Below are 72,089 nucleotides of genomic sequence, written 5' to 3' on the forward strand. Positions count from 1 at the left end.
GGGTCCTCAATGTGTTGGTAAAACTTACCAATTATTGGATCCCCCTTCTGAGCTGTAATCAAATCAGCATCAGGGGTCTCCTTACTCCATTGGGCAGTTGAACGATCATTGTGAGCATTTGTCTGGGACCTAGTGATCGCAGTGACCTGGATTTCCCCCAACAGGGACTCTATCTCTATTAGATCCCCTTGGATGGCCCCGGTTTTAGCCAGCTGATCAGCCAAGTCATTTCCAGTTTTGTCTGGTCCCTCTACTTTGGAATGACCCTTGATCTTTTTCCAGTAGATGGTCATCCCATTCGAGGTGACCAGATCATCAATGTTTTGGATTAACTTCCTATGTTTCAAGGGTTAGTTATTAGCACATAACATGCCTCTGGTTTTCCAATTAACCAGGTGCTCCACAAACCCGTTCCGTACATAATCCGAATCTGTGATTATGACTAGTTTGTGGAGTTGATGTTGGACGGCAGTGAGGATGGCCTGATGCACAGCCATCAACTCTGCCACCTGACTACTTCGGGGACCAATTCTGTATCCAGCAGAGGGTTCTGGGGACTCATTCACCCATGCGTTCCCTACGCCGGCCACCAGTTCTTTCTCCCCGTTGTTGTCAACATGGTAAGAGCATCCATCCACATAGACAGTGAGCATTCCCTCACACTTGTCTTCTTCAAAGACTTTGTGTGGGGAATTAAGGTATGCCTCCATGTTGTCCTTGATTTTTAGACTTTCGTCCTCGAGACAGTTTTCTCTGGCACAATCATGCAAGTCGGCCAGACCTTGCGCGAGGGGACTCTTCTTGTTTTGGCCATATCTGACCTCTACAGGAAAGCCTTGCATTGACAGAATCCAGGAAGTAATTCGGGAATTACTCAAATTTCCGACCCGGATTCTGTCACTTTGGAGATATTGCAGAGGCTGGTGTGGAGTCTCCACTATGATGTGTTCCCCCTGGATGAACGGGCGCTAATTCTTCAATGCCCACACCGTTGTCAGGAGTGCCTTTTCACAATCGTTGAATTTTTCCTCCACCGAGGATAAATTTTTGCTTGCATAGGAGATTACTTTATTGACCTTGTCATGCTTTTGGTACAATACTGCGTCAAGCACGTATTAGAGAACCCTGTCTCCAGGAAGAACTCCTTGTTTCTGACAGGGTAAGCTAGGCAAGGCACTTGTGAGAGGCTTCTTTTGAGTTGTCTTACTGCCTCGGATTGTTCTGGACCCCATTCCCACTTGACCCCCCCTTCAAGAGATGAATCAGGGGTCTTTTGATCTCCGCGTAGCCCTCAATGAACTTTCTGCTGTAATTAGTCAGTCCAAGGAGGCTCCTTAGTTCCCGCAGAGTTGTGGGATCCTTCAGTTTCTGAAGTGCTTCCACTTTCTTTTCTTGGGGACAGAGACCCTGAGGAGTAATCTCATGCCCCAAGAAATTAACACGGGTTCTACACCACTGTGCTTTCTGAAAGGAAAGTTTTGCTCCGGCGGCCCTCAACTGTGTCAGAACTTAACGGATCTCCGCTATGTGTTCCTCCACAGATGAGCTTTTGATGAGGACATCATCTACATAAGCCAGGTTACCCCTCGCACCCAGGTCGGGCATGGCCTTATGTAGGAAAATGTTGAATTCATTGCCGGAGTTGAGGTATCCGAAGGGAGCCTGGGTCCAGGTGTACTGCTGGCCCCCAAAGGTAAAAGCCAGTTTGTATTGGTCCTCCCTACTGACAGGCACGGTCCAGTATCCATTGGTCAGGTCTATTGCTGTGAATACCTGTGACCCCTGAATCTGGGCCAGCCCTTGGTCAATGTAGGGCAGAGGCCATCGGGAAGTATGGACCCATTTGTTGAGATCCCTAAGGTCGGCGCAGAGTCTCCACTGGCCGTTTGGCTTCAATATTCCCAGCACCGGATTATTGAAGGTGCTGTGTACTGGACGGATTATTCCCCGGGACTCAAGGTTCTTAATTATTTCAGTAAGGGACTCCATGGATGCGAGAGGCAAACGATATTGCTTCACAAACACTGGAGTCATTCCAGGGTCCGTGGGAATTGTTGTGGTGTGGATGTCGGTGCGACCACAGTCATATGAGTCTACCGCAAAGAGATCTTGGAAATCCAAGAAAACCTGTTTCAACTTTTGCTTCTGTTCCAGAGTCACGCAGGCATCAGCTAGGTTGACCCTCTCTTCCACCATCTGCCTGAAGCCTGGGAAGACTTCTGGTTTGGCTATCTCAGCGGCCTCCTCCAGCTGGGTGGAGAAGTCCCTGGTCAGAGTGCTGATTTGGACTGGAGGCTTCAGGTAGGAAAGGCAGCCCTCATGGACCTGGAAAATAACCTCATCCCTCCTGAAGTCACAAGTCACATCTTCCTTACCATAAGGGCAAGAAGTGTACACCAGGAAGTTCCCCCCCATGCCGGGTGAAAATCCTGTCTGGTGTTGTATTGTCATCACTGTCAGTGTCAAAACAGTCCTTGGGGATTGGTCCTAACAGTTTATTTCCTAAATCAATGGAGAAATGTCGGTCATCAACCGCCATTCCAATAATGGTGCCTGCGGCTAGAGTAATACTCTTTAAGTCGCTGTTAGCCACCTCTATTGGAATGGCGTCATGTTCTATGTTGACTAATGGAGTTGGGTTTACCCCCAACCCTTGCTGTTGGAGAGAAGCATTTAGATGTATGTAAGCATCAGGGTTTTTCAATTTTTGTCCTCTTTTAACTTTCACTTCCAGGGAGAATTGTCAGGTCCTTTCTGGGATGGTGACTTCCTCTTTAATCTGAATTTCAACTGCATAAGGTAGCAATTGAGCTGACCTAAATGCTTTTTCTGGATCATCAAAGCCCATGGGATTATCCGCTAATCGGGACCAAGCTTTGAAGTTTATTAGGTCCAAACTAATGGCAAAGCGATTGAGAATGTCACTGCCTAAGTAAAAGGCGGCAGTGACGTCTCGCTCGACCCAACAATTATGGACTATGCTCTTGTTGCCAATGGAGATTTTGAGCATACACCTGCTTGGCAGGAGATGTTTTGAATTGGGTGCTTCCAGGTCCATTTCCCATTTGTCTATCAGTTTGAATGTGGGAATGGCTGGATCTTTTGGGAGTTGGCGAAACATGGCTTCGCTGATGAAGCTCTTACCGTTGTTCACACACACTCGGGCGAGAACAGAGTCCTTCCCCTCATTTAACTGAACAGGGATGAACAACTGATCTCCAATTTGCTGAATATCAGCCAGGCTCTGAGCTGATTTCACATATTTCTGAACTATTGGGGTGGGAATGTCTGGTTGTGGATTGGTAAAGAATTTCAGAGTATTTCCTTCCAGTGTGGAATACCACCTTAAACTGGAAGGAAGGTTGATTTTCAGAAATAGAGAGGACCCCCCATCACCAGTCTGTTGTCCTACTGCTATTACTGTCACGTCTGGAATTTGGTTGTTCTGGAAGTGAAATTCTACTTGGTCAGATTTTTGTTCAACCATGTGGCAGGTGCCATTTAAACTAACATGGTTGACACTCTGTTTTAATTTTATTGGTCGGCTAGTCTGGGTCCAGAGGACCTTGTTTACACAATCTATTAGGTGTGACAACCTTCTCAGGAGGTCGTTCCCTAGTAAACAATGGGTGCCCTCTGGAGTCACTACTATGACCGGGTGTTTCACCTTGTGTCGCCCAATTTTGATGTCCGAATCTGCAGTCCCCGACAGGAATTTCCTTCCTGTCAAAGTTCTGCAGTTGTCCAGGAAGAGAGGTGAGAGGAATACGGTAATTCTCCCCCTTCCTGTATTTAGTTCATCAAAGGCCCTTTTGGACAGAAGGGTAGCTTTGGATCCAGTGTCCACCAGTGCCAAAATTGTACCCTGCCCCTGTACTTGTACCGGGGCATAATATCTTCCCTCCTTCTCCTCAAGGGGGCACAGATAATGCACATTTTTGGACAACTGGTGGGCTAACTTTCTGGTTTTGGACATTGCTAGAGAAGAGATTTGGGCAGAATTCTGTGGAGAGCCTGGGGAATCTGAAAGAAAAAGTTGGCAACTGGAAATGGTTTCGGGTTCTGGGCCGCCCCCCCCTTTTTGGAGGCAGTCATCAGGATGGGTTTGACCCATGGGATTTTGGTATTGTTGGTGCTGGGATGAGATGATGGGCGGCGGTAGCTCAGTCTCCACATCTCCCCAGTCTGAATTGGCATCCCTTGGGACCCATTTTTCCTTGGGAGGAGTTCCCCCATCTCTGAAGGAGAAGATCCTTTTCCCAGGATCTTCTGAGGATCCCTCTCCCTCAAATTGGAAGACCTGTACCTCCTCCACAAAATGGGTCTGCTTGGGTCCTTTGTTTCTCCTACCTCCTCTCTGCTCCTTGGGAGGCAGGCTTTCAGGGGCAGGAGATTTGGTTTCCGGTTCCTGGTTTTCCAGGGGCTGTTTACAAGTTGGGAAGGAAGCTTCCTCCAAGGCTTTACACCCCCCTGCCCCTTGTGCCTCCTCCCTGGGAACCGGTGGGTTATCGGGGTGCTGCCCCCGTCATTGTTCTGAGCACCAGGTCCAGAGTTTGGGGCATTCTGCGGTGGCATGCTCATCTGAGGGTTCTGTTGAGCCCTCGGTATGTGACCTAGATCCCGTGCCATATTTTGGACCTGGCGCTCAAGTTGGGAAACCCGCTCAAGTTGATACGGGGTTGTTTTCTCCCCTGGGCTGATCACGGGAAGGGTAGCTATCCCTTCTCTGGTAGTACCCCTGGTTGGGAAGATTTGGGTACCCCTCCACCCTTGGCCTCCCCTCTCCCGGATTAGGTTGTCTGGGCTCAGGGAATTGGGGAAAGAAGGATGGATGATTTTAGGGCTGGAAGTTGGGTGGATACCTGGGGAAAAAATTCTGCCCAGGGTTTGGTGAATTTCTGCCCTCCTGGGGGAAGTTAGGAGGGAAATTCCCTGGGTTAGGTGCTTGGCCGGATCCCCCCCCCTTGGGCTGGAGGAGTCCACACATAACCCAGGATGGGTCGGTTTCCCTTGTAGCGGGGACTTACATAATCAGGGGAGCGAGGGACCCCATTTGTGGGACTACCTCCTTGACTCCCTGTCTGTGACTGGCCCGAGGGCCTCCTGGTGTTAGAGTTATTTGGTGCAGGCAGGTTTTTAGGCCCCCCATCTCCAAATCTAAAACGGGGGCAACCTTTACCTCTGCCACCTTAGCAGCAGCAGGGGTGCTGTTGGTTTTGGGGTTTTTCTGCGCATTATTTTTATTTTCGATGGGCTTCTGCACCTCATAGATCCGGGTAGCCTGTTCAATGACCCAGTCTAAAGATCTTTTCTCATGAAAATCTCTCACAAGCTGGGTAATTATGTATTTGGGTAAGGCATGGAAAAACGTATTGATAAATTCTCTCCTATCCGTGCGCACCCTTCTGGTGGTCTGCGCAAAAGCACGCTTTAATTCTTGCACAGACTCTTGTGGGGCCTGATCCTCCCCACATTGCAAATTGTAGGCTGCCTTGCGAGCCTCTTGAGGATTTCTGTGCACAGAAAAATGTTTCAAGATGGCCGCCCTGTATGTGGACCACCTTGAATGGTTTTGATCCTCCAGCCCTGCAAAGAAACTGGAGTATTCTGGTGAGAAGGTCCATTTGACGTACTGGATGCAGCTACTGCTGTCCTTCAAATGGAAAGTCTCCATCATTTGCTCAAAGAGCTCCAAGACTTCCCAAACAGAATACTTAGCGTTCTTATGATAAGGCGTGATGACACTCCTTATTGCCTTTATTTGTTTCAATGGGTCCTTAAGCAAGGCCCTTTTTGCCTTATTGGCCTTTTTGGTTCGGGTAACGCTGGTCCATTCATCCTCTGACTCAGAAGCACTGCTCCCAGAGGTGCCCGTCTGATCTTCCAGGTTTTCCCGCATTCTGCGAGCCTGGGAATGGCTGGCAGAATGTGGGGACCTGGTCTCCTGTGTCCTGTAATGCTCAGAGGAGTCTTCAGATCCCTCCTTGCTGCCAGGATTTGATGGGTACCCCCCCCTGACCTAACTGGGCAGAGGTTTTCAGGATGCCCTTAATGGGCCTACTCTCCTGGGGTTCCCCACTAAATTGCACTGTGCTTGGGTGCCCATACCCGTATGCCCGCCCATCCATTCCTGGGAGGTACTGGCCTATGAGCCCCATACTTCTAGCTGGATAGTAATCTGCCATCCCCGTGGCCCTGGGCTCATGTGCGCGAGGGGACATGGGGGTGGCAGAGTCCAGGGACTGGGAGAGATGAAGGCCTCTGGTACTAGGGCTCCTGAGGTTATGCTCCGGAGTTTCTCTTTCCCAGCGAACCTCATCTCTATCCACCCCTGTTCCCTGTTGCAATGCAAGAGCCTGCGCTTTCAGTTCCTCAGTTAAGTCCTTACTAGACTATCAGTCTCTCCTGCATCGCTACCTGTTGCTGGAGCCTATCATTGTGCTGGCAGAGAGCCTCATTCTCCCTCTGTGCCTTCTGATTGGTCCTGGAGTACTGGGCCAGTCTCTGCTGCAGGAGGGTTACCTCCTGAGTCCCATCCCTACTGGCCTGCTCCTTTCTTGCCAGAGCCTCCTCCACCCTCCTGATGTGCTCTAACAAGTTCTGGTGTTCTTTTTGGAGGTCACCCAGTCCCTGGAGGGCCAGGTGATTTTCTTCCATTTTCCTTTTTAAGTGGCAGACTTCCTGGCCTAAGGTATCCCTTTCCTGACTAAGAGCCTGCATCTGTGCCGCCAGGTCGTCCCTTTGCCTTTGGAAGGCACCAGCTTTCTGGCGCTCCTGATCAAACTCTGCCTGGGTATCCAGGTCCTTCAGAATCAATTTATTGCTTTCCTCTTTTTCCCTATCTAGGTGGCTTTGCAGGGTGACTACCTGCTCAGCACATGCCCTATTGAAGTCTAACTGTTGCTCTTTTTTCTGGCTCTGCAGTAGGGAGTCCAAACCTTCTTGGTACTCCTTCTGCAAGGCCAGAAATCTGGTATCCTGGTCAGCCTTTTCCTGTTGCAGCACATCCATATCCTCCTTTATTTTAGTGATGTACTGTCTGCTGTCCTTTTCTGACTCCTGAGCAGCCTCTGCTCAGAAGAGTCCAGATCAGATTGGGCCTTCTCTAACACCATCCGTTGCCTATTTGCCAGATCTTGGCCTTCAGCACATTTATCCTGCATGGCTCCCATATATAGGTACAAATATGCCGCTATCCTGGCAATCTTATTATGTTCATCTTTGGCTTTAGGGGCCATATATAGTTCACTCAGGGCCACATGTAGGGGACCCTGATCTCTCCATATATCTGACCCTGTTTCAGTGACCTGTTGCGCGATTGCCTGCAACCAGACCGTTTGGTCCTGATGAGTCCACTCACCTCTCACAAATAGCTTATGTAAGAAGTGCTCTCTGGCTATTTTGATGTCTACCAGTGTCGTCATTCTGGAATTTGAGTTCCTTCCTGACTTACAGAAGTTTGTATTTTATTTTTGCAAAACAGACCGTTTCCTTAGAGCGTTCCTTTGAGGAGTGCTTTACAGCGTGGTGATCCGACCCGATGTATGTCTCCTGTCAGTTAGCACACTGTATTAATCTGCACAAGTGATAGATCTAACCCAGAATCTCCGGCTACGAGCCCCCACTTTTGTAAGCGATATTCAATCAACACTACAGCTAAGTCAATGCCTAGTCTGGGATGCTGAGGAAAACCCTTATTGATGTATTTTTATGTCCAGTTCAGTACTCTGGATGACAACCCTTGTATAACACCCCCCTCTTACAATCCCCCTGACCCCGCTGAGCCAAGAAGTAGGTTTGTTTTGCAAATTAAAAGGTTTATTTGAAAAATTAAACAATATATATGTGTCACACTTTTATAACAAATTAATATCTGATAGTACACTTAGACATATGATGTGGATCCACAATGGGTAATGTTACAGTGGTACACTTGATTACTTAGGAGTAGTATAGAGGATGAGGTAGCTGAAATGCTTTATGGTTTCAAGGAAATGCAAGGTGGAATAAATGCAGTACAGAAAATAAACTGATATGGTTTCACAAGAGATAATATGTTCACTTTTCCCCTGGTGGCAATTCACCCCCCCTATATGCAATGCAAGGAGATGGAAGTAACACATACAGTCTTCAGGAATACAATCAAATACAATACGGAACTCAGTTCCCCCCAGCAAGCTTAGAGGAAACAGGTAGAAGTTTGAAACACAGGCCTAAAATGCTTTTAAATGTGATGACAATGGATGGGAAAATGTATTAACTGATTTAAATTCCCTCTAGATATTCAGGGTGAGTGAGAGATGCTTGTTGGTATTAGTTCAGGCTCACTTTAGCAATGCTATATGAGTTATTATCAGGTTGCAAATGGATTTTAACAAAGGAAAGAATGGAGCTGCTATTTTGACAAGTGGAGAAATTGAGCCAAATCGCGGTAAATTTCGCGAGTGCGTAAATCGCGATTGCAGAAAAAAAAAAACTGTTACATTTCGTTCCTAGCCCAAACGGTTCCAGAGATACGGACGATTTAATAAAGGTAGATTTTCGGATTTAAAGTAAAACTCAAAATGACAGGTGACAGCTTGCAGCTGCAGAATTGACAGGTGACAGTTGTGCAGCTTTACAAATGACAGATAACACGATTTCTAGGAGGCTGTTCTAATTAGCTTAAAATAGTTTGGATTAGATTATTTTAACTAAGAGATTGGGTTCTGCACAGTTCCGGCGGATACTCACTCCTAATTTTGAAATGAATGGGCCTCGTCACGGATCTGGTCAACACGTCCACCGGCGGTTCTGTCTGCTCGCCCGGTCAATCAGACACCGGTTCTGCTCACAGCGATCCGGATCTCTGGTTCTGCTCACAGCGGTCTGGGTCAGCTCTGCTCTGCTGGTCTAGCCTCTCTGGATACAGCGGCCTCTGGTTCTGGATACTGCTCTGCTTTCCGGTCCGGATCAAGTGGATTCTGGATGTAACACTGCTTTCTGGGTACTGGCAAAAGTTCTTGGCAAAAGAATTCAGACAGCTCGCCCGGCTGTGGAATAGTTTGCAAATGATTTTAAGGATGCTGAGGCCTGCTGAGAAGAGTTCTCAGTTTGTGGGTTTAGGCCCTTGCTTTAAGTTCTGAAGTAAATGTCTGGTCTCTGAAGATTGATGGATGTGAAGTCTGGAGTTTCCTGGCAGAGCGTCCCGTAGAAAATGGAATTGAATCTCTCTACCTGTCCCAGCAGTCTCTTTTTATGTGTTTTGGAAGTGGGTGTGTGCGTTGCATAACTGAGCCTGCCCCTCTCTACTTGTCATTGGCCCAATTCTCCCCTCTCCCATGATTGGGGGAAGGAAATGGATTGTCATCATGATGAGGTCTGTTTATGGGTCAGAGGATCCTCCCCTGGTCAATTTGCCAACAATCTATATTTGATTCAAATACATATTTCCCAGATACACAATTTGTTGAAATTACATGTACACATTATATATTCCTTATGGTCCATGCTTGTCCGCCTCTGATCTTCCTGGGGGCTTGCATTAAAAAATGACAACATTTTGCACCTTTTGACTGGTTTTGCAATATCGGACATTTACCCAAAATTACACACATGTGCGCAAGGAGTGTGGACATTAATTGATGAAGTGTCAGATTTTTAACATGCAGACATTTGGAGTAAGACCCTATTTTCCGCTAGCAACCCCCCAGCATACACCACAGGGTCCCAACACCTCTTAAAACGTGCAAATTCTGACAAGTCCGTACTATGAATTATCCATCTTTTTTAAAATTATGCTCTGGCCCAGATGGGTGTGGTTTAGGTTCCAAAGCACATGGGGGGAAGCTTCTGTCTGCCCCCGTCTCCAGCTCGGGTGGCTCGCCGAAGCACTTCTCCTCCCACTTCTCCCAAGAGGAAGCCACTTCACGCCCCCCCCCAAATATAACATTTGCCTGAGTCAAGGACAAGGCTTTGGTCAACCTCCTGCCGGTGCCCCTAATCTAATCAGAGAGGTGTCAACTCCTTTTGGTGGGGAAGCAGGATGCAGCTAGGCCTGGGAAGAGTGGCTGAGCAGGTTTCTCCTGTCGGGGGTAGTTGTCAGGCAGGATTCAGCTAAATGTCACTTTAGTTCCCAGTTTAAATCAAACTTACAATTTTTACATATACATTAAATAATTACTTCCTTCAAGTCATTTCAGAATATAGTTTTACATTGTATCCACCTCTTGGCAAGTCTTTCCTTGGTCTGGTTTGGGTTCCTCTGTTCAGTTTTACACAAAAGTCTGGTGGTTTTAAAACGCCGGCTTTCTGATAGTGGTGAGTACCGGTATTGCAACCATTTTTGGGATTAAGAAAATGAATTCCCCACAGTTCTGAGTTGCTTTTTGGCAATCAGCATTGCCATTCCCAATGGTTTCAGGCTACTGTGTGTGTAGCCCAATGGTGGTTTTAGGCAGTGCCCTCCTGTGCTCACAACATAGGCAAAAATGGGTGGCAGCCTATTCTTCATGTTTTCCCTGTGCACTCTCTGGGGAGTTCTGGCCATCATGATGTTTTCCATGCCAGTACTGCACAGTTTTATGGTAGGGCTTGGATGCATGGGTAAAAACATCCCACAGGATGCATTCCCAAGCAACCTGACTCCAAAAAGACCTGATCCCGGCGTGCCAAAGTCAGCTACCGGCCTAACACCATCCGCGGGGTGAGACTCGATCAGAAGGACTCGAGTCCCCTGAGCGATGCCGGGGAGTCGATCTTCTGTACGCCACATCTCCCACACCTGCCGTTGATTGAGGGAATCCTGGTTAGTTTCTTTTCCTCCGCTTAGTAATAAAATCAGCGGGTCACCACATCTGATCTGAGGCTGTAGTCTGGGGGAGCACAAAGCTCAGGGCAGCTGGCCTCAGGTCTGTACGGGGGCAGGGGGGGGTATTCCCCAGCCCTGTGCCTCTGGCGCAGCAGAGTGTGCGCTGTCCCAACCTGCGGCCGAAGCCCACATGGTCGCAAGGCTCGTGCTCCATGGCCATCCTGCGCCGGTAGTTGCTGGACACCAAAGACAGCCACACACAGCATGGCCAGGTGCAGGAGAGGCAGTCTGTGGCGAGACAGCCCAACACCCTGTCCAGCTCAGCCGAGACCATTGTGGTTTAACCTCGATGCCTGTTGTGTAAGCCTGCTGCACCAAGGCTCAGGGCTCGTGCCTGGCGTGCTGGGCCCCTGTCTGCCTGGGGAAACGCCCTTCGAGAGAAGTCAGGTTTCCCTCGGCTCCCGGCTGCCCCCATTCGGGGATTCCCTGCTGACCGGGGTGCGCCCACCAATGCCCACCCACAAGTGGAGTGCATGGCTCGGCCAGCGCAGCGGCCTGCTTGGTGACGAGATGGGGCCACACAGGGCTTCCTTTCCGGTGCATGGTTGGGGACATCCCCAGCAGGTTAACCCAACCCTGCCAGGTGTCCCCATCCATCTGCTGGGTTGCAGTCCCCCCAATGGTGGAAGGGAATCCCCGCTCGCCGGCGCCTGGTTGCCCACGCACCCCGGACCTCTCTGCGACAGGTGCCCCGGGCTGTGTGAGTGCACGTCTGGGATGCAACCGAGGTCGGGCCGCGGCTCTCCCTCCGGCTGCTCCGCTGTTCATGTTCCTTCATGCCCCCACTCACAAGCAGATACCCCAGCCCTGCATGTCCCAATTCACACTCAAATGCCCCATTTCTCCTTCCAAACACATTTTCAAGATTCAAATGCCACCTCCCTCCTTACCCACATGCCACCATCCCTCCCTACGAACCCACACAGACACCAACATCCGTCCCTCCATACCTACACCAAGAATCTCCACCTCTCAGAGCCACACCCATATGCTTCACCCTCTACCTTCAGACTCGCACTCAGATGGCACCATCCACCCTCTCTATACCCACACCCGATTACCCCATCCTTCAACATACACATGCCCCCACCCCTCCCATAAACCAACATCCTTCAATCTAGACATACATACCCCAACTCTCCATTCAAACTCAGATGCCCCCTTCCTTCCCAACAGAGTGCTCCAGCCCTCACTCAGACCCAAATGCTCCATCATTCCCTGACATGCCCCCATCATATGCACTGTCCCGCCATTCCAGAACAATGACCCCTTCCGATCCAGACTCCACCAAGATGCCCAATCCCTTCAAGACCCATACAATGCCTCAACTTCCCTCCTCACAGCAAGATGCTCCATCCCTCCCCTGACCAATGAGCACCCATCCCTCCCTCCAGATACACACCATGTCCCTATCCCTCCCTCCAGACCCGCACCACTACGCCCCTTCCCTCCCGACTCGCACCACTGTGTCCCTATCCCTCCCTCCAGACCCATGCCACTGTGTCCCCATCGTTCTCTCCAGACCCACACTACTGTGTCCCTACCCGACCCTCCAGACCCACATCACTGTGTCCCTACCCCTCCCTCCAGACCTGCACCACTGTGTCCCTATGCCTCACTTCAGACCCACACCAATGTGTCCCTATGCCTCTCTCCAGACCCACACCACTGTGTCCCTATGCCTCCCTCCAGACACGCACCAATGTGTCCCTATCCCTCCCTCCAGACCGACACCACTGTGTCCCTATGCCTCTCTCCAGACCCGCACCACTGTGTCCCTATCCCTCCAGACGTGCACCACTGTGTCCCTATCCCTCGCTCCAGACCAACACCACTGTGTCCCTATGCCTCCCTCCCTCCCCACACCACCGTGCCCCTATCCCTCCCTCCCCACTGTGTCCCTATCCCTCCTTACACCACTGTGTCCATATCCCTCCCTCCAGACCAACACCACTGTTTCCCTATTCCTCCCTCCAGACCCACACCACTGTGTCCCCAACCCTCCCTCCAGACCCACACCACTATGTCCCTATCCCTCCCTTCAGACACACCCCTAGACCCGCACTACTGTGGCCCAACCGTCCCTGTTCCCAGACCCGCACCACTGTGCTCCAACCCTCCCTGTGCCCAGACCTGCACCATTGTGCCCCAACCCTCCCTCCAGACTGGCACCACTGTACCCCAACCCTCCCTCCAGACCCACACAACTATGTCCCTATCTCTCCCTCCAGACCCACACCACTGTCTCCAACCCTCCCTCCAGACCCACACTAGTGACCCCAACCCTCCTTCCAGACCCACACTAGTGACCCCAATCCTCCTTCCAGACCCACACCATGTCCCTATCCCTCCCTCCAGACCCACCAATGTGCCCCAAACCTGTCTCTAGACCCGCACTACTGTGCCCCAAGCCTCCCTGTCCCCAGATCCACACCACTGTGCCCCAACCCTCCAGACCCACACCACTGCACCCCAACCCTCCCTGTCCCCAGACCCACACCACTGTGCCTCTACCCCTCCCTCCAGACCCGCATCACTGTGTACCTATCCCTCCCTCCAGACCCACCACTGTGTCCCTATGCCTCTCTCCAGACCCACGCCACTGTGTCCCTATGCCTCGCTCCAGACATGCACCACTGTGTCCCTATGCCTCCCTCCAGACCTGCACCACTGTGTCCCTATCTCTCCCTCCAGACCCACTGTGCCCCATCCCTCCCAAACCAATGTGCCCCCACCATCTTCCTCCAGAGCCACACCAATATGCCATCCCAACCCACACCTAGATGACCCATGGCACCGTCCAGTCCCAATGTGCCCCATCCCTCCTATCACAAATGTGCCCCCACCCCCTCCCTCCAGAGCCACACCAATATGCCATCCTACCCTCCCAACCCACACCAAGATGACCCATGCCACCCTCCAGACCCACTGTGCCCACCCCTCTCCCAGACCCACACCAATGTACCCCAAACCCACACCACTGTCCCTATCCCTCTGCCCAGACCCACACCACTATGTTCCTATCCCTCCCTCCAGACCCATGCCAATGTGCCCCTTCCTGCAGACCCACACCAGTGTGGCTCATCCCGCCAGACCCACATCAGTGTCCCCCTCTCCATCCATTCAGACCCCACCAAAATGCCCCATCCCTCCCTCTAGACCAATACCACAATGCTCCATCCTCCCTCCACATAGCAAGATGCCCCATCCCCCTGCAACAGATGCCCATGTGCCAATCCTGAATCACATGCAGATAGCCCCAGCCAACCCCCTCTAAAACCACCCATCCTAGTATGCCCCATCCCCAGACCCACACCAATGTGCCACACCCCCTCCTTCCAGACCCACACCAATAAGACCAATGTCCCCATCCCTCCCATCAAACCCACACCAATGTGGTCCCACCCCCTCCCTCCAGAGCCACACCAAGATGCCGCCAACCCACCCTCCCAACCCACACCTAGATGACCCATGCCACCCTCCAGATCCACTGTGCCCCATCTCTTCCTCCGAAAACACACCCATGTGCCACATCCCTCCCCTAAACCCACACCAATGTGCCCCCTCACCCTCCCTCCAGAGCCACACCAAGATGCCCCATCCTACCCTCCCAACCAACACCTAGATGAGCCATCTCTCCCTCCAGACCCACACCCATGTCCCCCGTACCTCCCCCACCCACAATGTGCCCCATCCCGCCACACCCCCACCAGTGTGCCCCTATCCACCCATTCAGACCCCACCAAGATGCCCCACCCCTCCCTCTAGACCAATACCACAATGCCCCATCCTCCCTTCACATAGCAAGATGCCCTTTCCCCTTGCAACAGATACCCTTGTGCCGATCCTGAATCACATGCAGATAGCCAGCCAACCCCCTCTAAAACCACACATCCTAGTATGCCCCATCCCCCCAGACACACACCAATGTGCCACATCCCCTCCTTCCAGACCCACACCAATATGCAGCCATCCCTCCCAAGACCAATGTCCCTGTCTCTCCCAAACCCACACCAGTGTGCCCTGCCCCCATATCAAACTCACACCAATGTTCCCCCAGACCGACACCAATGTGCCCCTATCCATTGCAGACCTGAAGATGCCACCATCCCTCCATCCACACAGCAAGATGCCCCATCCCGCCCTCCAGACCCACACCTAGAAGAACCACCCCTCCCCAGTCCCACAATGTGCCCCTATCCCTCCCCCAGACACATCAATGTGCCCAATCCCCTCCCTCCAAAGCCACATCAAGATGCCCCATCCCACCCTCCCAACCCACACCTAGATGACCCATGCCACCCTCCAGATTCACTGTGCCCCATTTCTCCCTCCAGAAACACACTTGTGCCCCATCCCTCCCAAACACACACTGATGTGCCCCCACCACCTCCCTCCAGAGCCACACCAAGATGCCCTATCGCACAATTCCAACCCACACCTAGATGACACATGGCCACCCTCCAGACCCACTGTGTCCCATCTCTCATCAGGAAACACACCCATGTGCCACATCCCCCCCCCCCAGACCCACACCAATGTGCCTCATCCCTCCCATCAAACCCACACCAATGTGCCCCCAGACCAACACCAATGTGCCCCTATGCATTGCAGACCCCACCATCCCTCCATCTATTCAGCAAGATGCCCCCATCCCGCCCTCCAGACCCACACCTAGATGAACCATCCCTCCCCCAGTCCCACAATGTGCCACCATCACCTCCCGCCAAAGCCACACCAAGATGCCCCGTCCCACCCCACACCTGGGTGACCCATGCCACCCTCCAGACCCACTGTGCCCCATCTCTCCCTCCGGAAACACACCCATGTGCCCCATCCCTCCCCTAGACCCACACCAATGTGGTCCCATCCCTTCCCTCCAGACCCACACCAAGATGCCCCATTCCACCCTCCCAACCCACACCTAGATGACCCATGCCACCCTCCAGACCCACTGTGCCCCATCTCTCCCTCCCGAAACACACCAATGTGCCCCATCCCTCCCATCAAACCCACACCAATGTGGTCCCACCACCTCCCTCCAGAGCCACACCAAGATGCCCCAATCCCACCCTCCCAACCCACACCTAGATTAACCATGCCAACGCCCAGACCCACTTTGCCCCATCTCTCCCTCCGGAAACATGCCCATGTGCCCCATCCCGAGCCCTAAACCCACACCAATGTGCCCCCACCCTCTCCCTCCAGAGCCACACCAAGATGCCCCATTCCACCCTCACCTAGATGACCCATGCCACCATCCAGACCCACTGTGCCCCATCTTTCCACCCGGAAACACGCCCATGTGCCCCACCCCTCCCATCAAACCCACACGAATGTGCCTGCACCAACTCTCTCCAGAGCCACACCAATATGCCCCATCCTACCCTCCCAACCCACACCTAGATGGCCCATGCCACCCTCCAGACCCACTGTGCCCCATTTCTCCCTCCAGACCCACACCCATGTCCCCATCCCTCAAATCAAACCCACACCAATGTGCCCCACACCCTGCCTCCAGAGCCACACCAAGATGCCCCATCCCACCCTCCCAAACCTAGACGACCCATGACACCCTCTAGACACACTGAGCCCCATCTCTCCCTCCAGACCCACACCCATGTCCCCCATCCCTCCCCCAGACCCACACCAATGTACCCCAAACCCACACTATTGTCCCTATCCCTCTGCTCAGACCTACACCATGTTCCTATCCCTCCCTCCAGCCCTACACCAATGTGCCCCTTCCATCAGACCCACACCAGCGTGCCCCTATCCATCCATTCAGACCCCACCAAGATGCCCCATCCCTCCCTCTATACCAATACCATAATGCCCCATCCTCCCTACACATAGCAAGGTGCCCTTTCCCCTTGCAACAGATGCCCATGTGCCGATCCTGAATCACACGCAGATAGCCCCAGCCAACCCTCTCTAAAACCACCCTGGTATGCCCCAGACCAATGTGCCCCATCCTTTCCTTCCAGACCCACACCAATTTGCGGCCATCGCTCCCAGACTAATGTCCCCATCCCTCCCATCAAACCCAAACCAATGTGCCCAGCCCCCACATCAAACCCACGCCAATGTGCCACAAGACCAACACCAATGTGCCCCTATGCATTGCAGACCCCACCAAGATGCCACCATCCCTCCATTCACACAGCAAGATGCCCCCATCCTGCCCTCCAGACCTACACCTAGATGAACCACCCCCCGGTCCCACAATGTGCCCCCATCCAAAGCCACACCAAGATGCCCCGTCCAACCCTCCCAACCCACACCTAGATGACCCATGCCACCCTCCAGACCCAGTGTGCCCCATCTCTCCCTCCGGAAACATACCCATGTGGTCCCATCCCTCCCCCAGACCCACACCAATGTGCCCTATCCCACCAGACCTACACCAGTGCCCTATCTAACCATTCAGGCCCCACCAAGATGCCCCATCCCTCCCTCTAGTCTAGACCAATACCATAATCCCCCATCCTCTCTCCATAGCAAGATGCCCCTTCCCCTTGCAACAGATGCTCAGCCCCAGTCAACCCCTCTAAAACCACCCATCCTAAACACACCATCATGAAAGATTAAATTACTCGATTAGCCCCCATTGATCAGTTAAACACCGCCATTCACTGTCTCCCTGATGCTTTTCTTAGCCCTCCATACCTTTCATGATGAATAGCTGAACGTGAATTTTGTATCTAAATGTAATTTCCATGTTCCCTATGGAAATCTGGTGGTTTGCAGGAACGTTCACGGTATCTCGGAAGAAAATGCTAATTGTATTTGCAGCCAGCCAATAACACGCGGATTGCAGCTGCTCCTGCAGCCTGGCAGCCAGAGCCTTGCCCAGACAAGACGAAGTCCGACGCTCTAGGATCTCGTAGAAACGTTCCGGTATTCAAAATAAAATGCCCACTCCAACCAGTACAAGCCAAAGGCAGTCAGTGCACTTGCACAGGCAGCCGCAGCTTTCCCGCTTCCCGAGCACTGAAAGTGCCCCGGAACCGCTTCATTGCTCCAGCGAAATCACACGGATGACATCACAGAGCACGTGAGGAAGAGTGGGCGGGAACTAGTCGCTACCCTACCATAAGTCTTTAGTCATTACCGCGATGAGTGATGTTATATTATTATTATTATTATTATTATAGATATATATTACGAAATGTGTTAGAGTTGGAATACTGTGGGCAATTTAGTTACAATAAGTATATGTTTTTGTTATTATTTGAAAGAAATAACATTGTTCATTTCGAAAAACGGGGCAGAGCACCGTCAAGACGAATTACAGTTCCAACCGCTCTCCATCTTGTTCACCGACCACGGTCAGTCCCACGCTGTGTGTAATGGCCGCCAGTGTGTGTGTCTTTGCGGGAGAAGCGTATAGCGTCATTGTCGGGAACGAAATATAATTGGTTAATTTATATCATGTGATTACTGACGCTGGGTAATATCGCAGCCAATCCGTACAGGATCCTGTTATTATAAGAGGCCGATTGGGCTTTTTTTGTTTCTTTCGCCCTTGCACGACGAGGAGGAGGACGGCGGCCTTTTTGCGCTTTAACAAATTGAAAGGTGTCTGCTTGGTTTAGGTAAGAAGAACGATTAGTTTGACAAGAGAGAGAAGCATGAACTGATATTCCGTCCTACCGAGCAAGCGCCAGATGCTGTAAACTAAACCTTAACTTTGAATTGTCTTTACCGCTCCGTGCCAATTGGTTTGCCAGACCCTCTCCTCAACCGATTCATAGTTATCGTCTTTCCGTAGTTGCTGCAGCGGCCTCCTAAACGCGCACCGAGTCGCCCGCTGCGGGCCACCATTTTGAGAATGGCATCAGAAGCGTTCATTTGTTGAAGTGTCATTGCATTTCCTTGCTGTTGGTGACCCTGCATCGTCAAAATGTTCACTTCTGTAAGGATTTTTAAAAAATCGGGCTTTGTTCCCGGCTAAGGTGCACCGCCATTTTGAGTGGGTGCGCAGTTCATGATGCGATCGGCGAGGCCGTTAATCACTCAGGATTCATTATCATATAAACCTGTCACGGATCTCGATTACCTCGCTATTTCAGTAGTTACACGAACATATTGCACTCGCCTCAAAATGTAACCGCAAGAAGATGTTGGTTTGCACGTTCCCCGTACAACCGTGGAAGTAGCTCAGTCGACATTAGTAGTAGCTGGGTGGCGTTGCGGCTGGCTGTGCTCGTGTGCTACTGGGTTTTAATAGTTTGCCAGTGTTAATATCTATCCGCTTCGGCACCATGTGGTTTGCAGAGGTTAATGTTAATGTTTTTTTTCTTATCTGACTAGCAACGATGGAACGTGATTATGGCCATGGTGCGTATGCAACACAGAGAAGTGAGTCCTCCTACTTGTCTTCATCTTATGGGCTGGAGAGCAGCAAAAGCCGGTACGTGATTTCAATAACGTCTACAAACTGGGACCAGTGCTTGTAGGCATCTTAGAATGCCCATGCTTGTTTTACTTATGTCGCACATTTTAATGGGCAGTCTACCTATTTTGCTATTATGCTAATTCTCCGTATTCCCAACATTTGTTTGCCTTTCTGCTGTTAAAAGTGCGAATAGAGTGCCGGTCACCACTGTCCATATGTAACGCGTGAGTGGAGTCTCCTAACACGAGTTAACAGCTCGTTAGGACTAAGGGTGCACATTCGAACTAACAAGTGGTGTTGGTCGGGCGTTGTCTGACAAAGGTCGAATGAGACGGTACGCCTGGTGTCGGTGAGAATGCGTGGAAGCACTCTGAGCTGAATCGGCAGAACAGGTGAGCTAATCGTGAATGTATGTGTGCCTGGTGTGGGGCATGCGCGACATATATTTCTGACCTGGAATGCAACAAAGACCAAGCATTGATAATGCTACGTTTTGGCTTTTTTGTAGGCATGCACTGCTTTATTTGGCCATCGATGGCAAACGTTGTAAAATGGCGCTATTACCTGGGTCATATAACAATGCTTGGCAAATGCCTAATACTTTCAAATAAACCTGTTTTAATTGAACAGGACTTTGAACAGGACTTTACGGTGCTTGAAATTGAGTGGCTGGGTGAAGGCAGTGGCTTACAATATAGTGCTTTAAAGTGAGTGGCTGAATGAAGGGAAGGGAGTGGCTTACACCAGTAGCACGTTTACTGCTCTAAGCCCATTGCTTAAAAAAAGGGCAGGCACGTGTAGCACCATATTATGGTAAAGCTTGTTCGCTCAGATCCCGGGAAGAAGTGTTTTGGGGACTGGGCAGTGCATGTGGTAATGGCCATTGGGATTAGCAGTCATACAGATTGGGTGTATCGGCCACTTTTGCTCCATGAAAATAGGCAACACACGCTTATAACCTTGTTTGCCCCTGCGTTCGTACTCGCATGGGTAGGTTTGCACATAGTGCAACGTGGAACCACAGGGAAAGTTGGTCATGTGATCTCAATAAGTGAACGTGTGAATGAATTGCTACGCGCAAATACATTATTACAAACACGTATCACTCATTTTAACTTGCTTATAAAATACCCTTTGTTTGACTTATTTTTACTCCCAAAAATCAACTCCCAACTTTAAAAAATAGCGAGTGAAATACTTCCACATTTTACATGGGTGCCTGGGATTAGCATGGCAATGGGCAGCTAGTGGGCGTGTAAATGACCAAACGTGGCATCTGTGAACAAAAGTGCAACTCATCTAGAGCCCCTGAACACCTTGTTTGCTTAACGAGTGCAGTGGGGTTTACGCCCTATGCCAGCCAACCCATTGCTTGGGTAGGTTAACTTGGATGTACTGGCAAAACCAACGGTTTTTGCTTTTGATGCATGGTATTGGGGTTTTCGTATGTTTCAACTGGAGTTCGTTCAAGGGAAGGTAACGTATGCAGGGGTACACTGACACATTGCTTATCAGGTGGATTTACACCAGGAGCTGGTTGATGGCTGCAATTCTTTTCCGGTAATGTGAATGTTTGACAGCCACAGCTCAAATGATGCTATGGTTGATGGGCTTTAATATACTTAAAAACGTGGTCAAAATGAGCTGTTGGCAGAGTTGTTTCCCATAGTGCTACACTAAAATGGTGACCGGGCCAGGATAACTATTCGCACTTTGCACTGCAGACAAGTAGGCGGATCCTTTTGAATGTTGCAAGATGCGAGTCGTGTGCATTTGTTTTTTCAAATGGTGTCGAGTAGACTTAACATTAAATAAAATCGTCTCCAACGTCGAGTGCTCCAGGGTAGGAGACAATTAAAATAAAGGCCTGTTAAATTGAGCAAATGGAATAAAAGCTTTTTCACACCACCATTACACTATTGGGTGGTTTTACAAGGAAGTGCGATGTTGTCCGACGTTAAATACTTGTATTACTGGAAAGCTTGCTGCTCGTTATAATCTGCAGTTGAGGAACAGTGGAGCAACATGTTAAATATCGTGTTAACATCAATTTATGGCTTCTTTATTGGCGTCAAACTCGGTTTGCCGCTTTGGCTTCACTTTTGTAAGGAGATGATGAAGGCTGGGAATGAATTTGGTTTTAAGTGGTCTATCACAGAAATAAACTTCCTTTATAACACCAGGCTCGCTCAGCCTTTCACCCATTAGAGGTTGATAAAATGATTTGGAGCTAAAAAGCAGCAATTCTTTGCGCCTAACTTGGCATCATATCATTACAAGTGAGTCGATTGTTTTTCATGTACAAAGCTGAATAGGACTGGGCTTGAAAATTGGCACATTATTTCCCAATCACTGTCATGCCCACTCCTATCAGCTTACTTGTGAAATTGTTTAACGCTTTTAAAGTATTGCAATGTAGTTGATTTTCAACTGATCATGTATTAATTGTTTTAACACAAGTGCGCTTATTTTCTTTCCCTCATTGCAATCTTTCCAGGTTTGGGCCTTATGAGTCGTACGACTCCAGGTCTTCTCTGGGTGGGTCAGATCTGTACAGATCTGGCCACGGTTATAATGAACCCGAACCAAGCCGCTTCGCAGATAGTTATGATGATCGATATGAAAGCTCCTACCGGAATAGCGTTGACTCTTTCGGAGGTAGAAACCAGGGCGGGTCTAGCTGGGAAGCACCTTACAGTCGTACACAATTGAGGACTGGGTTTATGGATGACAGAGGAAGAGAAAGTTACTCTTCCTACAGCAGTTTTACTTCACCCCAAATGAAGCCTGCGCCTGCAGGCTCCCGGGGCAGAGGAATGCCTTCTTTCCCTGAAGGTGCGTTTGGAAGCAGAAGCTATGAGGCTTTTGGAGGATCGTCAGCTGGCCGAGGTCGAGGCCGTGGAGTAAGTACAGAATCTTTTTAGATTCTTTTCACTAGTCATATTTAACTTTAAAGGCCTAAGATTAAAATGCAATGTGTAATGTTCATAGTTGACCTTGTGAACATAAAGGGGAATTCTGCATACACTAGTTACGTTCAAGATATGTGCCATTGGTTTTGCACTCTGCTAGCGTGTGCCTGATCACTCGATTTTCTGTATGCAGCATTCCCGAAGTGGGTAGGCTTGAAAATCCAATCACTCGCTTTCCATTCTCTAAAACACGGTTGCCTTTAAAGCAGTTTCTTTGAAAGGGACTAGCATACACTGTTTAATGGGGGTATCTGGAGAAATTAGAAGGGATATGACGTAAAATGTGATGCAATATTTTAATCCCTTGCATTAATTTGCTAGTGTAAACCTAATTTCTATTATAGCCACGTTTAATCTATAGTATCGCACGTAATATACAAAAGAACACTTTAATACCTCAGTATTCACCTGCTCTTATTCGAGAACATAATTTATGTTCACGGCCTGAGCCCTAACTTAGATTAGTCCTTGTTGGAAAATTATTGGTAAGGAGTAGTAGGCTGGCTGCTTTATTTTGTACCCTGTGATTCTTTTTCAAGCTATCCTTTGGTTGAACGCTTGCTATGTCAGATTATGTATTTTATATTTGGGAGCACTTTTCTGCCACGCACCGATTTTATGTCATTAAATTGCACTTTTGAAAATTGCTTAGACAGATTGTAGATAATTGGGCCTTTTATAATAAATACATCCTTGCCACAGTACCAATTCACTGATTTTAACCAACCCACATTTCAACGTAATTGTGTTTTTCTCTGTGCATGGTTGTGGGATGAATATTAATTTGTAATACACATTGGAAATTGTAGCTCCGGTCTTCAGGTTTCCAAATTATCTGCATGGTGCAGCTAAAGCGGCCATGCTGGCAACTTTTTGCTTGTTTAAGCATTCCTAAACAGTCCTTTATTTTGTATTTGGTTATTCAATTGCATAAAGCAACGTCCCCAAATCACCAGACCCTTTTGTACAGCTTGGATGTTAGGCTGCCAAAATATTGACATTTTAATGCCGTCTTACAGCAAATGGGCGAATATGGAGGCATGCAGAGACCTGGAATTGTTGTGGACTATCAAAACAAGTCCAGTTTTGGTGGACCTGCTGGAAGAGGGATGAAGAGAAAGATGCCGCAGCCACTTAATAAACCTGTTGGGGCGTTTGTTAACAAGAAACCGAAATTGGCAAAACCTGATGCAAAAACTGGTACGTATCTCTTTGTCCTTTTTTTTTTCTCGTGTTTTTGGCAATCGTTGCATACACTTTATTGCATTAGTGCACGAATACAATTTCATGTGCTGAATTTATTGCTGCTTTGTCAACTTCTCCCCGGGTTACTAGGTTTTCTTTAGCTAAGCTTGAAGGGTATTCTCCATGGAATGATTTATCTATTGGCGTTTGGCCCAAGGATATTCGCAGTATTTCTTGGGTGATCAGAATTGCACTTTGAAAATGCAATGAATAAGGGTGCTTAATAGATATATTTTAACAGAAGGTAAAAACGAAGAGGAAGAAAAACGCAGAGTTGAAGCCAGAAGAGAGAAACAAAGACGGCGTAGGGAGAAAAACAGTGAAAAATATGGTGATGGCTACAGGTATGTTTATCTTATGTAACCAGTTGACCAGCACAAACTATCCACAAGCAGTAGGAGCCCCATACAACTAGCCCTTTTATTGTAGGATTAATGCATTTGGTGTTCCATGTCACAGGAACTGTCTGGGTGTTTGCACGTGGTTTGGAAGCCGGTTCTCTGGACTTGTTTTGAGATTAGAATATCTTCAGCAGAAGTTGTCCTAATTTTAAATAAGGCAACATCTGGTTAATTCCAAACGTGACTGGCATGGTGGGGGATTGGAGCATTTTAGGACCTTTAGGTCTATGCAATACTGGTTCATACCTTTCCTCTAGAAGACCAGTTCAGCGCCTTAAATTAACTTGATAATACTGCCTTTCCATTTATAACTCTGTATTACAGTTGCTAAAACTCGCACAATAAATTCCCACTTTTTTGCCCAGGATTGCGTTTACCTGTTCATTTTGTAAATTCCGTACATTTGAAGAAAAGGACATTGAAGCTCACTTGGAAAGTACTACTCACCAGGAAACATTGGATCATATTCAGAAACAAACTAAATTTGGCAAAGTTGTCATGCAGTTCTTACACGTGAGTTTAAAATTAAAATTCTGCAATTATCTTTGGAACACTTAACAGCTCTGGCTATGTTTCTAGGCTTGGTGTCTGTTTTTAGCATTTGTGCGATTATGTTCAATTTTGATCCGAGGTGACTTACAGCAGCGCTTGTAAGCCAATGGCTGAGGCCAGCAAAAGGGTGCCCATGCCATAAAAGGTAGTTGGATGGTGTGAACAAGTGGGTCACTTTCAAAGCCAACACGGAGCTTGTGCTGCAAACTACAAATATGATATGGCATTTATAACGCGCCTATACACAAGATTACATAACGCAGCAAAGAGAAGAGGAAGGTCTTGCATAGTTTCCGGAACTTGAGGTCACGCTCAAGACTAAGGGAGGCACCTGCTGAGGATAAGGATCTCCCTCCAAATCTCTGCTTGGAGACCCAGCTCACTGCCAGAAGGTTGGAGGTAGTGGGGGCAGTATTTAGATAGGCGGCGTTGCAGGTAGGTAGGTCTTAGGCCCCAGAAAACCTTGTGGACAATGCAGAGGGTCTTGAACTTGATCCTTGGAGCCACTTGAGATTTCAGTGCGGGAGGAATGCAGTTCCAGGCTTGAGGCAAAGGATAAATCTTGCGGTACAGTTCTGATGAGAAGGCGCAGGAGGGAGGTTGAGGAAGAGGCTGTTGCAGTAGTCCAGCCTAGAGCAAACCAGGGCTTTGGAGACAGTGAGTTGCTGGGTGAAAGTGAGAAGGTAGAGTACCTCTGAGGATGTGTAGCTGATACTTTTGAAGTGTTCGAAATGTGAGAGGAGAGAGAGTGGAAGATGACACAAGGTTTTTAGCCTCACAGGTGGGTGTGGGTGCCAGGGCCAAGTGTGAAAGCAGGCAGGGGTTCCAGTGCAAACAATCTGTCTTAATTGCGTTGAGGCAGAGGTCGTTTGCAGCACTCTGACTGAATTGCGGTCAGTCTGATATAAGCACGGAGGTGGCGGCTGAGGGTAGCTTAAAACAGTTGCATGTCATCTGCCAACATTGGAAGTTGGAGGTGATGTGGCAATCGCACGTGCTAAGGTAGCCCTGTAGACGGACCACGGAGAGGTTAGGGGAACGCCACCGGTTGAGAGCAATAGTTGAGTTTAAAGTTCGCCTGGGATGGGCGGTCGGAGAGAAAGGCGATTAACACGCCTTACGTGTGATTCCCAGGGTGTCACAGAGACAATCAGGATTTTGTTAAATATGTCAAGGCAGGGGAGAGGTTAAGGATAATGACGGATTGGTTGGTGTCAAGATGAGAGCAGGTGTTCAGAAGAGCAGTTTCCGTGCCTTTGCTCTAAAACCAGACTGATGGTCATGGAAGCAGCCAATAGGTTCAGTGTGGGAGTTTGGGAGGGGTCAGCTGAGTGGCCACCTTCTCCATAAGTTTGCCCAAGACAGGAGTCGTGGAGATGGGGTGTAGAAACCCTCAGTCGATGGAGGGATCGGCAGAGGGTGCTCAAGGGAGATTGCAGAGATCAGGAGGGGCAAGAAGTCAATATTGTCCCTAATGATTTTCGAGGGGCAGGGGTCCACCTGTTTGGATGAGGCCTTCGATGGGTCTTGTCTGGTGACCTCATTGGGTGAGGGAGGAAAGGCTAAGAAAAGGGGGCGGGGCAAGGAAGGCTCCAGAGTTGGTGTATGCTGTGGGGGTGGAAGAAAGGGGTCTAGGGTTTTTGTGATGAATTGTGGAGCCAGGGCCGAGCAAAGTTCCTGGCTAGGTGTAACGAGAAGAGGCTGCTACAGGATTGGCCAGTTCGTTGCAAACTTTTAAAAAAAAAAAAGCTTGGCAGCTTTTGGTGGCGCTGAGATGCCAGCTTGAAGATGCATTGTAGAGTGGTCTGTCCAAGAGGGATCTGGGTAGAGATGAGAACATCCAAGGTGTGGCCTGCAGTGTGCATGGGTCCAGAGGGTAGGATAGATGGGGCTAGTCACATGTTGCGGAAGGGTCCCGAGGAGTCAGTCTAGATGGATGTTTATCACCCATGTAGGAGCTTGGGGGAGGGGGGGAGCTAGAGGGCCAGGCGGATAGTGGAGGATGGTGAAGGAGTCAAGGCCAACAAGGGAGCTGGTACAGTACAGCAAGGCAGGGGTGCCTGTGCAAAGGAGGTGGGGGACGCAGGGGCAAGGTTGGAGAGGTCAGGGAGGAGCCTGTCCAAGAGTAGGTTGGGTTGAGGACCCTGGGCCTTGATGGTTCCATTGAGATGAACAAGATTTTAGAAATGGCGAAGAGGTCTAGGAGAACCTCCTAGTGAGTGCCACCATTAATGGGAGAAGAGGCGATGGGAGAGTATACACCATGCAGCGAGTCCATAGATCGGATGCATTGAAGAGATGGCAGTCTCTGGCGGAAGCCGTGACATAAAAGTCTGCAATCGTGATGGGAGGATAGGAGGGTAGTGAAGCCGTTGGAGAGGATAGGAGATAGAAAGCAACATGGTTGTCAGAAGTGGAGGGGTGCAAGACACTTACCAGTCTGAAACAGTGATGCACTTGGAGGAAGGGGGTCGTGGAAAGTTTTTGAGGTTCTGGAGAGTCCGACGTGGAGCTGTACCAAAGAGCACAGATGAGGGAAGGTAATTGATACACTTCTTGCCCAGTTTGAGGAGCAGATGGGTTTGGGGCAGTGATGGTTCTGCTGAGACCAGTTGGGAGGGCTGGAACTGAGGGTGTGGAAAGTAGTTGGGCTGGCAGTCAATTATTTGAGGGAACGTGAGCAGTCCTTTGCCTGGGTCTGGTGCAAAAATTGCTTACTGAATTGGAGATTTGGTCGAATTCCAGCCGTACGAAAATCTTCAAACGGCCAATAATTTCGACCGAATCTCCCAATTAGTTTCCCCGCAGCCATTGGCGGAAAGTAAAGTGCCCTGTGGTGACAGTTTCTGTTCACGGAAGTGAATGGCAACATGCGTCGCAGAGACACAGAGCGAAGTGCTGCTGCAAGATAAGTTGGGGCGTGGGAAGGGGGTAATGAGTTTTGTAACAACAATATTCTCAGCCAATAACGCTGTTTTTTTCGGCCACGTTTTTCCATTACGGTAAAACCCAAATCCGACAAGCAATGTGGGAGAAAGTACCTTATTGAACACATTACTCATTGAACAGGTCGGAAGGTAGGTAGCAGGATATCTGCTGGTGTAGTCGTGTCATGGTTCTGTGCTAGCAAGTGAACGATAGTGATATGGGGTCAAGTGGTCGGTGGTGTAGGAAACTTGTGGCTTGAGGCTACGAGAGAAAGGATTAATGGTTCAGTACTCAGCAGTGCAGGTTTCTATTTAAAGTACTGAACGTGTATGGTCTGTTTCTGATGTAATGTCTGGTTAGACTTCAGACTTTAACTTTGGCCATCAAGTAAATCAATAAGTAGTCTGACTTATGTTCTCTTTGCAGGAGTGCATGGTGAATAAGTTTAAGAAAACTGCTATGCGTAAGGCACAAACTAACCAGAATGAGGCGGCAAAAATTGCAGAAAAGGATATTTTGGAAGGTGAGATTTAACATTTTATGTAACAGTGCTGTTTTATCTTCCTGTCCAACATTGACTTGGTCACGCTTCTTTGAGTCCATGTTTTTCTTTGAACGCCATTTTACGTGCTTGGTATTTTTAAAGGACATTTCCAGAGACTGCATTAATGGACCACTTATGTACATCTGCAAAAACTAAATCGAAACCTCACGGACAGGACAGGGGCTATACAAAATGTAGAGAATGCATAGCTGACCTAACCAGTCTTTGGGCCCCGAAATAAACTTAATGGGGTTATTTATGGTCAATGGTACCTTTTTGGTGGTTCAACTACAGCAAACTAGGCTGTTGCAGATAAAGCAGTCGCAGTGCCTCGAGCATGGGTCAAACATAGCTGGTTGAGGTTCAAAGGCAATGCTGTGAGGACTACCAGTCTGCGAAAGCTGGTGACTAGTTAGACGGGTCAGCGGGACAGGTTCTGTGACCTGCTCTGGCAGAACTTGCTTGTCCTACTGCAGCTTCTTTGATCCCTTACAGTCTGGCTTACTCGTGTTAACACTGAACAAAGTAAAAATGTTAATCTTTTAACGGTCACCTTGTTTACCTTGGAATTGTTGTGCATGCCAACCCTACCCATTGTATGAAATATTTACCAGTATTTTATCATTTTTAGTTTGTATATCATGCATTCTAATCTCAATTTTGGTCTTTATTTTTAACCAGGCGTTTCTGCCGAAGAACACATGATGAAAGTGGAGACAGTGCATTGCAGTGCTTGCAGTGCGTATGTTCCTGCTTTGCAGAGTTCTGTGCAACAGCATATCAAGTCATCAGATCATGCAAAGAGCAAACTGGTAGGTTGGATTTTCAACTTGAGTCCCATCAGTCCATTACAAACGTGTGCAATAAACTGATTTACAAATTAAAATTGCAATGTTGATAGCTGATGGCAAACGTTTAACCAGTTAAATTGCACTGATTCACACATTTACCCATTGTCCTAAAGAATCATGCGTGTAGTGCCAACACTTTAGCATATTTTGCCTGGAAATTTTCCTGAACTTTGCACACACTTTTGTGCATTGACTATGGCTTGACTGACAAAATGACGCCAGGCAAACGTTGTGATATCAGGATTAAAAAATCACTGATTCTAGCAGTCAATGTATGGTTACAGCCTGATCCTGCACTAAAAACTGGTTGGCGTTTATGTTGGTTACATTGCAACTTGCTGAGCTCTAGGCATAAAGCACGCATATATATATAATGGCCAGTAAAAACATTGGCTGATTCGGCTTAGTCTGGCCTTTACGCACAGGGCCAGGTATCAAACCCATGCTTATCATTGGGTTGCTTCCAAGACGAGCGCTTCCCCAGAGCGATCCACCCGACCCAAAACCCTTTTGTTTATGGATATGGTCTTCAAACAACCCATTTAAGGACTAGTTCTGTTATCTGGATCTAGAATTGCAAGTATGTTAGTTCTGTTGCCAGCTGCAGGGCAGTCATGTATTCCTGTCTAGTAGAAATGGCAAGTAATGCTCACTTGGATGCAATACTATAGTTTGACCAAAGCTGTAATAGCAATGTTAGGAGCCTAGTTAACTCTGCCCGTTGCTTTCCTTTCTCGGATAAACATTGGCACTGTTGTGCTTCAAAACACATGCTACTTCAAACCATAAAGTTTTTGGGTGTTAAATTAGTATCTGGTTTGAATTTGGTAATCCTTACGTCTCCCATGGATGTTAGTAGTTACTCCTCTAGAGTGTGATAGAACATGTATTTTGTGCAACACTGATCCCTGCCCTAGTTTGTGCAACGTTTGTCTGCTAGTACAATTTACTTTGTAATTGGTCACATGATAGCGTGTGGATTTTTACCTGGAAAGCCTACAGGGTGTGCAAATGTGAAGTTTGATTTTTTTTTTTTGTTTTTTTGTTCTGCTTTCAGGCATATAAGGAACTAATAAAAAGGGAGAGCGTTCTGACTGCTACAAGCATCCTAAATAATCCAATAGTTAAGTCGCGATATGAACTCTTTGCCAAGGTAAGATTTTAGATACTAAGTGTGTGAATGTTGCATTATTAACTTAATGGTTTTCCAATTGCCCCCTGACTAGTGCTCTTATGCCACTGGTAAATAGTGGGACCATAAAATCATTGACTTGGCCAAAAAAGCCACCTGGTTGTCGGGCTCCCCAATCCCGGTCGTGGAAAAACACTGGTTATGAGAGGCACTAGACAAGCTGCTTCGTCTGGAGGGCCATCACTAACATAGTTTACCAGTGTCTGTGAATCCATCCACTGCTGAGGAACAGGCAGTGTGAAGATGCAGATAGTGTGGGTGCTTTACAAGGTCTAGTCTACACTGTAGGGGCTGTAACAAGACTAGACAAAGTGAGTAGTTGAACAGAACTAGCTTTGGCAGTTGGAGAGCAAGTGTGGGGGCTTGTGACCTAGCATGAAATATGAGGACCATGCAGTCCATGGACAGCATAGTTGGGTCGATCATTGGTGTGATCGCGGGTGCACTGGGTGAGTCACTGAGCAGTGGGTTGCATTTTTGGAGAATGTTGTGTAGAGGGTTGGGTGAGAAGTTAAATATTAGGAAATTGTGAGTTGATGGGTAGGTGGAAGTAATAGGCAAAGTGTACAGGACTGACTGGTAAAATATTTTCCAATGTAGAACACTGGCATGGTGTATGGTCAAGCTAACTTGGTATTGTCCCTGTGTTGCTCTACCCACCGCCCCAAGCTACTGGTCCATAAACCCTCTCCCCAAGTAGTTTATCGCTTTATTCTTGGATCTAGATTTACTTATTTAAATCTCAACCTAGTTTGAAACCCTATGTCATTATGATGCACTATTTTGGATGGGTTTACCGGCTGACCAATAAGCATTGCGTTTAAAATGGAACCTCTGCCACAAATGCAGATTTTAATTTTGGCCCTACCAAAGATTCTGATTGCTGCTAATTTTCATGCTTAACTTTTCTCCTTCTGGTGGTCTGATTTGAGGTATTCCAGTAGTTCCCGCTTTGTTCAAGTAACAACGCAATTTGTATGGTCTATTTTAGGGTGAAAATCCGTTCGAACTTGAACAAGCGTCCGAGGAAGCAGCCGAGGAAGCAGCTGAAGTAGTTGAGGAAGCTGCAGAGGTAAATGAGGACAATGAGGAGGTCCAGGAAGAAGTCAATGAGGAGGAAAATGAGCAAAACGATGAAGAGGAAGTTGATGAAAATGAGGAAGAGTCTAATGATGTGGAAGCTGCAGAACCTAATGATGACCCGACGACGGCAGAAGAAAATTGAGAGCCTTCTATGAAGGGGAAACCCTGGTTACAGTTCATCAAATTACAAGACTATTGCTAAGTTGAGCGGTCGCCATCTTTTCATCAGACATGCATTCCAATTTCTAGATGCTTTGATTGTCTAGAGGAGGTGAACACTTGTTTTTAAGTTGCTTTTAGCGTACTAAGGGCCTGATTCTGACCGTTTTTCAGTGCGACAATGCCATTAATAAATGCTTCTCTGAATCGGGCCCTAAAGCTCAAATAGTTATTTTCTAAGCCTACTTTTCTAGTCCTATGTTGGTGGTCAACTTTTTTGAGTAATGAGAAAGTTGCAGTGGCAAATACGTTTTGGGACATTTTGAGCACTATTTGTTTTGTGAGCGGTTTAACTATCGTTACAAGTTGAAGTATCCTTGGTTGTATTAACTGTCTGCTCTTGCAGTAATAAAAGTTTACAAAAGGTGGTGTAATCATCCTTTAAGGGTGTCTACAGGCACTACGATCACAAAACATCACGTTTTCATACATTTGCTCGTCTTCATTTTGCTCTGAGGCCTGTTACACACAAGATCGTTTTGAGGTTCCCGATAAAGTATTGTTAATGCTGATATTTTGGATTGGATTCCGACCTGCTGCTTAGGGCAACGCCATTTACATTCCAACATGTGTGAATGGATTAACGGTCAAGTAGTGCAATCCTTGCTGTTGAAGGCGTTCAGTCATTCCAATGATTTATTGGCGTAGCGTTTCTTATGCCTTGCTTTGTAGTGCTATCAATTTCCAATTTGCTGTTCCCAATAACCAACTCCATACTTGTGAGGGGACATTCTTGCAAGCTAAGTGCACATACCTAATGCTTTCTATAAATGTTAATTCGAAACAACCTCTGAAGGGCATAGTTTCACTGCATGCTATTACTATTTTTTTAATGCTATTGCTACTTGACGTTAAATGGTTTGGTGTTTGGAACCCATCCCTGTCATAACTGCCATAGTTGGAGAACCTTTACTAAAATCCATATAAATGTTCACATATCTTTAGAAAATAGTCAAACCATATATATACACACCATTCAACTTCAGTATATTCCACAATACATTGCAGAATTGCATGAATAATCATTGCAAAGTGTTCCTGAGGACTTTATATCAATGATTCCATGCGTCGAACTACACTCCCACACATCAGACTATCCCTCCAATTTCCGGACGTCCTACGGATTTCTATGAATACACAATGATCTCCCTACATGTTTGTCCCTCAGTCTGCTTCACATTACTTCACACCTAGCATGAAATAAAGCATTTCTTCTAGTACCACACATGCAACATAAATCCTGCTTTCAAACGGGTCAGGGCGTCATACTGCAAGAAGGAACACTGCATGATATGTTAGTCCGCAGCCACATGCTGTAGCTCGCTGTTATCTTTCACAAAGGAGGAATGTCTGCATATTCTTTGTCCTGCCCACTTGAGCTGTCCAGCTCCGAGGCAATCCTCCTTAGAACAAGAGTCCCAACAGCTACCCCAGACGTGTTTCAGCCCATCTGTGAGGTGTAGCTTTGCGCCTCTGAGCAGTTAGCAAGCGGTCCACGCCTGAATAACCCTAGATAACCTAGAGTGACCAGCCCAAGTTACTTTTACATTCAAAAGGTGTCGGGGTGCCCCGCAGCAAGAAAGAACACTGGTGCTGGACTAAAAGTGGACGGGGAAAGACTGATATGCAGATGGAAATCCTCCTTGTTAAAAGGGTACAGTGAGTTAAAACATGGCTGCGGACTAGAACTGGTCATGCCATGTTCCTTCTTGCAGAGGGGTGCCCTGACTTCGGATATATAATGCATCTTTAGTTCAAATATCTTTTGGCAATCCCAAAGCTTTTTATTCTATAGTGAATGTAAATCTTAATAAACAGAAAATAAATCTGCCAATTTTAATTTTGTGCAGACAGTGATCATTTGAACCCACCACCTCATAGGAAACCTGCACCAAAAAAGTACCTGGGTACATTGTCTATTAAATTTGCCTAATGGTCACTTCAAAGTCTACTGCAACTAATGTGCTCTGTACTCGGTCACGAAATCCTATGCATGCCAACCCCAAATCCGGGATATCAGTTTTGGAAGTTCGAAAAGTGACATTATTTTGTTCCACCATCATGGTTAGACTTGTTTCTTGCAGAGTCCTGTAGGCGTGCTACCTTTGAGTCATTTCTTAATATTGTGAGTTGCTGCTCGACGCTACATTAAAAAATTCTTAATTTTAAGATTTAACAAGTGCATCACATGTCCAAGTGTTGCACGTATACAATTTTTATTATACAGCAGGCTATGCAATAGTTCAGGTCCACTTTGCAATATACGTGTGGGTGACTGTTTTCGTGTTCTCTGCTTGGTCTCGGATATTCACGTAGATCCGTGGATGACTCTTCTCCCAAAGTGTCTGGGGATGCCCTCGGATATCTCCTCAGTGGGGCCCAAATATCTTGCGGTCTGCAGGTAGGTACCACATTTTGAACATATTTCTTTAGTTTCCTGTACATGTATTAAGTCTCTAATCCAGGCTTGCCGAGTGAGGGGTTCTAGCCTTGCAGGATCCACCTTTTAGCGACCACCCCTGCGACTGCAACCAGGCCAAGTGAGTATTTGAATGGAGTGGCTAGGATTCGGAGCCTGACCATGTCACTCACCGTCTGCTACCTCACCAGAAATTTTTAATCGGGACATCCCCCAGTACATGTGGAAAGAGTTTGCCCCTTGGGTTTGGCATTTAGGGCATTCTGATTTAGTCGGGTTGAATGTACAGATTTTTGAGTGATCTGTAGATTCAATATCTTGACTTGGATTAGTCTAAAGTTTGTGCCTATGGAGACTGATTTGGTGAATTGGCAGTATTTCGCGCAGTCTTCAATGGCAATACCCAGGTCTCTTTCCCATTTGGCCTTTTGTGTTCTTGGAGTGGGTATGCTGTGGACAGCATTATAGAGGGTGGAAATTCCTCCTTTGAAGCCCTCGGGTGTCATAGTATCAGTCAAGAATTGGTGAGTGGCTGGGGCTTCCGGGAAGGATGGCCATTGCTGCTTAAAACTGTAGCATTGTAGTGATGTGTAGTGATGTGACCAGCCCCGTCCCAACTTTCGCCTGGACAGTCTTCAGGGATGCAAACTTCCAGTCAGGATGAAGGTCTTAGATGCGTTTCTTTCCCTGGGTCCCATCTTTTCTGGAGGGTCGTGTCCAGGGAAGGTTCAAGCTTTGGGTGAAGCAATAGCAGGGTATGTGGCCAATATAGGTTGTCGCACCCCACTGTCCATTAGTTTGGACCATGCTCGCACTGGAACCCACCGAGGCAACCTCCCCGATCTCTTAGCACCTTGGAGTAGGGCATTGCCTGGAAGTTGAAAGGGGCAGCTGCAAACTTTTCAGCTTGTATGTGTGCGTATGCTTCGAGTCTAACCAGTATTTTGCAGTGGGCCTGGGCAGACTGAAAACATAGTTGAAAATCTGGGGGTGCTAAGCCCCTGGTTTCGTACTTCTCACACATCTTGGGCCACTGGAGTCCCATGGTTCCTCCTCCCCACACAACTTGATGCCAGTCTCCACTTTCTGAAAAAATGGTCTGCCTGGCCAAATAGGGATGTTACAGAACAGGTACAATAATGTTGGCACAATTACCATTTTGAGTAGTGATATTTGGCCATATAGTGATATTGGAAGTTTGTCCCATACATTTAATTTGTGTTCCAAAAGTATTAAGTATGGTTCATAGTTGTTATACAGTCTTCGTCTATGGCCATTATAATTCCCTGGTATCAGGTGGTGGGTGACCATTTAAATTGTGCAGTGGCTGGTGACCACTGTGAATGGTGTGAGTGGGATGATTTCTGATTTGATATCCAGAGTATTTAGCAAACGTCTATTTCATGCATTACCGGTGGTAAATTGGTTGCAGGGTCTCTGAACTACAGACAGCATTGTAACATCAGCGTAGTGATAATTGGGGGAGTCCTCTGACGTGAATACCTCTCCATGAATGCTCATATCGAAGTTTGGCAGCTATGCCCTCTATGGTGAGAGCAAATATGAGGGGATAGCGGCCTGCCTTGTCTAGTGCAAAGCTTAGGCATAATTTGTTTGTTTGACCATTGCTCTAGGGTTGGTGTATAGGAATCAAATCTATTTACTGAATACCGGGCCCAATCCCACCATGTCTAGTATAGTGTACATATAGTTCCAGGATACAGAATCAAATGGTTTTTCAGCATCTAGTGTAGCTGCTATTGTTTTGGCCTTCAGGTCGAGCTGTGAGGTGATGGTGAAGAATTTCCTGAGATTAGACGCAGTGGATCTGGTGGGGACTAATCCCGACTGGTCGGGTGTATAAGTACATTCATGCATTTTATGAGGTGGGTTTGCGATTTCCTTTGGCATATCTTAGCATCTGAATTGAGAGAGAGGTCGGTAGGACGTGGGAATCTTGTGGTTGTTTGTGGGGCTTAAGGTGTACTGTTATGATTGCTTCTTTCATTGTATTTGGTAGTGCCCCTTTTCCTAGGGCCTCTTCGCAGACTTCCAGTAATATAGGGGCAGTTCCCCTTTGTTTTGTACAGATCAACCGAGAGTCCCTCGGATCCAGGGCCTTGCCCGCCTGTAAATCCGCTATGGCTAGTTCTAGCTCTTCGATGGTTAGTGGAAGGTCAAGAGTTGCTTTGTTGGCTTCATTCAATTGGGGCAGGGGGAATGAGTATGTATTGTAATTCTCCTTGGGAGACCTGGTCTCCGTTGAGTTGATTGTATAACTTCTGGAATATCTTGTTAATATCGGCATCTGTAATGCTAGTGATATGCCTCATTCCTTGCTTGGCTTTGAGGTTAGCAAGTGTTTGGCTGGCTCTATTCCCTTCGCCTCATCTCCTGGCTCTTGTAGGTTGTGTCGTATAGAAGAGTTCACGTTTGGCCAGTGATCTGAATTTTGTCAGATGTTCTGAGATGCGTGTTATTTCTGTTACATGGGTTTCTATCAGTGTCGTCCCTGAGTAGTGTGCGGGGCATTCTTCAGTGCCGGGCAGTGTGTTCTGCGGTAGATGGTGTTCAAGAAGGACTTGGGAGTGATCCGCCATTATGCAAGGATATATCGTACATGCGGTCATGTCTGCTATGGGATCCGGTGTGCATAGCCAGTACTCTATACGTGAACTGGAGCCGTGCACAGAGGAGTGAAGTGTATTCCCCCTCCTGAGGATGTAGTTCTCGCCACACATCTGCAAGGGGGGGGGGGGGGTATTCATAGCTAGAAGTATGGTATAGGAGGATTTGGAGTGGTTCCTGCTACCTCCAGAGGTTCGGTCGAGGATCATATTGAGGTCCCTGCCCCAAAGCACTTTGGCATGGCCTAGCGGGGATACTGCAGTAAGGATCTTTACATAGAAACTTATTGGGGCCATAAGTGATTATAATCCTTTCTTTGTTGCAGTGTACCCCATATGATTGCATAACGGTCCTCATCTGTTTCAGATCTGGTGAGATGAAAATTAATTTGCTTACCACTGAACACCCCCCCCCCCGGCTTGTGTGGAGTAGTTAGTGGCGGCTTTTGTGGGGCCTCATGTTCGGGCAAATGCATCGTTCACTTTCCTCATTCCGTGGGTCTCCTGTAGTAGGATGTCAATTTTGTGCCCATTTGCGTAGCACTGTTTTCCGCGCCTTGAAAGGGTGAGCAAGGCCTCTAATGTTCCACGTGAGTAGTCTCACCCCCTGGTGTTGCCATAGGTGGTGGTGTTGCTGTTTTCTGTCTTGCATCAGTTCTGTTGTCTTGTGATCCTTGCACTTGTCAGTCTTTGTTGTTTTTCCCCTTTTTACAACTGGGCAAGGTGCTGTTTGGGCCCAGCTATGGAGCGGTTGGTATTGTCTGCGGCTCTGGAGGAAGTCCTGACGTATGTACTTTAGAGACCAATGGGCCCGCAAGTTGATAGTGTGGTGGCTCTCCCCATCTGCCCCGAGTCTTTGCCAGTGTTTCCCGGACTGTGTGCGCCCCGCCTGCGTCTTGATGTCACTGGGGGCAGTGATGTGTTAATGCTGGATTAGCGGAGGGCTCCCGGGATTGCACCTGGGCGCCATGCCACTGCACCCACTGGGCCTCGCTGCCTTCTGGCACAGTGTGTTTGGGGCCAGGATGTCCTGTCGGGTGAAGGTATTGGGGGCAACGCAGCAGAGGCCCGAGCCCCACTCGGGTCAACATACTTTGGTTTGCTGATGATCACCAATGGGGGGCGCCCCTCCCTGGCGCACCAGCCGCTCGCTTACAGCGCACACAGTGGTTGCTGGGGAGGGAGGTCTGTGATGAGGCTCGGATAGGGTCTGCGTGGTGGGCACACGATCACCGCAGCCCCTCACTCCTTTGTACCCATGGCGCCGGCACACTTCGACTGGTCTTTCTCCTCGGTGTCCACCTTCGGGTGTGCAGCTTTTGTTGATCCCACGGGGGATCTCGAGTGTCTACGGACTGGCTCCACTGCCAGCTGCTTGACGATGTATCTCGGGCCCCTCTCAGTGCGGCAGGTCGCAAACATGTCCTCGCACTCTCTGAAGGTTCCCGAGTCTGGTTAGACTTTTTTTGCTTTTATTCTCCCCCGATCTGCAGGATTTTGATGGTCAGCGCAGCTTCACCTCAGGCAGCCATCTTGATCGGCTGACGGCATCAAACAGCGCCCCTCGACGCTACATTTTGATGGAAGACCAATTTAACTATTCTGGCAGCAGGCTTTGACCTAGCAATAGGAATAGTTGCGGACTGATTTCTTTTTTCCTGCTCTTACTGCTTCTGTCGTGCCGTCCAGAAGTTTCCTCCATGGAGTGAAATCCATTTAAATTCTGTCCCAAAGTGTAGCAGAAAATATCTGTGGAAGGACAGTCTGTAACCGCTGCCTTTCTTGCGATCAAGAGACCTGTTGCGCATCCCGTACACTTAGACACAAACCCTAAATGAGCGTCAAACAAAGCGGTGTGCAGCACATGCCATGATGGCTGTGTCTGAAACTGCAGACGGTCTCTGACTCTTGATCCAGAAGGCCAGGTCGGCGAAATTGCAATGTTAATAGCTGATGGCAAACGTTTAACTAGTTATCTTGTACAGATTCACACATTTACCCTTTGTCATAAAGAATCATGCGTGTAGTACGAACACTTTATGCATATTTTTTGGAGCCTGAAGACTCCACTAGGCAACAATCTGGCTACCACATGTCCATTCCCAGCCTCGAAGGGCAGTTGCAGTGTGCCGCTATGGGGAAAGCCTCTGGCGACATGGAGCCACACACATGTCCAAATGCACACCCTGAGGCTGCTCTTCGACAGCTGTTGAAAGAAGGCAGGTGCTTTGTGACAATCTGAAAAGCCTGCTGTGGTTCAGCAACCACATTCCATACAAGATGACAAAGGCAAAGCAGTGGATATGTGTGCATAAATAACGTAACGGATGATTGAGGCGTCAAAACGTTTGAAAAAGTCACTTAAACAGAAAAACACAAGTCCCATAGCCATGAACACTCCTGCTGCCCAAAAGCAATTGTTTTCCCCTGAGGAGACACCATAGACGGGCACATGGACAAAGGGGTGCTTTGAAGATACTTGGGATAATTAGTTAAAAATAAACGAAATTACAACAGCAACTCCCATTTGCTCAGACTTGGTGTCTCAACCCGTAGAGACAAGTCAATCATGGTGCCCTTGGACACCTAATCACACTTTCCCATACAGCCATGGATACTGCCCATGACTGGCAACGGATCAGGCAGATCAAGAGGATAACTCTAGTCAAGACGGGTGATGTCACAATCATTCAGACACCAGATGTTGCAGCACCTGACAGTGGCCATAAATCACCAATTGACGTTGAAGAGGTGCTGCTAACCATGTCCACATCCACACTGAAAAAACTGTTTGTAGCAGTACTGATTTCGTGGATGACTTTATTAATGAAAGACGCCAGTCAGCCATGCTGTCGCCTTGCTCCGGTCCAGACTTTTTCTGCACCCTCACAAGGGCAAAAAAAATATTCAAACCCTCGCCTTCACCCTTTTATACATTGGGGATATGACTTGACTCACTAGTAGCCACTGCTACCAGAAAGAGCTGCTGTTCCTCTGTACCTCAGAAGAACCACATAACAGATTGCAAATACACTTACACTGTGGGAACCTATATGAGCAGGATTGCAAACAAAACTGTTTGCTTACAAGCTACAACACTCAATTGGATGAAGTCCTCAAAGCCCTGAACTCTGTACCAGAACTTGATAGGTCACATCTGCTTAAAATCTCCAGAGGTGGAAGCAAGTGGTGCAACATATTGTAATAAATATTCTGGTCATGGGTGACACCTCAGGGAGAGTGATTGCTGAGGAGCCCTTCTAAAAAAGACACTTGTGGCTACGTGATTATGGGTTTAAACCTGAAACACTGCTTCACACGAGCATACCAATAGAAGACAGTCCTGGTCAGGAAGGCCGTTTATGAACAACTCGCTCAAATGCCAAAAAAGAACATGACTATAAAAACACTGACATATCACCAATAAGCCACAAGTCCAAATTGGTGTTTTGGCATAGTTTTCCTAGCCGAGGGTTCAGTAGATCCAACCAGGACTTGGAGTGTCTGGCTCCTCTTTACAATCCCTAGTCTCAATATACCTCTTATCGGGTGGTGGGGGGTTTTGGGTGTTTGCAAAAGCAGGGGTTGCAGCTGCTAGAGGCTTAGCAGCCTGTGCCAACCAATGACTGCCTGATTCATGTTACCTCACGTGCATCCCCAGTTGGAGGTCGCATAAGACTTTTCAACCATCAATGGGAGGAAATAGTTTGATTTGCCAGCCGTTCACAAGGACTGCGATCAGCTGCATGGGTAGTACAAGGCCGCTACAATGCTTGTCTGCGTCTTTCAGCCTAATCCAACATTGATGGCTGCCTCTGAACCTGCATCCCACGGGCTGAATACCCACTCCAATGCTGGCACTACAGAGCCGGAATACAATCTTAAAATGCCCACCACATCTCAAATGGACCTGCATTGCCTCAAGAGGCGACCTGCAGGCCCACCCCTCTGCAGCCCTGCTTTGACCCCCAGTTCACCAAGACTCGATCAGCTGAGCCGGCAGTGGCTTACAGCAAAGGCTGTATGCCAAGGCCAGAAGTCAGTGAATGCTGCTCTCGTGCACACCTCCCATGCCTTGTTCCATTTGTCTGCCAGCTCCTCTTTGACCCCGAATGCACTCCTGAACTGCCCCGCTGCAATGACACCCCTCCAGCTCGGCTCACACCGGATATGAAAGGTAGCTTCCCTGCGGCATCTAAGAACTTGGCTGAACTCTTTAAAATCTGCAAGGAGCTGGCCAATCCTGCTGCAGTCTCTACCTCTCCCTCTTCCCTCTACTCCCTGCTCTTCCCCAGGCCCTTTGTCGGCCACCCCTCCCCTGCCTGTCCCCCTCAGATGAGGTTTCTAGACCAGTCTGATCCATGGACTTGTCTTCAAAACAGGTTCACCCCTGTTCCTCCAAAAACTTAAAGGACCACATTGACACCCTGGCTCCTGCTCTGGCTGACTTCTGCAAACACTCCTTCGCCACTGGAGCACTCCCTTGTGCACCCTCTTCTTAAGAAACCCTATGCTGACCTTTCCTGCCCAGCTAACTATTGCCCAATCTCCATCACTCCTTTCCTGGGAAAACATCTGGAAAAGCTGGCCATCTCCCAGCTTAATCTTCACACTGAATTTGTTGATTGCACGGAAACTGCTCTCCTGAACATCTGTGAAGACCTGCTCTCCAACTTCGATTCTAACATCCCCTGTGTCGTCCTCTTACTTTATCTTTCTTCTGCCTTTGACAAGGTCAACCATGCCATCCTGCTCAACTTTCTCGGTGATAACCTAGGTATCACTGATCAGGCCCTGGCTTGGTTGACCTCTTTCCTCTCTGACCCTCCCAAGTCCAACTCTGTTCCTTTTTCTCCTCTACCTGTGTTATTCCCCAGGGGTCTAACCTCTCTCCCTGGCTGTTCAACCAAACCTGGCACTTCTTGCCTACCGCATTGCCACTCTCTGCCCCAACTTTCAGTGCTATGCGGATGACACAACTCATTTTCAGGGTCCCTTCCGCCACCTCTTCTCTCATCTGACTGACTGCCATCCAGGAGTGGTGTGCCACCAATAATCTCTGCTTTAATACCAGTAAGACCAAGATTCTCCTCATTGGCACACCTAATCCCTCCTTTCCTGTCCCTCTGTGGCCAGCCTCTCTTGGCCCTCTTCCTGCTCCCACCTGTGAGGCTAAACACCTTGGTCGTCTTAAACTCCACGCTTTCCTTCTCTCATCTCTAAGAAATCACACTACCAGCTTCACCTCCTCAGAGGTATTCTTCCTTTCCTTCCACCAGAAGCTCACTGTCTCCAGAGCTCTGGTGCTCTCCAGGCTGGACTAATGCAACAGCCTTTCTAAATCTGCCTGCCTCTACTCTCTGCAACTCATCCGAAACAGGACTGCGAGACTTGTCCTTGGCTTCAAGCCCTGGGATCGTATCTCTCCAGGACTGAAATCTCTGCATTGACTCTCAGTGGTGGCAAGGATTAAGTTCAAAACCCTCTGCATTGTCCACAAGGCCTTCTGGGGGCCTGGGACCTAAATGCCTTCAGCTCTCTTCCTAAATATCTTTCCTCTGAATGGGCCTCCCTCTGGAACAGCCTCCCTGCCTCTCTGAAACTTGAGGAGCACCATCTCCGGTTTCGGAAGTACTTGAAGACCTTCCTCTTTGCTTTTTCTTTCTCTCCTCCTCTCCCCTGCTGATCTCGTGGCTGATTCTGAAACTGCACTGGTTACCTGGCTACCTGGCTACCCTCTGATCTTGGGGCCCTGTCCCCTCCCTGCCAGTTGCGCACCTTGCACTCGGGGACTGTTTTTGTATCCCTACAGCCCCTACTAGCACTTGCCACCAGCTGGCCGCACTTTTATTTATTGGCTTTATTTATTTCAATGTAATCCTCTATGTACTGCACTACCCTCCCCCGTCTCCCCCTTCCTAGCACTTGCACGGTCTCAATGCCACCTGGCCTAGTAGGATCGATGTTTTTTTCCCCTCCCTTGCCTCGTCGCCCCTTGAACTTGTATATAGGTGTGTTATAAATGCCATACATAAAGTGCAGCCCACAGTGTCCATAAACTATTTATGCCTCTTGGAGGTACTTCTCTTGGTCTCATTCACAACGTTGATCAACTGCTCCATAAGCTCCCACACTGGGGTTCCCACGTATACCCCACCGCCATAGTCCAGGGCCACCTCACCAAACAAGACGCCCCTTACCCTTCTTACCAGTCTACTATATGTAACCAACCCCCTGCAGACAACTGCCCAGTTTATTATCCTAGATACTAATGGCCATCCCTTCACATCGCGCCCCTTTCATCCCACCATGTCCAAATACGTACCGTTACAGGCAAGACACCAGACCATTTACTTATCCTGCACAAATTGCATTCCAATACCAAGCCCCAATTCGCACCTCCCTACAGCTAGTTTTACTGATCCATGCTTGCATTCCAAGCAACGCCATAGCAGATTGCAAGTGTCATTTCTCCCACCAGTCTGCAGAGAGCACCTCTAACTCGAACATCCCCGCACACGGCAGACCCACTGTATTAAATGCCAACCGCACTACCAATGTTTGCAGGAGTATCCAAATCAATGAGCCCTTTCTGTATGCCACTACCCTTAACGGGTGACTATAGTTGTGGCTCCAAAATCGGCCACATCCACCCAAAATACCATATTTTCTAAGGACTCTGCATGCCACTCGTAACTACATTACTCGAGAGGCAAAATGCAACGTCCCTTTGAGGATTTTAACTGCCAATCAGAAAGGTACACCTCCTCCCACTCGGATAATGTCCATATGAGAAATGGCAGGCTCTGTACATGCACCAGGCAGATGCCACCCTGTTCTGTCCCCTACCCTCACCCCAAGGAACACCTGACTTGGTGCACACAAGCCCCTCTGCACTAAATCCGACACCACTGGTCACGGCCTCCAGTCAGAGCTAAAAACCCTGACTTTATCCAGGTGAATATCAATGACGGAGCTCACACCCTTCGAAGCCACAAACAGTCCAACGCACAAAGTACTAATGGATCTGCACTTGCCCCCCCTTGCAGAACCTGCCTCAGACCTACGAAATCTCTATCACCAGTCCTAGGAAGTCTAAACCAGTTACTTAACGGGTCACCCTGCTGCTCTTATGCGTGCTAATTAACGCTAGATCTGTCCCGGCCCATGCCCTAGACATCATCACTGCTCCTAATTTGTACATCTTTGCCATCACCGAAACATCGTAACATGTAGCATCTGGACCAGCTCCCTCTCTAGCCCTACCAGCAGGCTTCTCCATATTCTGGAGTGACAGACCTGAAATCGGAGGCGGAGGAGTAGCACCGATTGCAAAGACTCTCTGCACATCATACAGCTTAATGTGACTAAGGTGGGTAGATGACATGCTGATGTCTAAGCTGCTTATCTCTCAAACACCACCATTTGCATCTACCTAATTTACCACCCTCCAGGCCCAATGCCCTCCTTCAAAGACTTGTTGCACTCAATAGGTGCCAACATCAAACCTACTTTCACTATCCTTTTAGGGGACTTCATCCTTGGTCTGAATGACCCTTTAAGGATAGATATAGCATTTTTATTGCCAGTATATAGTAAATAGCATTTTTGCTAGCATCCAAAGTACACAGTCGGGCCCAGTTTGAAACTGCAGGCATTCAGAGCACACATCGAAAAACTTAAAATAATGAGATGCGCGATTTTATATTGGATGCTTCATTTGTGAAGACTACATGGGAATACCTAACTGATTAACATTACTAACATTACTAACAGTTCTAAAGTGCTAATTGCTAACATGATAATGCAGTCTATGCACAATGAGGTAAAATCCACAGTTTAAAATTATTTTTTTTCCATGAAGAAATGCACACTGGCATTTTCTTTAGCTTGTGGAGAGCAGAAATTAGGAAGCAAAATGAAACGGTTGCGCTGGAAATCAAATCTCCATTGTTTAAAAAAAAAAAATGAAGGCTGACATGGGCCATTCTTTTTTTGCTGATTGGTAGAAATTGAAGGCAGACAAGCCACGTCAACAAAGGGCTGAATCAGAGTTTTCCTGAAGACGAAAAGTCAGGAGAATGGGCAGTTCGTGCTGGGTTCAGGAGACGGAAGGACCGGGTTTTCAGAGGGTCGAGCGCTGACTTTGGATCTAATCAGTTGGTGCTCCCCACACACATGTACGGAGGAACTTTGCACTGAGAGTAGGATTGCAAAACACAGTGAGGTCGTACAGGGACTTCAAAGATTACTGGCCTTGGTAAGAGATTTGTGCCAAGTGAGGAAAAAAAAGTATGGTGCGTGTCTGTTGCTAGAATCCATTGCCAGTGCAGAGAAGTTAGAAATCATTATATGTTTGTTTCTCTCTCTCTCTATTCAGAGTGTAGTAATAGAAATTCATGTTTGCAAAATATCTGCTTGTTCTGTTTTGTTCTTTATATCTTGCAGTTGATGCTGTAAATATCATGTGGTAAGATTTCATGGTCCGTAAATGTCATGTAACACAAACTGCAGATAAAAAAAACAGACTTTGGTGTCATTCATGCATCTGTGAATTATTTATGTAAGTGAAGTACAGAGGGGAGGATTATAATCAGTGCAGTAGTCCATTTACCAATTTACCACTGTAATTGAAATAGCAAATAAGAGAAAGTCAGTATTAAATATCTACAAGGTAAAGGATGTGTGTGCAATGTGATGAATGAGCCATTCCTTGCATGCTGATGGGAAGGTGTGCCTAATCGGACACGTAGGTTACTGGATGTACATAAGCCAGTAATGCCAGCCACAAACTATAGGTGGTGCCTTGAATAAATTCATTGGGTTCTCAGGAGTGTTCTAAGTCTGGGGCTCTCTACAGGCAGCTCGAGGGCATTCTAATAGAAAGGAAAGGTTTGTTTATGATGGGGTTAAGGTTTGTTTATGATGGGGTTATAGTATAAAAAATTTTAAAAAACCATGCTCACCAATATACCACAGGAATAAGATAATTCTGAAAATACTGCAAAGTAAGATACCACTAAAATTACTGTCAATACAGGCTAACAAGATATGGTCACTAAAATAGTGTGATACCTGACCCACTATTAATGTAAGACTAGTTCACTGCAAAATTACCGCCAATATTTTTATGGTAAGAAAATACAGCCAAATCCCGAATTTACCCCAATAAGACAAAATCTCCTACAACCCTATCAGTGGTAATGCTACGGTGATGGCGAACTCCCTCAGCTTTGCACAGTATCTCAACTCCCCAACTCGTGAGAAAGCTGCATCCTTGATTGGATTGCAGACTTTAACTGTCAGGTCACCGTCAATATAAATATCTCTTGCCTGTGGTCTGACTACCATGTTGTGACTTTTGCTGTGTTTCCAATCTTCCACTCTGTATGAACTGCACCGTCCTGGCCACCCACACAGGCCCGAAGCTCTAGGAACCTCACAAAAGAACGTATCCTACCTTTTGCTTAACTCACTCCATTCAGAATTAACATCACTGAACCCAATGCGCTAGCTAACCTCTAGTCTAAGAACTTGTCAAAAGCAATCGACACCATTGCCTCCCTGGCACCCTGTAAAACGGAACCCTCCATTCGCATACATTCTTGGTTTACTTCTGACCTCCAAGAGCTTAGAGATAAAAACGCATAGCTGAAGCAAACTGGAAACTATTACCCTCTGACGAGTTAAAACAGACTTTCACCACTACAGTTAAATTGTACAAAAACGCCACCATACTAGCCAAAGAAACTACCAGAATAATAAATGCAAAATCCAACACTTGTGAAATCTTCACAATCCTCAGGGAACTGGAAACCCACCTCCTCCCTCATTCACCAAAGACCAGGCCTGGTGTACCAACATCCACAGCATCACTGGGACCACTACAACTGGCCTGACTTCCTCTCATATTCCTATGCCCTTGCTCAAAAAACACTCCCGACCCCAGCCCTTAAATGTGCACTCATCAATGCTCGCTCACTCCCAGCACATGCCCTTGAGATCAATGACCTCATCTCCTCTCTTGATCTCGATCTACTAGCCATCACAGAAACCTGTCTCCATGAGGCATCTGTCCCGGCCATCTCTCTCGCCCGTCCCCAGGGGTACACCAACCTACGCAAGGCTTCCAAAGGCGGTGGTGTAGCTCTCATCTCCAACAAAAGCCTTACCATTAGACTCTGCGACCTCCCTTAGGAAAACAATGCCAACCTCCTCTATGCCAAGCTAATGATCTCCCCCAACTGCACCATAAATATACTTGTCACATACAGACCGCCAGGCACCACCCCTGACTACCAAAAGTAATAACATCAAGAACTCTACCAAAACAATCCTACTAGGGGACCTCAACCTCGGCATGCATGACCTCAAGGACAAAGCAGCCACAGCACTAGCTAAAGAGCTCTCTGACCTAGGATTCACCCCACAGTCACTGAGCCCACCCACTATAAAGGTTGCACCATTGATTGGATTGCAGACCATAACTGCTCATCACCCATCACCTCTGCCCAGCCATGGACGTATCACAATTGTATTCAATTCACTATCCCCACCAATGCTACTACTAAAATACTCTCATACGCCCCCCCCAGCCAAAGTCAGAAGTTCTAAAAAACTGACCAAACCCAACCTCCTCCCACTCCTAAACTCAAACCTCCATTTGCCAACAATCCCACCACCCTCGCCAACATATACTCCCACACCCTCACTAAAGCCATCGATGCAATAGCCCCCATCGAAGACTAACAAGAAAACCAATCCATGCATATCAATATATCAATTCCTGGTACACAGACTAATTATCTGCCCTACGGTCCTCCAAACGCCTGGTCCTAGCCAACTGGCAATCCATGCCCAATGATCTCATCCTTAGAGATTTCAAAAGTATCTCCTCAACATGCAAAAAAGCCATTTTTAAAGCTAAATCTGAATCCTTTAACCAATGCATTTCCACAGCGAATTCCAAATCCAAGGAAATGTTCGCCATATTCAAAGACCTCATCACACCTGCCACAAGCCCAGATGAAATCATCAAAGCCAAAGCTTGGTGCTCTAGTATTCAGGCAGCCCTCCTTAATAAAATCAAACTTCTGCAAGATAAAATTCAATTACGATACCCAAACCTGACGGTATGCCCAATCATACCTCCACCCCCCAACCGGCCTTTCTCCTTCAGGGACATCACAGAATCTGAAGCAGTTGACCTCACCCAACACATCAAACCATCCACTTGCAAAGGGGACATTTGCCCACCAACCATTATCAAAGAGTGCGCCGACACCCTATCCCCCATCATCACAGCATTTATCAATGCATCCTTCTCAACAGGAACTGCCACAAAGCGTAAAAGAAGCATGGGTCCGTCCACTCATAAAAAAAAACATATCTAGATCCAACATGCCCTAACAACTACCGGCCAATAACCACTGCCCCCTTCCTTCTCAAAATACTTGATAAAGCTGCCCATTCCCAGATCCAACATTACCTAGAGTCCAATGCCATATTAGGCAAGAGACAATCCAGCTTCTGCAAAGGTCATGGAACAGAATCTATCCTCCTTGACCTAAAAAACCAAATCACTGAGATCATGGACAGGGGCAAACCAGCCCTCCTACTACTCCTAGACCTCTCCGCTGCGTTTTGACCTTGTTGATCATAACATACTCACTTCCCATCTATCAAACGCAGCCCACTTCTTTAATCATGCCACCACTTGGATAACCACCATCTTGGAGGGCAAAGCCATAAAAGTATACTCCAATCACACCAATGCAGACCCCACCACCATCCACTGTGGAGTTCCCCAGGCATCCTGCACTGCCCGACTCTCTACAACCTATTCACAAATCCTCTCTTTGACAAACTGGACGCGTTCGGCATATCCTACACAAATTATGCCGACGATAAACGGGTACTCCTCCCCCTCACCGGCGACTACGACCTAGACAAGGCAGCCCTCCTTCAAATCTACACTACCATCCAAACTTGGATGGCAGCAAACAGTCTATGCCTTAACAGGGACAAAACTGAGATAATCCTCAGGCCCCAAGGAAATTCTGCCCAAACTCAACAAAAAGTACGAAAACATTAACATTGACAACACCATCATACCCATCTCCTCCTCTGTAAAAACCCTGGGAGTATTCCTAGACTCCACTCTCTCGATGACACGCCAAGTCAGTGCCATCTCCTCCGCTGCTGTCCACACCACCAAACTCATTAATGCCATAAAGCCCTTTCTAACCAGCCAGAACTGCCTCTCGATTGCCCGAGCAACGATCGGAGCTGGACTACTGTAACGCTATCCTTGAAGGCACCTCAGCAAAAAACATCAACAGCCTACAAATAGTACAAAATAATGCAGTCTGGGCAGCCATCAGCATCCCCAAAAGAGACCATGTCAGACAGGCTAGATGAGCCGTCTACTGGCTCCCCGTCAAAGGAAAGAGTTGAGTTCAAGATTCTCACAATCACACACAAATTGCCAGTCTCTCTGCCCCACCCTACCTATCAGAAACCATCAACAGTCAGTCACCTCCACACGCCCAATAAGAACCCATCATGCCAACCTAGTCTGCATCCCTCCCACCAAAAGATCTAACGCAGGAGGCATCGGATTTCCATGCCTAGCTCCTAGACTCTGGAACGCACTACCATGCTCTCTAAGAGCTGAAACGTCCCTTTCAGCCTTCCGCAAATCCTTGAAAACCACTCTCTTCGGGTAACGCCTTATTCCCAAGGCCCCCGCGCCTATGCACCTCCCGTACACTCACTAGGCCTCCTTCTCTCCTTGTCCCTCAACACTGTTGTCTCTCACATGACCAAGTATGTATGCTCTATACCCAAGTATGTATACCGCTGTAACCGCCTGTAACTAAGTTTACATCCGAATGTAACAAGCAAGCCTCGTTGTAACATCACCACGATGCCTCAGGGCTGCTGTGCACTCTATAAATACTAATAAATAAACATACAAATCGCCTTGATCAAAAATCAATTTCAATCAAACCACCCTTAGAGCCAACCAACTCCCTTAACCCCCCCCCACTCAACTTCCCTGTTCCCAAAACAAGTGTTGCTTTGTTTCAGTTTTCTAACATCACAAAGTCAAAACCGTCCTAAAACCTTCAAGATGTAAAGGTGACATGTGCCTGGCCACTATTATCAGACTTCTGAGGCCCTTACCCACTTTATCAGCCTATTTCCCACAGAGGCATACAGAGTGGATTGCTTCCTTTCTAAAAGAACGATCTATCGGTGTTCTCTGAAAATGCCAATGCTCCCAAGCCCCAATCTCTTGCAGGTCATTTGTATCCCCTACATTATACAACATTTTCTCTAAACCACTGGTTGACCTTCTTGACGCCATCAGCATATCCTACACAAACTATACACAAATCCTCCTCTCCCACTCTGGCAACTACCACGACGAGAATGCCTTGCTGAACTCTGTCTACCTGACCATCCATGTGTGGATGGTCACTTGTCTCTGCCTGAACGATGACAAGATGGAGATTCTGCTCATGGGTGCACCGAAAGTGATAAAGAAACTCAATACTCCATACACAGTATTCAACATCGATGGCAACACGATCCCAGGCTCACTGGCAGTGCAGACTGGTCTACTTAGACACGTACTCTCATTGTCCTAACAAGTGAATGCTATTTCTGCCTCTGCCGCTTACACTACTAAATTAATGCCGCCAGACCCTTCTGATCTGATGACAGCTGCCTGACAATCACCTAAGCAGTCATAGGTGCCAGATTATACACTTGTAATGCACTCTTTGCTGGCACATCAATGGCTAATATCAAAAAATGTGCTTTGTGCTGCCCTCAACATACCAAAAAGGGAAAACATCTCAGCAGCACACTTTAAATGATTCCCATACTTTGGCGTATCTTGACACGGATCCTTAGTTATTCTCGAAGGTTGTCTATTCTCAGTGTTTCTGCCAACGAGGTGTCTGTGAGTGCACACAGGGCCATTCCCCACAATGTTTGGGGCTTTGTTTCAGGTACCAGCTTCACCTGGAGCACCACGGCGAGTGATCCGACCAGGTTTACGGTAGTATGGTGGAACTGTAGGTATTGTCTAGCCATGTGTCAACCAAAAGTTGATTCTAGATAGTGTGTCATGTACAGTGGAGTAGTATGTACATTCTGCTTTGTCTAAATGTTCTTCCCTCCATGCGTTGATCAATGTGCACTGCGCCATGGACTGGGCTGCTTCATGTTACCACGGTTTCTGGTGCTTGATCCATCTTTTGCATGATCGAGAATTGTATTGAAATCTGCCCCCACAGTACTGGGACTTCAGGGGTTTGCCCAATCAACGTGGCCATGTGGTTGTAGAATGTGGCGTCATCAATATTCAGGCCGTATGTGTTTATTAATGTTATTGCTTCCTTGTTTATGGTCCCTGTAATGAGTGGCCCAACTTTAAAATTAATGGATTAATGCAGCAGTATTCAAATTGTGGGTCGCGGCGCCGCAGGGGTCCACGGCCGCATCACTGGGGGGCCGTGAGAGGCCAGCAGGAAATCTAAAAAAAAAGAAGAAAAAAAAACATTTCTTTTAGCTTGGAAGAAATGGCAGGGGCGGTTCACATGGTCGTGCAGAAGCATGAAACTGTCTCAGGTACCAATGAAAGTGGCTCGCAGTTGTAAATGGATATTCCTTCCTTTAGTCACAAACTGTTTGAATAGTACCCGAGGGGGTGCTTTGTGTTAAAGTCTAAGTACATTATGATATTTAAAGAATATTTATTCAGCAACAATGGTCAAAATTACTAACTGCTCAATGGTCAAAATCTAACTGCATAGTGGAGTAACTCATCAAACTGGCCCACATTGGCCAAAAAGGTGGCCCATTTTAAATGGCCCACACTAGCATTTTGCATTTTTGATACATGCATTGCCCTATTGCCCTATATGCCAGTCCGAGCCTGGCGGCTTATCCATAATGGCAAGGGGGCGCCCACCCAGTGGCCCCCTCACCCATTATGGAGGAGCGAAGGAGCCAGCCCAGTGAAACAGTGAGCACTCCCTCAGCTGCTTTTTCCAGCTGAGGGAGTGCTCCTGAGCTGGCTGCACTGTCAAAGGGAAACACTATCTCCCTTTAACAGTTCAGTGCAGTGCCGCAGCCGCACATGCTCACTGAGCCATGCAAGGGTGGTGCGTTTTGCTTCGCCAGCATTGCATAGCTCATTGGAAATGCTGGCTGGGGCTATGTTTGTCTGTATGTGCGAGGGGGAGCTCCTGCGCCTCCTGGCACATACGGATAAAGTAGCCTGGAGCAGAGCGACAGCCCGGGAGGACAGCTCAGTGGCAACGTACTGACCTTGGAAGCAAGACGACATGAAGCAACACAGGTTTGATCCCTGGGTCCGTGCTTAGAAACTTCTGGGTATTAAGCACTTTATAAATAACCTATCATATCATACATACTGTCCATTTGGCATTTTTGGGGGGTCCCTGCCTGCCCAAATTTTGCTCCGGGGGGTCCCGGCCTGCCCTAATTTTGCTCCGGGGGGGCCCCGGCCAGAAAAGTTTGAAGACCACTGGATTAATGTGATCACCCCTCTTGCCTGTGATTAGTAACTGGTGTAGTATCTATTTTTCCCCCTATCTTGGTGCGATTTGTCTGTGCGTTGCATCTAGTGCGTGAGTCTCTTGCAGCATCAATGTTTGGTGAATGTCATTCCAGATATGCCCAAACCTTTCGGACTTTTATCGGGTTATTTAGGCCACGCACGTTCCATCAGATCCATTTCAGACAGTCAGCCATGTCTGTTTGTTGTGAGTTTCATTCCTTTAATTATGGCCATGTACATCCTGCATTTCTCAATTAGTCTGATCAGCCCCTTCACCCACATGCAACTTTTCACTCCTACATTTTTACCCACAACATTTGAGACTTTAAGGGCTCCCCTTACCCCTTTCCTCAATGACATTGGCCCTCATTACGACCCTGGCGGAAAGTAACTGACCTGACCGCCATAGCGTAAATAGCGTTTCCGCCATTGCACGACGGAGTAAAGTGCGGCTAATTCCGACCCATCGGGCACGAGCACTACGCCATGGCGGAAGTGCAAAGTCCGCGATGGCGGAAATGTCCCCAAAACACCCCTCACCGCCGTCGTACGGCGCCCTAGGTGCAATTCCGCCACCCATCATAGCGGTCACCGTAATGAGCGGCAATCGGAAAATACGGTGACCGTAAGTATACGGAAGCGGAAGTAAAAACATGGTCCCGGAACGGGAAACAGCACGCCGTACACCTATAAAATCAGAATACCCACACAACCATTAAAAATACTACCCTGAGACACATCCCAACCCGTCATCCACCCTAGTGAAAACAATAAAAATGGGAAAAGTAGCGAAAAAAGCGTGCGACCGCAAGCGGCAGGTCCACTTCTCCCGTGAGGAACTCACCGTGCTCACAGAGACCCTCCAGGAGAATGCTGACGTCGTCTTCTCGATGCAAATGACCAGGACGGCACTTGCGAACAAGAAGGCCATATGGGCCCTGGTGGCACAGCGGGTAAGTGCGGTGGGGACCACACCCCGCAACCCACAGCAATGCAGAAAGCGATGGGACGACTTGCGGATACGCGTACGGAGCATACTATCCGCCAACCGTAACATTGCCACAGCTACCGGGGGAGGATCGGAATCACCCATCAAGTTGACCCCCTGGGAAGAAATCTGTGCCTCCACCATTGGAATGGAGAGTATAGAGGGAGTCGGAGGGATGGAGAAAGGAGTGCAGACATCCGAAGAATCAGGTAGGTGGGCCAAATAAAACAATGCTAAATCCACAATGTCCAATCATGTGAAGTACCATGTGTCCACATAGTGCAACAGAAACACATGTCCAGGTGTCATGATCTCTGCTTCCAAAAGGTCAGGGTTTTCCCAACTCCCTTGGAAGCAGATCCATAACCCAGGTTCCGAGTGCCAACCAGTCCCAATTGGGACCTTTTGGACCCAGTCCTGGCACCAGTGGCACCAGGCTCATAAATATGCCCAGTCCCAGCGCTGGAAGCGCCGGGCTCATAATGCTTGGGTGGACTTACCTGCAGCAGACCATGCTGCTTACTTGCCTGCCAGTTGAGCCTCTGATCCTCTTCTGTTTGGAACTACTTTTCCTGTTGGGTGGGGCAGGAGCCACTCCCTAGATTCAGAACACTGGAACTCTTCTGGAAAGCAGGAACTCTTTTCTTACCTAGGCGTGGCTGTGGAAGGAGACACCTAAGCACTACAGGAGGCTATCTAAACCACACCCGATGGATGAATCTTGCTTTGCGTTATTCTGCATCCTCTGCAGCAGAACGCTCATCGTGTCTTCTGCATCTGATCCTGGGCCTAAGGAAAAAGGCTTTCCATCCTGAATCCAGTCTTCAGCAACACCTATAAAGACAAGAAAGAACAGGTTAGCATTACGGTCTTCAGTGACAGCTCTTCACTTACCTGGTCCATCGGCTGTCACCAACGCCTCGCGCTGCATTCCGGCATCTGAAAGACAAAGGCTTACCTACTCTTCGTGCGCTCCGGAGGTCTTCACACTGCATTCCGGCATCTGAAAGACAAAAGCTTACCAACTCTTTGCACGCTCCGGAGGCCTTCGGCGCTGCATCCCGCATCTGAAAGACAAAACAAGGTGCGTTTAAAGACATTGGGGAACTTTAATACTCACGTGCCATTACTCCTTTCCACATCTAACCCAGTGGGTATTCTGGCACCCTGCAGCCGCTCCGAACTTGTACCTGCAAAATAAAAAGACAGTTAGAGCGCATCGTGAAGCAGGCAACAAGCGCTTACTTACGTGCTTCCAGGCGCTTCTATTCATCACACGGGCTCCATCTTCAACTCACTTCAGCCCGGCATCCGCCATCGCCGGAACCCTGCAAAACAAGAAACATCATTACTAAAGACTTTAAAGACATTAGAATTACTCGAAACTTACCGTTCGTGCAGTAAACGACGGACAGCAGTCCTCTGAAGTCAAGAGGCCTGCTCCCCTTATCCAGTGAAGAAACTGGTTACAGCACCCTGCCCCGAGGCAGATGGAGAGCACGGCGTTCACTTACCTAAGGTCAGAGCGTTAACCTTTGGGGTTCTACAGGAGAAGAGAAAGGGAAGAAGAGAGAGACATTCAATAACCCAGTTCCTTAATCCCATATTTTCTATCTGCAGACATCTTACCCTTCAAGTCAGACATACAGTGCACAGAGGTCCAGCCCAAAGAGCAAGCCGTGTGTTACACATCACCTTTGCAGATACGGTATACGCCCAGTCAAGACCGGCGCCTCTACGGGAATCAGGTGAGCGTTACACCAGGAGAACGTCCACATACATTGGCCTGATAGCGCACTTTAAAAGTCACATTAAATACATAAATAATTAAAAATCCTAAAAACACCCTCTACACGTGCAGCAGGCACACCCTAACTGCAGGCTGCAAAACAACTGCATCCTCAATCCACACAAAAATGAAACCACCTCCAAGGCCCTGACCCAAATCACCCTCAGGTACCACCCGAATGCATGTGATACATTGCCATTCCAATTTCCACAGACCCATAAATAACGCTCGCCCTCCTTTACTCCATCACAGGGTCCGATTCAAACGACGAGCTCCAGGACACCCCTACCAGCACACCTGCAAAGAGGGCCAAGACCAACGGCCAAAGACCCTCCACCTCAGCTGCACGGATCAAGACACGGCAGCAGCACAAATCAAGTGGCAGCACACAGGAGGGGACTCCAACAGGCACCCCAGCAGCCAGCATGCCCACAACAGCACCACCACAGGTCCCCCCAATGGATGCCACAGAAGGCACTGCTTCTGGTGGCAGCAGCACCATAGGTGACACTGCATTAATGGCAGCATGCTCCGACACAGAAAACGGTGATGTCGATGTAGGATCCATCCATGACCTGTCTCAATCCCCCTGTTTGTTTCATCCCGTACACCATGAGGATACCACGCAGGGGCACCCACAAGACGACGACTGGCCATCCCCCACAAGCCCTGTGGCAAGGCAACATGAGGTGATCAGCCCCTCTGTGACACCACCGCAAATGGCCATGGCCCAGCAGAGGCAACAGTCCCTCGACCAGGTGATCGTGCAACAGCAGCAACTGGCCACGCTCCTCAAGGACCATGCTGATGAATGTGGGGGTACTAAGGCAGCCATAGAAACATCTACTGAGACACTTAGGGCAGAAATGGAGAGAAGTACAGAGACACTAAGGGCACAAATGGAGAGAAGCACCGAGAGCCTGAGAGTACAAATGGAGAGAAGCACCGAGAGCCTGAGAGTAGAAATGGAGAGAAGCACCGAGAGCCTGAGGGGGGAACTGCATGCGACGTCCAAAGACGTATGTGCTGAACTTGCCGCTGTGCGCCGTGTGCTCACTGAGCTCTCACAAACCCTTAGGGACATGCATGGACGTGAGCAGGCAGAGACATCATCCGTTGCAAGTTCCGTCCAGGGCAGCCCCCAACGTAGATCTGGGAGGAACCTGCGCTCCACAGGCAGGGGTGCCCCTGATACCCGGAGAGGGGGCTTGCAATAGCGTCTGCCCACTGACAATGAGCATCTTTGGACACTGGTGTTCCGGGGGGAGGTAGGAGGGTGGAGGGGGTGTGTTGGGCTTACTTGGGTGGCGGGTCGATGGGGTGTGTAACATAATTTCACATATGCTATAAACATTTCACAATCATCCAATGAGATGTGTGGACATTGATCTTTGTGTACGAGGCCTTTATAGGCGTACAGTCCATATTGTGCATGTTCCAGACACACACAGTGCCACAAGTCCCGTGTCCATGTATCAGCCACCAGGCGTGAGTGCTAGAAGCATGAATCTATGATAATCTGATGAATTTCACGGCCCTCCTGTGCCTCGCGGACTCCTTGAGGTGCTGCCACATCCCCACCCTCATCATGACCATCTTCAGGTGCTTGCAGTTCTGCGTCAGGGGGCATGGGCACATTTCTACGTACGCACATGTTGTGTAGCATGACACATGCCATGACCATCTTTGCAACCTTCTCATGGCGGTACAGGAGTGCCCCGCCAGACCTGCTGAGGCAGCGGAAACGACCCTTCAGTAGGCCGAATGCCTGTTCTATGACTACACGGGTACGTGAGTGGGCATGGTTGTAGTCCTCCTCATGCGGGTTCTGTGGGTTCCGGAGTGGTGTAAGGAGCCATCTCTTCAGTGGATACCCGGCATCACCTGTATGTGGACAATAAAGGATGTTTGTGGAATGACATTGCTACGTACGCACCCCCCCCTTCCTGCCAGGTCATTGCCGCATCACATACCCCACATTATCATTCATGAAAAGAGACTCACCGAGTAGCCAGGATCTGTTCCCTGCGTGTCGCTCCATGTAGCGTGGTATTGTAGAGTTCCTCAAGACCATAGAATCATGGGTTGATCCAGGAAATCGGGCACAACAATGTGTAATGATCCTGTTGGAGTCACACACCATTTGTACATTGAGAGAATGATATTGTTTTCGGTTGCGGTACTGGGCCTCCATGGCATGTGGGACAACCAATTCCACATGGGTGCAGTCGATGGCACCAATGCAACCCGGTATGCCGGCAAGTGCATGGAATCCCACTTTTGTATTCGTAATTTCCTGCTCCGAGCGTGGTAGAGAGATGTAGTCGTCTGCGTGCTTCAGGAGGGCATCGAGCACTTGCAATAGTGTCCGTGACAACAGTGGCTGTGAAATGCCATGCAACTGTCCGACTGTGTGCTGGTAGGTGCCTGTGGCCAGGAAGTGGAGTACAGACACCACCTTCAGTAGGGGTGGGATGGCGGTTGGGCTATCTATCATGCTGACAAGGTCAGCGTGTGTCATGTCCACAATGGCGGTTATGGTGTCCCGGTCCAAACGGTAGAGGGTGTGGATCTGCTCATCCGTGAGGTTGAACGGATGTGCTCGGAGGCGTGGGATTGCGGGCTGCCTGCGTGGTGGTAGTGGCTGTGCTGGTGGGCCTTGCTGGCCCTGCCTTGCCCTCCTCCTCCTCCTGCGTCTCCTCTGTGCGGCCGGTTGTTGTAGTAGTTGGTGTTCGTCTTCTTCTTGAAGTTGGAGTACTTGCAGTGCTATCAGGTCCCCCAGGGCCAACATCGCTAGTCCTGCCGGTAGCATTTTGGAGTGGGTGTGGTTGTGGGAGGGGGTTGGGTGTGCAATTTATGTGTTTTCAGGCTGTATAGCCTCCACCTGTGGTGATTCATTCCACCTGTGCAAGCTGCAATCCCCTTTGGGCGAGCACGTCCCGCACACAACGCTGCAATTCGACGCATGGCATCTTGCTATTACAATCATGTATTTAATCCCGATGGCAGTGAAATATTGGTTCATATGTTCATTCTGCGATGGTCCCATTGTTTCACATACTATCTTTGCAGTCGCGAACAAACTTGTGTAGGGTCAGTGGAATGTAGTGCTCGATTAACGGTGGACCTTCATGCAGCACTGTACCGAGGTTCACCGACGGGCGGGGCGTCCCATTTGTGAGTGAAGGCAGTTGCCATTTGCACACACTGCCGCACTACATGGATGAATTTGTGATTTCAAGCGGTCACAGATGCCTTTTCGACGTGATGTTGCAAATGAGGAATTCGAAGGACAGCGCTTTTGGTTTTCAGCTAGTGGCGAGGAGACGCCCACAGGTCTGACTGCAGATATAAAGTTCTATTGTTTAATGTCCTTCGGACAGGGGCCATGGCGAGAATGCAATGATTGATATGAATAGTATGGGATGCGCAATAGCGTAGTGGACGATAAGGCCGGACGTTCCCAAATACATGTTACTTCACAACACTGGAATTCCGGCCTGGAGCACAGTGGATTTTGCAGACTGCATTACGCACAGACTCAATGGAAATTTCACATGTAATGTGAGTAAATAATCAGGCGTTTTCATACCGGGATGAGGGAATGATGTATGGATGCATGGACAGATGATTTAATAGAGAGTTTGCCATGTACATGGCTTTTTTGAATCTATCCACTTCCCCTGCGCTATGTGATGCAGGGCTGCCATAGTGGGACCATCGTCTATCTGCCCTTGTTGAACCCTCCCTGTCTCGACGCGCCTTCAAACACTTGTGTCTATGCACGTTACTAATCCCATCTAATGGATTCTGTTTTAACAGACGCATGCACACAAACACTCGTTTGTAATAGTGTTTTCACCTCGATTTATATAGTTATGATTCGCAAGTGATTTTTGGGTGGGAATAATCCTTTTGAGTGGGCTAGCATGCATATGGCTGTGGATTTAGTGTGATCATTGAAGTGAGTAATTCAAATGAAGTTCTGATGCCCATACTATTCTTTTTCATTTCATTTGGGTGACAGGTATCTCCTCCCCTTTTGCCGCTGCCATCTGTATGCCACTCCTGCAGATGGCTTTTACTCCCGACACCTGCTGCTTCGTGTTAATCAGTGGAGCACCATTACGATCTTATGGGACGATCGCCAATGGGCCACATGCCCTTACGCAGTACTAGTGGCTAGGAGCAACATATCGACCTTTCAGCTGGACTAGTGCCTACCTAATGGGACGGCCCTGCGGTTCTAGGTGCTTCCATGTTGCCTTTTTGAACGTGAATGTAGCCCCTGTGTACCATGAAGGAACAGGGCGTCACACAAGAAGAAGCTGGTCATTTATTGCGGATGCAGCCCACAATGATGAAATATATTTTGGAGTTCATGACCTAATAGCTGTATGGGCTTGGTGATTTTGTTGTGCATTAAATTTTGATTATGATATTGACCGTGTAGCGTTCTTCTTTGCAAGTAATGTAGCATATTCCTATTTGTGGAGCGATGTATTGTGAGTAGATCTGCATTGGGTTCCGGCTTCTGAGTATAGTTGCGTGGTACTGTACTGGGCGCGTTTGCCTACGAAGCCCAGTGAGGTCAGGGATAGGGGCTGCCATTATGACTGTTTTAATGATGTCATGCTCAGGGGCGGGGGATTAGCTTTTGTGTAACAGATGCCGGTCAGCCAGGTGGATTGGTGGAATGATGTGATTATCAGAATATGGCTGGTCACAGGTGCCTGTGTTTGCGTGCGTTTCTTGGAGGGAGACTGAGGTCATGTCCATTGGAATAGCTTCTGTATTCGTGCCATCTGTGCCCTGCAGCTCCCATTGGCCCCTCTTGAGATGAGCCTGGCTGCTCAGTCACTCTGCCAACTTGTGTGGTACATGCTTATGCTGATGGTTGGTTTGTTTACTGGCAGGAGTACAGGGCTGGTGCAGTCTCACTCAGGATACTGCTTTGAATGTTGCCTTACACTGGTGTCAGTCGATGGGGGGCCTGTTTTTGTTTGTCTCATATTTCAGTTCATGTTGCTGTACTTGAACCTTCACATGCCTGTGCTGCATCAGTACGGCAATGGTGCCATGGCAAATATGGATGGCCACTCACAAGGCACTTGGAGCCCCTACATTCATTTGTTCGTTGGCATGCATGGGTGACTTGTACATTTCACTGGTTGCATTGTGTGACTTCATTGCACCTACGAGGAGTTGTGCAATGTGGCCAGGGAGTGGTGTACAGGCACTCAGTAGGGCCATTTACGGTTGGTTCGCGATGCCGTACTTCTTACCATGGCGGAATGGTACTTTCCGCCATGCTTGATGGCGTTAGGTAAATGTCCGCTAGGGTCAGAATTTGCGTACCGTTGCGCCATGGTGGTAATTACGGTTTCGCATGGCGCGCGTGCGCGTACTTGGTGCAGTTAGCGTTGGCGTTCACTACGGTGTCGCTAATGGCATCGTACTTTACGGTGACGGGTCATAATCGCACCGAGCGCTATTCGATGGCGGTATTACATTTCCGCCATCGTTTTTCGATTTCCGCCAGGGTCGTAATGAGGGCCATTGTGACTTGTTGTACAGCCCCCTCCATCCCGCCACCCTCACCATCTCCCCCAACTTGGTGATGATGCATTGTCCCAGAAACCTTGGAAACTCCTTGGGCACTATGTTGATTGCCATGTCCTCCTGGCTCAGCTCAGACGTGCCCCATCAAAACCTCTATTATTTCTTGCCTGCATGCCTAGTTTCTGCGCTGTCCCACTGGATGATCATCTGAGTCATTGCGTTGGTTCAGTCATTGTCGTTGCCACAGTCCGCCTTGTCTCCCGGCGTGTCATCCGGTTCTCTATTCTGGTAAGGTGGGGGACAGGTGTAAAGGCCTCCACGTAGGTTAGTGCTTTGCGTGGGCTTTCAAAAAAGTGAGCCCTTCCCCCATGTTGAACCCTCAGTTTAGCCGGGAAGATCAGAGTATGGTACTCTGTGCTCTGAGGAGTCGTATGTTTCCCTTTGCACGTGCACGCCAGCAGCAAAGTCCGGGTAAATGTATATGTTGCTTGATTCAAAGCGCAGTGTCCCCAGTTCTCTAGAAAGTTTCAGGATTGTGTCTCGGTCCGTATAGTTCATCAATCTTGCAATTATTGTACATGGAGGCGTGTCCGGGCGTGGTGGGGGGGCAAGTGTCCGATCCACTCTTTCCACTGGGAATTGTGAGGAAAGTTTAGCAGGGTCAAATACTGGTTTAAGAAGGTTCTCTACAAACGGTTCCATTGGGCCCTTACACGCCACTTCAGGTACCCCCACCACCCGGATGTTACGTCTGGACCTTGATTCTAGGTCATCACATTTATTCTTCATCGTGTTGAGTTCTGTTTTGATGGATGCTATATCTCGGTTGTGGTGGTCGAGAGTATCCTCTGTCGTACTGACCCTTGTTTCCATCTCATTAATACGACCGCCCTCTTTCTCGAGTTTCACTTTCAGCGATCCCATTGTAGTGACAATATCTTCCAGCTTAACATTAATTGACATAGATACGCTTTGCCTAGTTTGCAGAAGATTATTTTCACGAGAGCTGCCTCCCACCAGACTTGTGTTAGGAAGAATGGTTGTTTCCGGGGGCAGGGAATTCATCCATGGGACCCTTTTTCTTATTGACTCCTTTCGTCATGTTTCAGAGTGTGCTGGGACCCAGGTCAGTTGTGCAGGTATGCCTTCACAACAGGATATATCAAGCATAGGCCTGTTACTGTCCCCGATACAGAGACACTGCCACTGGTGATGATGTAATTCCATTACCCGCTCTTTGCGTGCGCTGGAGAGCCTCCCCGGTTCCCCCTACTGAGTTCTGGGTCTGCAGTCGATTAATATGGTCATTCGGAGTGGGCCTGTATCCTTGCTGAGTTGGGTTTGCCCCCCCCCCACTCACTTAGGGATTCAGTGATAATAATTGTTGGGTACCACTCCACACCCGGCCGTTGTGTGGGCCTTTAAAGCAGCGTGCCACCCTGTTACACGTTTTATAGCTTCAATGGGGGCTCACCCAGCAGCCTGGTGTATTAGTTTGAGCCAATACAGCTAGTCTTTTCACAAGTGCGTCCTCCCCACTTGCATAGTATTTCCAGATATAAGCCTTGCCCAGCGAGAGGGGCTGAAGCCCGATCAGGAGTGGGCAGCGTGGCGCAGGTGCCGGGCCATGCTGCAGTAGGGCGGGGTCCTGGCTTGGGGACAGGTTGGGCCTCCTCAGAGTACTGTTTCCCCAGTTTAGAGGAACTGTGGCCACCGTATGCGCAGGATCTATATCTCGCGGGATCAATGCTCCGGTTTATGGATCCACGGGTCTCACAGCAGCGTTTGTCTCTGCCGTATCCACAGCACCCGTCCTCCAGTAGGGGATGTTTATTTACTCTGCCCCTTATGTTATAGTGGATGCCTGCGCTCCGTGGGGGATCGGGCCGCAGCACCAAATTCACCGGCTCTAGATTTCACACGTGGGCCGTCCCTCATTGCACCGTTTCTCCCAATGCGGCGGTGGCACACCTCGCACAGCCGCTTCGGACGCTTTGCAGGATGGCACCTTGCGGGCTCCCTCCGTCACAAGAGGACCTGCTGCATCCATGTTGGCCTCTGGCTCTCGCTGTCCTGCACTGTTCCACTGGTACAGTATTCATTGGCGCAGGGTTTGTTTCAGATTCCGCTTCCCCGGTGCCCAGCTCCCCAGCTTCAGTCAGCTCCTCCCCTTCCTCAGGCCTCTGCCGGCTTCACAGTCACCGTGTCACCCTGGCAATCTTCCGAGGTCAATATCTTCGGCATTACCGGGTCAGAGGATCTTGCTGGTGGACCCACGGGCACACAATCACGTCTCCCCTGCGATTCTTCATTCAGATGTGCTTATTTAGACATGGCAACAGATTTATTTGCAGCAGGATTGTAGATTGGGCCCGAGCCTCACGATCAGGTGGCCATCACACTCCTAAGAGGCTCACAGACCTAGGGCACCATGCACGGAGAGCACCGTCCCTTAAGTATCTCAGTAAGCTTGACCAGTCAGTGCTGAATCTATTGTGCTCACCTTGTATCGAGTAGATGAGCCATTCCATTGCGACAAGGACCATTTTTTCGTTACCCATTCATGGTCCTGTGGGGGGTATTTGTCTCCACTTATGCACCAGGACCAAAGATGCTGCCATCATGATCATGTGGAGTTTGCGGCTTGGCTTTGAGGTGATGTCCTCTAGAACCCCGTTGAGTCCTATCATTGCTAGTCCCCTGTTCCCATCGCATTTGACCCCTAGGACTTGCTCAATTGCTTCGTGTATAACCCTCCAATAGTGGTCTATTTTTGGGCAATCCCACCATATATGGCTCCAAGTACCCCCACCCCCACATTCCCTCCAGCAAAGTGGTGAGGTCCCTGGGTAGATTCTATGTCACCTGACCCGTGTTAAGTGCCACTGAAGTATTAGTTTCAGCCATATCTCAATGACTTGGAGGGATCTCGATAATTTAGGGATATGCGCCCATAGTTTTATCCACTCTTTTTCCTCTATTGTACATCCTGTGTCGGCTTCCCATTTTTCCATATATGCTCTAGTCGGAGGGGGCTCTCCCCCTTTTTAAGTGTTTGTATATAGCTGTAACCTACCCTCCTGTCCCCCGGGTCAGTATTTAGATACTTCTCAAATGGGGTTAGTTGATGGCTCCCAGCTTCTTTCATGGAAGGATGTAATAACCAGTGCCTTAGTTGAGCATATCTGTACCTTTATTTTTCCCCCAAGCTGAAGTCAGACTTAACCTGGTCGCTGTTGAACATGCCTCTAACTCTCTGGCATCCCCCTTGTTGCCAGGCCTCAAATGTGGGTGTCTTGTGTCCTGGGGTGACTTGCTGGTTGTCCAATAGGGGGGTAAAGTGTGCCCTTTTTACCGCATAATCCCAAGCTTCTCCCACCGTTGATAAGATTGAGCTACTAAACATTTGCCCCGGTCTAACTGCCCTAGGTTTCCACAGGATTCCCTCCAGGTCCCTCCCCAACCCCGCGACCGCCCTAGCCATGGGTCTCCATATTTTCCCACGGTCGTCCTTTTGCTAGTCTCTAATGATCCTAGTTTGGGCAGCCGTATAGTAGGCCCTGAAGTCTGGTTCCCCCACTCTCCCTCGGACCATTGGGGTTCTCATTAATTTGGCGGCCACTCTCGTTTTTTTCTTTTACTCCAAACAAATTGATTTGTGATTTTGTGGAGGGATCCGAAGAAGGCCGGCGGAATGCAGATCGGGAGGGCCGTGAAGTAGTAGAGCAGTTGTGGTAGTACTACAATTTTTAGGACATTAATGCACCCCCATCAATGTTATTGTTAGCATGCCCCAGTAAATCAATTTGGTTTTAAGCTTTTCCAAGATGGGTGAAAAATTTGCTTGGTATAGTCCTCCCACCGATTTGGCCAGTTTTACCCCTAGATACCTTATCGATTGATCTACCCATCTATACTGGAAGGTCTTTTTGAGGTATTACTCTGCCTTAGTCGTGAGGGTGAGGTTGAGGATTTTGGATTTGCTTGTGTTCAATTTTAATCCGACCACTGCCACGAACTGGGTGAGTTCGAAGTCTACTGCCCTCAGGGAGGTGTCTGGTTAGGCCACTGTCAAGAGCATGTCGTCAGCGAAGGCAGCGACTGTGGGTGCCCACCCAAAGGGTATTCCCGCTATGTCCTTGTTGGCTCTTATAGCTGCTAGAAAGGGTTCTAGGTGTAATGCGTATAATATGGGGGACAAGGGGCATTCCTGCTTTATGCCTCTCCTGACAGCTACTGGCTCAGAGATTTGCCTGTTGACGGAGAGCCGGAGGAGCGGCTGTTGATAGTTAGCCTTGACTCGGCCCAGGAATTTAGGCCGGAACCCCATCTTGATCATGGTTGCCAAGAGTAATCCCCACTCCACCCGGTCGAAGGCTTTTTCGGCATCCATTGCCAAGAGGAGAGCAGGGATTCCTCTCTAATAGGTCTTCTCGCTTAGGTGTACTATTCTCCTAACATTGTCTCCTGTCTGTCTGCCTCTAATGAAGCCTGACTGGTCGGCTTGAACTATTTTGGGGAGGATCTGATCGAGTCTGGATGCTAAGATTTTCGTGTGGATTTCCACGTCAACGTTAATTTGGGCGATGGGGCGATAGGACACGCACTCAGTGGGTTTTTTGCCTTTTTTGGGTATTAGGAACACCTTCGCCTCTTCCGTTGATTTGGGCAAGGCGTTGATCGCTCCAATGTGGTTAAATAGGTTTGTGAGATGGGGTATTAAGGTTTCTTTGTGAGTTTTATTAAATTCCGCGACAAACCATCTGGCCCTGGGGATTTATGGACGGGTAAGGAGTTTATTGCGGCCCCGGCCTTGTCTCTTGTGATCACCCATTCCAGTACTTCCCTGTCCACTTCCGATATTTGTTGCAACTCAATTTTGTTTAAATATGTTTCCTGGCGTGACGGTGCTGGATTATTTGAGCTCTTTAATTTGGTATAGAATTGAACAAACTCTCTCTCGATGTCTTTATTGTTGGTACCAGTCAAACCTCCATTGACTTTGAATTTTAGGATTGTTTTGTCCTTTTCTTCCCTCCTCAGCATTCTGGCTAGGAAGCATTCTGGCTAGGAGACGGTCTGATTTATTAGCTTTGATATAATCTTTTTGCCTAAGGCGCAGTAAGTTGTATTCCACCGCCCTTGTTTGTATGAGGTTTAACTGTCCTCGTATCGACCTGTACTCCCTTTTAATGGCTGGTGTCTGTGCCGAGCCCATCCTAGCCATTATGTTCTTTAGTTTCCCCTCTAGTTGGGCTTCTTCCAGCCTCTGTTCCCTATCCCCTCTTGCTTTTATTGCTATGATTTACTTTCTCTGATTGTTGCTTTGAAGGCACCCCACCATGTCTGCGGTGCAGTATCCTCAACCTTATTATTCTCAACAAAGGCTTCTGCTTCTTCCGCTACTTCCTGAGCTAGTGTTACGTCTTTAAAGAGCGGGGCTGGGTAACGCCACCTCCACAGGCCTGGTCGGCCTCGGTTTCTTTTTAAGGTGAGGGTTATTGGGGCATGCTCTGAGAGCGTGATTTCACCCAGTGTAATGTCAATTGCTTTCCCGAGCAAAGCACCGGAGAGCCATGCATAATCGATCCTTGAGTGTGAGCGGTGTGCGTGCGAATAGAAAGTATAGCCCTCCCTGTCCCCCTCCAGTTCCCTCCATGTATCATTTAACGGCAAATCCTGGAGTTTACGCTTAAGGTCTCCGGAGGGTCGCACCAGTGGGCTTGGGGGATCATACTCCTGTCTTTAGTAGGGTCCCAGGCCATGTTAAAGTCCCCTGTTAGTATGATGTGGGATTTCGCAAACTTCTTTAGGCGAGTGAGGGTTCTATGGATGAAGGCGTCTTGGCCTGTGTTGGGTGCATAAAGTGTTGCCACCGTATAGGCCTCTCACCTCACCTCCAGAGCTACTGCTAGATATCTCCCCTGGTCGTTAGTTTCCTTTCTCTGTATTTGTCAGGTCCAGCCCATCCTTCAGTGCCAGCAATACACCCCCTTTTTAATGGATTGCGTGGCCTGAAGGATTCTCATATAAGCCCAGAATTTTATACTATGTGTATCCGGGTTTGTATGTGGGTTTCTTGTAGCGCAACTATGTGTGGTTGCTCCCTTCTCAAGTATCGCTCCACCTTTTTTCTTTTAATTGGGGAATTTAGCCCATTGACATTTAATGATATGACCTGCAGTTTTTCAGTGCTAGCCATTCTTGTTTCCTTAGATTTGTGCTGAGTGCATGGTGCCCCTTATGGTTTTGAAGCTGCCCATTTGGTTCCTCTCTACTTCCTGTTGTGTCCTCTCCCCTGTGGTGTCAGTTACCCCTGGATCCTCCACACCCTCTCCTCCCCTCCCTCCCTTCGCACTACCCCCTCACACCCCCCAACTGGGTGGGTTTAACTGGCTCTTGGCCCCTCTCGCATTGTGGTCGCAAGAGCTGAACCCTAGGGAACCCTCAGGTTTGCCCCCCCCGCAAGATCAAAATTCACTACATCTATTTAATATTGAAGCTCAGGCGCTGCGCTTAGCATACACCCTCCCCAGGCGAACAGTCTCAATGGCCTTGCTTCTTCGACTTGTGCTTCCATTTTGTGCCCCCAGCAGGTCTTTCCATCTTGTCCGTCTCCTTCCTGATCTACGGTTTCCTGGTGGCGAGTTGGTATTCCCCTTCTTTGTTCTTCTGGGGTTCACCGTAGACCATTCCCATGGCCTACGGCCGTTAAATTGGTTGGTAGGCGGGGGGGGGGGGGGCCTTAATGCGCTTCGTCTTCAATTCCCAGAAGGGTTACTCCTTGCTCGCATGTCGTGAATTTTTGCTGCTTCCCCTGCCAGTTGAAAATCAGTCCGAATGGGTGTGTCCATCTGTACCGGATTTCACAGGCTCTCAGAAATGCTAGGACTGGGCCCATTCGCCACCTCTTGATGAGGGTTGCTTGTGCTAGATCTTGATACAGGAATATTTCTGTGCCGTTGTATGCAATCTGCTTTGCTTTTCTGGCCTTGGCTAGGATTTGTTCTTTGACCGCGTAACTATGTAAGGCCGCCAGGACATCTCTCGGTCTCGCCCCCAGTTCCTGCCGACGCGGGCCCACCCTGTTGATCCTGTCGAATTGGATCTCCGTGCCTGCTTCCGAATCCAACAGGTTGCCGAAGATGCTCTTGACTACCTAGGGTACATCCTGGTCCTCGGTCTCCCCTGATAAGTATTTGACACGTATATTAGATCTCCTGGATCGATTCTCCAGGTCCTCTGCCTGCAGTTCGAGGTTGTGGGTGGCCGCCGCAATGGTTTCCAAGAGGGTGTTGGCTTTCCTTGCATCTTCTGTCAGTTCCTGGAAAGTGCGCTCGTTGGTGTCCACCCTCTCCTCTATTTTGTTAATGTCTCTTTTTATTTCCTGTATTCCCTCAGCCAAGTCTTCCCTAAACGTGTCCATTTGTCTCTGGCCAGCCGCAGTGATTTTGTCTACTATTTTGCCTAGGAAATGTTTGAGTGAGGCGTGAGTCACCAGTCTATTTAGGTCTTCCTGAGTGAGAGCCACTTCTGGTTCCGTGGCCCAGTCCATTGCGGGAAAACCCCCGGGTGGATCAGTCTCTTTGGCCCATATCTTTGCTAGCAGCCCTTCCTGTGACTTTTTTGTGTTTTTGAGCACTGACGGAGTCTCTTTGTTCCTGTTTTTCAACATTGCGAGGCTGGATTGGTAAGGTTATGTCCTGTGGTTGCACCGAACCGCACTTGATTTGTACCAGGGTCAGCGCCGGGCTATGTGATCTGCAGGTCCGGGTACCCGGGGTGTGGGGTCCCCGTCCCTTTGCGTCTTCTAGAGTCCCCTGAGTGGGGGAACCCTAGTGTTTGTACCGGAGCTCTGGGTTTTGAGGGCTCTTTGCAGTCCCCCCTGGCTTCTCCAGCTGCCTGTGTATGCCCTGGTCACCCTTGGGACCAGAATCCCGTGCTAAGCATTGGGGGAATCCCCTTTCCCTTTGGGATGCTTTCCTTTTGGTATGCCTTTCGTGCCGGAGAGCGGATACTCCCTGCGTGCCCCCTTATGTGGGGATTCTTTGATGTATCCAGGGCTTTTCTGTGGGATTACCTCTTTGCTCCAAGCGTCCACCACTGCCCCGGTTTTGGTAAGCGTCTTCGCGGATTCAGAATTTATTTGTCCTACTACCGCATCACTTAGGGGGCCATGTATTTCTCTTTGGTCTCCTTCGTTCTCTTTTCTGATCCAGCTTGAGGACTTAGTTAGAGCTCCTCTTGCCTGCGTGTTCCCTTCCGCCGAGTGGTAGTTGGATTCAGTGGTCAGGGCAGTTGTATTTGCTCCTCTTCCGAGAGCCCAGCATCCCTTTTGCCACTTGGTGACCTTCAGTAAATGCCCTGCAGTGTTTCAGGGACCCAGCTGAGCTGTCTTGATCCAGGGCGTGGGGGGGAGTATGCCCTGTTGTATCTTACACGGCCAGAGCTGGGAGTTCTGAATGTACTTGCATGGCTCAGTGTCCTTACATGTTTGCCGGTGCCCATAGTGAGAGCCCCATAGTGTGAGCCAGGACCTCTGTTGCGCTCAGTTGGGTAATGGGTTTCCCAATCTCCCGTCAGCTTGGGAGGGAGCGTGGGCTCTTGTGGGCACAGATCCCTTAGCCTTCCCGTCCAGGGTTGAGGTAACGCCTCTGTGTCTGGCGCGACTTTGTTATATGCAGGAAGGCCTGCGCCAATGGTGTTCTCCCTTCTCGGGTGTGCCGGTTGGCTGGTGCGTAGGACCTTGTTCAGGAGTCCCAGTTCCTCTTGCCTCCTCGCATAGTTTGGCCCATCCACGGGGGGGGCCGGGCGCTTCGTTAGGGATCTTCCGCTCACCAGACCTTCAGGTCAGTTGCGGGTTTTCAGCACGGGATTGTACCCCTAATTTCAAGTACCGCTGTGTCCTCACTGTACCGCAGGTCGGCGGCCTTCCTTGTTAGCCAGTGTTGGTGGGGGCAAGATGTCCAGTGGGGCTTACGGTGCCTCCTGCTGCGCCATCTCGGCAAGGAGGCCGGAACGGGGACCGCTCCCCTTGTGAGAGGGGAGCAGGCTCTTGTTGTATCTTTTCCTCCCTTGGACACCCCTCTCTGTTGGCGGGACACCGGTAAATGCTTTGCGCTTGCTGTGATGCAGTGCGGGTCAGCAGTTGTGCATGCCCTCCTGGCCGTGCTGAGGCGGATGGTGAGGTGTCTCGCCAGGCCGTCCGCTCAATGTCCTGCGGAATCAGGGTCTTCGGGCTCCGACTGATGTGCTCCCCGGAGTCCCTCCTTGTCCCGGCGCCGAATGCAGTGTCTGGAAGCACCTGTGGAGGGCTTATTTTGATGATTTCTGGGCTTCAACTCATTCGCGGGTCAGGGCCACACTGTTCACAGGTGCGCAGCCATCTTAGAATTTATGTTCCAGATTCTTTATAGGAAATCAGTATTCAGTGAAACCAACTCCTTGATGTTGCTGTATAATCTAATGATAGATTCCAATACTAGATGGAGCATGGCCACTGCAGAGAGCCCCAAGGTGGTCACATTGGACAGCGATTGCATACTCTTAGCAGGCCTGACACCTATAGGTGTGACCAGTGTCCCTCGAGGCCCCAACTCATTCTGTACAATATTGTTCGGATTGAAGTTTTTTCCCACAGCACTCCCCCGGATAGCTCCCGGATTCTCAGTCTTACACATCAGGAGGTCTTCACATCACCTGACATAGGCGGAGAAAGGAGGCATCCAAAATAATGGAGTTTGAGAGATCGATATAGAGAGCGTTGGAAACACCCTCTGTGGGGAAATTGATGGGTTTTCAAATCCCTCTTTCATAGTTTGCTTTTGTGGAACAGATGTCTGTAATTTTCACCTGCTTGTAAGGGGCGTAGATAAATAGAACCCATATTGGCATTTGACTTCCCAACAGTAGATGCCTATGCCCGATTTTTACTTATTTATGGCAAGCCTGTGGATGCCGGGACCGGTTACTCGATGGATGGCATATTTGGATTAGTGGGCGCTACGAAGATTGTAGTGCGGCGTAGCTATTGCTCTATTGGTCGTAAGGGTAAGACAACCTGTCAGTCTGCCTAGAACAACAGACCCAAGTGTATTACCACACAAGAGTTTTTAGGAAATAGAGGACTCCTTCCCCTTTTTCTGAGTAACTTGCACTCACAAAAAGGGAACTTATTTGCAGCCGGTGGTCACGGCAGCAATCTCAAAGATAATTGTCTACTGCGATAGGAAAAGATCCAAATTCTTCTTACCATGTAGCACCAGGGGAAACTGTTAGCGCCGGCAAACTTCTGACACCGAAGACTGCCCTAGACTTAGCTAGTCACTTTGCTAATCGTGATCTATTACACTCAGGCTTTTAGATTAGCTCCCTCAGTCACTGCAGTCCCTTTGCTTGCAGCCTCTGCAGAAGCTACACACTTGAATGAGCTTCCAAGAGTTTACATAACTCATACGCCCACTAACCGGTGGCCGTGGCTCTGCCACTCTTGGCTAGGATTTCCTGACATGGACCTATTTCCCCCGATACTGGTCCCTGTCCCTAGGCCACAAAGGCAACACTTGCACGCCAGGCGCTCACTGGGGGTTCTTTAGTAGATACTGTAAATATTACTGAATGCCCATGGATTTCACTTGCGGCTCATTCCTCGTTTCTGCAGTTTCTAGAAAGTCCCAGGATGGAGGCTTAGAGGAATGTACCTCTCAGCGGCAAGCAGCACTGTTCGGGAATAAGAAAACACAATGGCCACTTCCGACACCACGGTTAGCAGATATTCAAAACCAAGGGAACGTTCGGTGGATATGGGGCTGCTTTGCGTCGGGAGTGGGGTGCGGATAGTAAACTATGCACATCAACTAGCCTGCGCAACAAAAAGTATTCAAAATGTGCAATTCATTTTGAACACTTTTTGTTGTGCAGGCTAGTTGATGTGCATAGTTTACCTTTGTTACCTCTCAGTGGATCTGCATTGATGTTACGTTAAAAGTTCTTATACCGTGCAATGTTGCCATCTGTGTAGTCTCTTGTCGCTCTGGTGGATCTGCATTGCAAGGGGTTGGCAGGGTTTGTTAATTGGATTGAGCGGGAAAAGAGCAAGAGAGCTTTGATGTGCTGTTGGCAGCTTCAGTTCTGAGAAACCGGCCAATGAGCATTGGTGCATTTTCAGTGAGTAGCCATCATGTGGTGTTGAGGTGAGATTGTGTGTGGTTTGGTTTTGTGTTGGGTGTTGTGAAGTGGTGCGGTTTGTGGTGAGGTAGAGGTATGGTTGTGTTTAGGTCACAGTTTGAAGGTGAATATGCAGAATGGTGAGATTTTAGTGTGGCTAGTTAGTAGCAATACATTTCCCACCCCCAACCATCCATATAAGTGCAGTGCACTAATGTTCATCTTCCCAACAATTCATCTAAGTGTGGTACATTTCCTACCCACAACAATCCATCTAAGTGTGGTACATTTCCTGCCCTCAACAATCCCTCTTGGGCGGCAGGGACCCAGCACGATACAGACGCTACACCATGGCCATCTCATGTTGCCATAGGGCGCGTAACGGCTAGCCCATTCAGTTAGACCAGATGTGGAGCATGATTATTCTAGGCATACGTGTAATTTACATATGTGTAATTTACATAATGGGGCTACATGTAAGATAAGGCAAATCGTTCTAAGTAGACTGTGTGCAAGTAGGTATAAAATATTAGGTAATAAGAGTGGTGGGGTTTTACTGGAGTGCAGTAATGACTACATTCCCCGCCCGGACCACACTTACCTTATCCTTCGCTGCAGGTTAACTGCAGCAAGCTTTGCAGGCAAACCCAGAGTGGAGCTGCTTCTTCGGGGCTGCCCTTTGCCTTGTGGCCCATAGCCCAGG

The 72,089-nt window shown here is 48.6% G+C and overlaps 1 protein-coding gene across 2 annotated transcripts; it reads left to right on the forward strand.

Moving 5' to 3' along the window:
* Positions 1–18,313: 18,313 nt before the first annotated feature.
* Positions 18,314–31,602, forward strand: LOC138541542 (DBIRD complex subunit ZNF326-like). 2 transcript variants are annotated; one of them, XM_069641766.1, is made up of 10 exons: positions 18,314–18,447; positions 19,166–19,265; positions 21,748–22,153; positions 23,242–23,422; positions 23,709–23,811; positions 24,234–24,381; positions 27,775–27,871; positions 28,574–28,704; positions 29,801–29,896; positions 30,927–31,602. In XM_069641766.1, the coding sequence occupies exons 2-10, from the start codon at positions 19,171–19,173 to the stop codon at positions 31,158–31,160; spliced, it is 1,491 nt and encodes a 496-aa protein (XP_069497867.1). In that variant the 5' UTR covers positions 18,314–18,447; positions 19,166–19,170; the 3' UTR covers positions 31,161–31,602. The 2 variants fall into 2 exon arrangements, with proteins under 2 accessions (XP_069497867.1, XP_069497868.1); XM_069641767.1 differs by lacking the exon at positions 21,748–22,153 and having other exon boundaries at positions 18,366–18,447.
* Positions 31,603–72,089: the final 40,487 nt, after the last annotated feature.

The sequence above is a fragment of the Ambystoma mexicanum genome, chromosome 1q (assembly GCF_040938575.1).
Source record: "Ambystoma mexicanum isolate Mex_15411 chromosome 1q, UKY_AmexF1_1, whole genome shotgun sequence".
Classification (NCBI taxonomy): domain Eukaryota; kingdom Metazoa; phylum Chordata; class Amphibia; order Caudata; family Ambystomatidae; genus Ambystoma; species Ambystoma mexicanum.

Excerpts from the sequence above, each read along its gene's own strand:
- LOC138541542 (XM_069641766.1), top strand. The coding sequence starts at position 19,171 with ATGGAACGTGATTATGGCCATGGTGCGTATGCAACACAGAGAAGTGAG. Across the intron at positions 23,812-24,233 it reads AAATATGGTGATGGCTACAG|GATTGCGTTTACCTGTTCAT; the intron begins GTATGTTTATCT and ends TTTTTTGCCCAG. Across the intron at positions 29,897-30,926 it reads GATATGAACTCTTTGCCAAG|GGTGAAAATCCGTTCGAACT; the intron begins GTAAGATTTTAG and ends GGTCTATTTTAG.